The 60,948-nt window shown below is 42.6% G+C and overlaps 2 long non-coding RNA genes across 2 annotated transcripts; one reads left to right on the top strand and one right to left on the bottom strand.

Annotated features, from left to right (window-relative positions):
• Positions 1–36,036: 36,036 nt before the first annotated feature.
• Positions 36,037–47,165, top strand: LOC119854026. The gene is made up of 3 exons (XR_005292317.2): positions 36,037–36,256; positions 39,122–39,320; positions 41,141–47,165. It is a non-coding gene; the product is annotated as an uncharacterized LOC119854026 (long non-coding RNA).
• On the bottom strand, positions 45,582–60,660 carry LOC122459555. Its single transcript, XR_006280330.1, has 3 exons — positions 60,517–60,660; positions 49,569–49,575; positions 45,582–45,593 (listed from the first exon to the last, which is right to left on the bottom strand). It is a non-coding gene; the product is annotated as an uncharacterized LOC122459555 (long non-coding RNA).
• Positions 60,661–60,948: the final 288 nt, after the last annotated feature.

Below are 60,948 nucleotides of genomic sequence, written 5' to 3' on the forward strand. Positions count from 1 at the left end.
CTATTCTCCTACCTGAAAATTATATTATTAAATCTAATACAACTTCCTCAAGATCAAAGAAAAATTTGTAACAGAAGTAATAATGTTAAGCTATCTTTGTTTGTTTGCCAGTCATTTTTGCATTGTGAACTACATTTTTAATAATATCCATAATGGATTTTATGGTTTAGATACATTGTGTATCCATGTGTTAATATCCCCGTGTCTCTTAATTACCAGACAATGTTTATTTCATTTACAATTAATAATTTTATGTTTCTTCCTAAGAATTTCAATATAATCATGTTCATCTCATACCATTAGTTTTTATATTTTTCCATATTAGAGATATATAATCTCATACACATATATACCGCATACATCAGGAGCAGTTATATAATAATTGCTCACCCACACTTTTGGGTGTGTAAGCAATGGAGAAATGAAATGGACAAACAGATGACATAGGTCTATGACAGACATACTATTTAATGAAAAAAAGTGTCTGAAAATATGTTTCTTTTTGTTTTGAGGAATTTGTTTTGATTTAGGTCTGTAGATAGTAAAAAAAAAAGGCAGAAACTGTGAATTACACTGAATGTAATTTTTTATCACTTTAGTATTAGAGTTTCTCTCTGCAATGTTACAAAGATTTAGAACATTTTCAAAACTTTCAGATTTAAGCTGTTTTATGAAGTCTAAGGTTTGTTTGGAAGACCTGCCAGCACATGCCAGCTAAAAATGAGTGTCAATTAATAGTAATAAAAAAGCCCTTCCTTATTTCTACACTCATGTAATTTAACAGGTTTTGAGAAAACCACTGAAGCAGTGGTGAGAATTTTCCAATATATGCAGTACTAACAGCTTTCATTGTAAAGCACCAAAGTTTCCCAAAATAGAACTATTGAATATTTCTTTACTTCCCTCTATGCCAATCTACGCTTTTTATTATACACTTAAATAAAGAATATTCATCTCTTACAAAAACACATTTGTTCTGCCAACTAAGCAGCCATCTAAAACACAGTCTTAAATCTAGACCATTACAGTTGCTATGCTATGTGGTTTGTGTCCTCCAGAATTAGAAATTATTTTTAAATAAATTGATGAGAATTTTTAACAAAACATTTTCAACTCCTTCAGACAGATAATTAAACTATGCTTGTCCTAAGACTACAACAGCATTTGTAAACTCTTGTTTTTCTGCTCTACTTGAGAAATCGTGTAGCCTCTGCAGAAATTACTGAGTGTGGTTTGTTTTTTAAAAAAGCATATTGTACTGATTAATAATATGTGAAGTAGCTAAAAAAAAATCAATTTCAGATATGAATTGCCATCTGTTCAAATGGGGGGAAAACAGAAAGTAACTGAATATATTTTCTCACCTTTTTTAATAGTAGCATGAACAACATTCCAGAATATTATAAACTTTTTGCTCTATTATATACATTTGTATAGTTCATCTAGTCTTTGGTCAGTGCTTTGTCTACATTCTTAAATATATAATTATTTTTATTTAATTACCTACATATGTCCGCTTATAAAACTCCATTCCATTAAATAGTGTGCCCTTTTTAATTTCAGGGATTAAGGATCAGATCCTTCTTCCCAGTTGAAATTCAATTCACCTCTGTATGGAGAGCTATATCCACCAACTATTCACCACTTAAGACCTCAAAATAAGGTTAAAGTGGGACTGAAGTGGGACCTTGTGATAGAATCATAGAATCATAGAATCATAGAATATCAGGGTTGGAAGGGACCCCAGAAGGTCATCTAGTCCAACCCCCTGCTCAAAGCAGGACCAAGTCCCAGTTAAATCATCCCAGCCAGGGCTTTGTCAAGCCTGACCTTAAAAACCTCTAAGGAAGGAGATTCTACCACCTCCCTAGGTAACGCATTCCAGTGTTTCACCACCCTCTTAGTGAAAAAGTTTTTCCTAATATCCAATCTAAACCTCCCCCATTGCAACTTGAGACCATTACTCCTCGTTCTGTCATCTGCTACCATTGAGAACAGTCTAGAGCCATCCTCTTTGAAACCCCCTTTCAGGTAGTTGAAAGCAGCTATCAAATCCCCCCTCATTCTTCTCTTCTGCAGACTAAACAATCCCAGCTCCCTCAGCCTCTCCTCATAAGTCATGTGCTCTAGACCCCTAATCATTTTCGTTGCCCTTCGTTGTACTCTTTCCAATTTATCCACATCCTTCCTGTAGTGTGGGGCCCAAAACTGGACACAGTACTCCAGATGAGGCCTCACCAGTGTCGAATAGAGGGGAACGATCACGTCCCTCGATCTGCTCGCTATGCCCCTACTTATACATCCCAAAATGCCATTGGCCTTCTTGGCAACAAGGGCACACTGCTGACTCATATCCAGCTTCTCGTCCACTGTCACCCCTAGGTCCTTTTCCGCAGAACTGCTGCCGAGCCATTCGGTCCCTAGTCTGTAGCGGTGCATTGGATTCTTCCATCCTAAGTGCAGGACCCTGCACTTATCCTTATTGAACCTCATTAGATGGTTCACTGCGCAGGAGTGAATAATACTAATACCTAGCTCTGACACAGTACTTATTAGTAGATATCAAAATACTTTACAAAAGAGATTAGTATCATTATCCCCATTTTTACAGATAGGTAAACAGAGGCACAGAGCAGGGGAGTGACTAGCCCAAAGTCACCAGCAGGCCAGCAATGGAACCAGAAATAGAATCCAGGACTCCTGAGTCCCAGTCCAGTGCTCTATCCACTAGACCACACTGCCTGAATGAATGTCACATGTCCATTCCATACCTATAAACTCCCAATGACCTCAATGAGAGTTTGGGGTGGGTACACAAAGAAATCTAGGACCAAAGACTAGAAGTCCTATGGCTACAGTAGTAAAAATGCTTCCCGGTGCTTCATTTTCTGCTATGGCCTATATTGTAAGATCTATCTTACCAGAGACATATGAGAGTAATCTGCAGTAGACCATTTGGGGAATAACATTCATCCAGGCAATTGCCCCTCCCACTTACCTGGGTTTGCCCCACTAGTGCTAGGTATAAAGAAGCAAAATAAATACATATTCTTTCTATTTAGCTGTACTTTCCTTCTGCTGTTCCCCAGTCCCACCCACCTAATAGCCCCAGAGCTTTTGAACTCATTTATTTTCTGTTTCCTACCCACCCACTGCTCTGATAATGTGTCCCAAACACTTTGCTCCTGCCAGTTACAGAAACCAAAGCACTCAGGATCTTCTGGAGTGTCACAGGGCCATTGCTGTAGACAAGGAAAATAAACAGGCTCTGGAGCACTGAGGACACAAATCCAGGACTTGATGAGAAGCAATTCAATTTGTAGGGACCAGGAGCACAGGGACAATGCAAAAGCAAGAGGGGGTTTGAAGCACTTAGAAGGGGGTGAGTGTGACTCATATGGTTCATTCTCACAACCTGATCACACCTGGGGTATTTTCTCATTCTGATTCTCATGTGTTTAATGGTGTTACTGGAGAGTGACACCATGCCTCACGGGGGAAGAGTCTGCATGCTATAGTTTATACTCTCCTTAGTTGTACTCATCTCCCTGATGTTGCCTTCCTGATGCTTCCACCCTTTAACATTTATTTTCTAATTGCACCATTTAAAAAATTAAAAGGGGGGAATGGTTTCCTTTTGGGAGCCAATTCTCTTGGTCCATTGTAGCTGGGTGGGGAACATTTAAACTTAAATGAAACATAAGTGAAGAAGGGATCTAAGCTGGCACCATTTACAAATGCAAATGTCATAAAAATGGGCTCCTTCCTGCCCTCCGTGCCCTCAAATTTTTATTTCAAAGAATGTCCCTAGCAGGACTGCGAGGTAACAAATACCTTGAGATTTATATGCAGCACATGGGAACTCATTGTGATGGCTGTATCACAGCACACACCTACGCATTCTACACTTCACATCCATATCACACCATAGTATTAAGATTCAAATCACCTGTCCTCCATAGCTAATAAAAATGAAATACATTAGTGGAATTTTGAATACTGCAGCTTGACAGCGTAAGTCATGTCTTACATACAAAAAAATGATAGGATTGAATGATCAAAAAGTAGCTGCACATTTTCATGGCAAAAGATTGTTCTGTTTCAAGGGGCATAATGCATACCTTGGGATGAGGTAAACCCGAACTCTTAAGCTAGTTCTTAAGGCCCCTATGAGTGCACTATGAAGCAAACCTTCCTGAAAGAACTTACTGCTATTCTGAGAAATATTTTTATGAGGCTATGGCGGGGTGGTCACCCCGCCATGCCTCAAAGGGCTTAAAAAAGCCCTAAGAGAGGGCTGTAGCCGGAGGAAAGCTAGGCTGATTGGGGGAAGTAGCCACAGGTGGGGCCATGCCCCAATTAGGCCACAGCTGACCCTAAAGGAGGGCTGGTAGCCAGGAGAGAGGAGGACCCAGCTACCTGGGAAGCTGAGGTGGGTGCTTAGGGCAGAGCAGTACTGGGGAAGGGTAGAGGGAGCTGGGGACCTCTAGCCTAGCGGAGCCCCAGGCTGAGGTAAAGGCCCACAGAAGGGTACTAAGGCTGCAGAGGAGCAGCCCAGACCTAGATAGAGGTAGCTGGTCTGACCCCCTCCTCCCCCCCCAACGATGAGTAGTACAGAATAGTCTGCCCCAGGGAGTCAGGGGCTAAATGATGACTGACAGTAGCCATTGATGCAAGGGAGGGATTGGGGTTGGGGGTTCCCCTGAGAGAGAAGACCCAGACTAAGGGGGTACTGCCGGGGGCAGAACCCTAATCTAGGAGGGTACTGGGGTCCAGGAGGGGTATGGGGCCTGTGGCAGGCGAGACACCAACTGGCAGAAGGTGCTCTTGGCTGAAAAGAGCTAATTCTCTGGACAACCAGCAGGAGGTGCTGCAGTGGTGAGTCGCCACAGAGGCTTAAAGATTTTTTTTTTTTTCTGGAGCTTTCCAATGTGAAGGCAAAACATGAGCTCTAGGACATAGCATTGTATTAGGAAAAGACTATTCAAAATTCAGAAATCGCCACAATACAATAGCTAGGAGGTGTTGCAAGTCCTTTGGAGGATAGGATTAAAATTCAAAATGATCTGGAGAAATGGTCTGAAGTAAATAGGATGAAATTTAATAAGGACAAATACAAAGTACTCCCTTTCAGAAGGAACAATCAGTTCATAGAATCTTGCACACATAGGAAATGACTGCCTAGGAAGGAGTACTGCGGAGAGGGATCTGGGGGTTATAATGGACCATAAGCTAAATATGAGTCAACAGTGTAACACTGTTGCAGAAAAAAGGCGAACATAATTCTGGGATGTATTAGCAGGAGTGTTGTAAGCAAGATATGAGAAGTAATTTTTCTGCTCTTATTAGGCCTCAGCTGGAGTATTGTGTCCAGTTCTGGGTGCCACATTTCAAGAAGGATGTGGACCAATTGGAGAGAGTCTAGAGAAGAGCAACAAAAATGATTAAAGGTCTAGAAAACATGACCTATGAAGGAAGATTGAAAAAATTGGGTTTCTTTAATCTAGAAAAGAGAAGACTGAGAGGGGACACAAATTTTCAAGTATGTAAAAGGTTGTTACGAGGAGGAAGAAAAAATATTTTTTCTTAACCTCTGAGGATAGGACAAGAAGCAATGGACTTAAATTGCAGCAAGGGAGGGTTAGGTTGGACATTAGGAAAAACTTCCTAACTGTCAGGGTGGTTAAGCACTGGAATAAATTGCCTGGGGAGGTTGTGGAATCTCCATCATTGGAGACTTTTAAGAGCAGGTTATACAAACACCTGTCAGGAATGGTCTAGATAATTAGTCCTGCCATGAGTGCAGGGGACTAGATTAGATAACCTCTCATGGTCCCTTCCAGTTCTATGATTATCATACCAGAGCTTACTAGTATTATTGCAATAAGAGTTTCAGTATTTCCATTCTAAATCCTCTAACTTAAGTAACACTAGGCTATTAAGACGGTAGTTGTAGTTAAGTTGGGGGTTTTTTTGTGGTGGGCTGGGGGGAAGGTGATCACTATGTTCTTTTTAAAAGTATAGGAATGTAAAACCAAATGGAGGTTTTACTGGTTTTAGATGCTTTTTTCTTCCCCCCACAAACTGAATTTTTTCAGGTAATTGGTTCACAATGGAAACTAATTTCTGTGTGTGTGTGATTAAAACAGCTGATTGATTTAAGTCATGCAGGGCTGCTGCAGATACACAAAAATTCCATGCACAATGTATCATGTCATGACTAAAGCCATGCGGGTGTATATCCTCTCCCAGCTGGTTCTCAAACTGTGGTCTGTGAACCACTGGTGGACCATGGAACACTTCTGGGTAGTCTGTGCAGCTGCTTCTGTCACAGTGACAAAGCATTTGTCAGCCTTGAAGCAATGATACTTGCAGGTGGCTGTAACTGAGGCCAAGACATGTAGACTTCCAGAGAAGAAATGCTGAACCAGGCAGTTGAACACATCACATTAAAGTGAAGGTGGTTTCCAGCATGTACTCATTATTATTATTATTATTATTATTATTATTATTTTTCATATAAGCAAGTACTATTGCAACAGAGAAGGCATTGGGCTGGAAGATGTGGTCCACAGCATGAATAAGTCTGAGGGCAACTGTGAGTGCATGCCCAAGCATGGTAGCTGATGTTACAAGATGGGCAGGGAAGCATACAGGATGGATATTATGGTGTGCATGCATGACTACAGTACTGACATGATGATAGAGCATAACATCTCCTTATACATGCATTCTGAACAGTCCTTCTGTCCTGACAGGAGAGATTGTGATGGTTCAGAGCGGTCCACTAAATATGCCAATGCTTGCATTAGCAATAGACCACAATTGCTCCAAAAAGAGCTGGTACTATTTTAAAGGAAAACCTGTGATTTAAAAGGTCACTAAGGGTATGATCTAAGTACACTGAAGAGAACATAAATCTTTCTATTGACTTCAGTGGGCTTTGGACTGAGCCAAAGAAGGACTAGTTATGGGGACTATTAATGGGATATATAGCCTTTGTCAGCAGATCAAATTATAGGTGAAATCAAACAAAAGCTGGGGTTTGAAAAAACCCAAAATTTGGGAAGTTCAGATCTGAACTTAAGAGCAGGCCCCATCCCTGTTAGCCTAACCCAAACCCCAAATCTGAATATATGCAAACCTTAAAGAAATTCAGTTTGGACCTGAAATTTCTTTGCCCAAATAGCAATTAAGTGGCATCTGATATGATGACTACTGGTGTTCTATGCAACATTGCCTGGGGATGTCTGTCCAATCCACAGCAGAGAGAAGCCCACTATCCCAGCTGATAGCCTTGATCGCAATCTCGGGGAGGAGGCAACTCTCCCCTCAAGCTGATCCCTCCAAGACAGGCTGGTGGCACTGTGGGCTGGGCATGTGTGATTTGCTGCTGCCTTTGCTGCAGCTGTGGTATGGATAAAGAGAGGACGTTATTCTCCAGGACTGTTCATCTGGCACCGTTTACAAAAACTCACACACAAATTATAGGAGGAAGAGTCTCTGTAGTATGTGCTTTAAAAATTCTGTAATTACATCAGATAATTGCTCTAAACAGTATGTGCCATGCAGGGAAACTGAGTTCATGACCTAGCTTCCTTAGCCACCAGAAGCCAGGACTCCTGCAGAGATAACATGTTTACTTCACAGAGGTAAGAATGCCTTGTGATTCCTTCTGACTCTTCCAGAGGAAGAAACAAAGGCTTCCAGAGGAAAAATTGTCCTGGTACTCTTTTAATGGAAAGACAAGCTGGTCTCATGCAGAGTCTTTTTAGAAGGTAAATGGGAGCGGGAAGGATCTTGAAGGACAAAGCAATAAGTAGCTTTACCTGAAAATTGAAGGGTTGCAATAGACAGGCCCAAATATTGAAAGTGCACTCCCACTATCCCGAGAGCATGCCCGTGGATCAGGGCACACACATAGTCCTAGGTGTATGTGCATCAGGTATTTTGAAAAAATATTATGCTTATGCAAGAGTTGGGTGGGCACATTCACTTTTTTACAATGTGGGTTGCAGTAAGATTACATGCAAGACAGAGTGAGTGAAGAATGTGTGATATCAAACTTCTCAATGATTTTACAATGCCTGGAGAGTATTTTTTTTAACTTTAAAAAATGTGCCATTGAAACAGCACCAACAGCCAAATACTAGCTCAGATTTGTGAGCACACATCACACACGTGCAATCAGTTATTGCCAAAGATAAATGAGAAGTCTAGATCATTTGAGATCAGAATTGGGCCCGCCGGAGTCTGGCTTAAAGAGATACAAGCCAGAAAAAAAAATGTGAAACTCCTTAAATTTTTCCACTCTGTTTCCATATTGTTGCTTGTGCGGCTCTCTACTTCGAGCCTTAACTAGTCAGGAGACAAAGTGGGTGAGGTAATCTTTTATTGGACCAACTTCTGTTGGTGAGAGAGACAAGCTTTCGATCTTACACAGACCATGTTTACAGCGGCACTGCTGCTTCCTTGTAAGATTGCTTGTTTAGTCACTCTGTGCCAATGGGAGAGAGCCTCCCATTGACACAATAAAACCACCTCAATGAGCAGCAATAGCACCACTTATGCCGGCAAAACTTGTTGCTCGGGGAATGGTGTTGTTTTTTTTTTCACACCACTGACCAATATAAGTTTTGCCAACATGAGTAATATGTAGATATAGCCATAGAGCTCTTTTTCAGGTCTAGAAAACAGTGTGATAGCTAAATACAGGCTAGAACAGATTGTTTAACATAAGTAGTTAATGCATATTTCAAGGGACCTCCATTCACAGGGGAGAAATGAGGGGGCAGGGGAGAGCTGGGAGGGGCTGTTAGTGGGTTACAGATTGTTTGTATAAACCATAAATCCAGAGTCTCTATTCAGTCCATGATTTAGTGTCTAGCAAAGTTATGAATTTAAGTTCTCAGGCTTGTCTTTTGAAAATATTGTGCAGGTTTCCTATGTGGATGGACAGGTCAGATATAGAGTGATCACTCTGTGAAAAGTGTTCACCCACAAGTGGAAGGGTGTTTTTTGTCTTGCGAGTTCATTTGAGTGTGGTAGTGTCAAGCCTACATAGGATGAGTTATAATATATAGACTTTCAGTCTAAACTCAATTTCTTGGCTTGGATTTCATTGGTTTAAAACAACCCCCTGTCCAACACGGACACACCACACAACAACCCCCCCTTCTTTTTTTAAATATACTTTTTGTGTATTCAGTAACATTATTACTGAATAATCATGTTTTTTTTAAATACTGCCTCTGAGGTATATTTATAGTACCTCATGGGAGCATTGGTTTCTTCTCTAGCAACATACTTCCAATTATTTACACCATTTTATACATTTCATAATTTGCATCTGAAACTAAGGATCAGTTAATTCACACAATGTGTCTAGTTCAAATCACATGAACACAAACAGGGGTTCCTTACACTTGAATTTCAGAAAGAATCTTCCACTGAATGTATAGGCATCACTCTTCATGAAAGCAAATGTCATTCACTGAGTCATCTTATCAATACTTTTTTTTTTTTTTTTTTTTTTTCCGCTCTTTAGAGTTCTAAGCATTCACTGGCTGCATTTCCTAAGCTGTTGCATTCAGCTTCATAAAGCACATTCCTACTTAAACCGAAAGGAAGATTCAGAAATGTTTCACATGTGGCAAAAGGAGTAAGAGAATGACTGATTGCCAGACACCACCTCACATATTTATTTTGCTTTGACAATTATTTTGAAAGAATCCTCTACTTATCAAGAGATCTTTTTTTAAATAAAGACCTGGACCATCAAATAAAGAAATCTATAAACCTCAGTTTTGTGGGGGTTTTTTTCCTCTCATTTTGGAGAAAGTGGGTGCTTTAGACGTTTTTTCTTCACTTAACTAAATTCTATGTGTTGTCTGGGTGGGGAGAAAAATCCCTTCATTTCAAAGGTCAGAGAATAAATAACTTCTACATTCAACTTTATAATAGTGAGTTTACAAAGTTGAATACTCATCAGCAATTGTAACATTAAGAAACCCCTGCTTTTACCAGCATTTCCAGGCCCCAACTTAGACAGTTGGGATCTGTAGGTAACAATTACTCCAGAGACAGCCATGACTGTAAGTAAACACTTAAGAAGGCCTAGAGCTGGAGAGTATTTCAATTTGTTTGTAGCCAGTCATGAACACACAATCACCTATTGAAAGTGTCTGGCTTCAAGTGCAGACAGATGGAGAGCACAGAGGTTAGTACAGCCAGGCCTTGGATTGACCTTTGGAGAGGAATTAAATCAGTCTGACCTCGTTGTGAGGCCTAAATTATAACCATAGAACCCCAAATAATGCATCTTTAATACACCACTACTCTCTTTTTATCAGCTTTCTTACCTTGGGGGTGTATTGCTCACTAACTACTAATGTTAAAGTGGAGCTATTTATGTTTGCAGTTTTGACCTTAGTGGTCATTGTATCATTTTTTTCATGAAAAACGTATTTGCAAAACAGAGATTTTTGTTTACTTGAGCATGAAATAAAATTGGATAGGAAAAAAGCACCCTTCAACAAAGGGCACAGAATACAATACTTATATCGTATATTTATATCATACCAAGCTTTACAACTAACTAAGGCCACATCCTACATGCAGTTTGGGAAACGGAACTGTCAGGTTAACTAGATTTTTTTGAAGGCTTAGAAACAGAAAAGTTGTCTTAAGACTTTTATGTTTATTTCAGAGTTCTGGGAGATATTTTTTTTTTTAATACAGATAGGAGGAGGATGCACATGACACGAGTAACTAAGGCTTGTTTACAATGATATTGTTTCCATTTTAAAATCCAACTCATCTGGTGTAAATCGGCAGTGTTCCATGGTACACCAGTTTTCACCATCATTTGACACCCCCCCCCCCCATCTTTCAAAGGTTTATTAATAAACCCTAAGCATGCCCCAGGAGGAGACTTGGAATGCAAATCTTAGTCCAGGCGTGTATCTTTTAAGACAAATTTTCAAACACGTTTATTCTGGCTATTTTTAATGTAAAAAATTAACTTCAGGAAATTTGAGTTACTCTTTGGCTTTCATGAATCAAAATCAGGGGTTTGTTTGTTTTAACTATGAGGAGGGGAAGGATGTTTCAGTGCTAGCCTGGGATTCTAGAGACGTAGAGTAAATTCCCTGCTCTGCCCCAAACTTCCTGTGTAACATTGGGTAAGTCCCTTGGTCTCTCTGTGGTAGTGTTTCCTATCTGTAAAATGGGACTAATTGTCCCTTCCCACCTCACAAGGGTGTTCTGAGGATAAATCCATTAAAAATTCTGAGATGCTCTGATACTACAATAAGGGGAATCATACAATACATTTTAAGTTTTATTTGTTTCTCATGTGCCAGACTGACACATATAGCTGCATAGCTTGATGTCCTCCGTTTATTCTCAAAACAGGTGTAAGATGGGCAGCAGCAACACAAGCTTCCCTACTCTGTCCCACCAACATGCCTCCATTTTGTCCCAAAGGGCCCACTTGGGGGCTAAAAAGGGTCCACCAGGGCATGGGTGGTGGATGAACCCCTGCTTTGGGAAGGCTAGTCCACTGAGACACCCCCTGCCCCTGCTGCATGCCAGAGCCCCAAACCCTTCCAGTATCAGGAGTCATCCTGAGTGGGGGCCCCCCCACAACTGGAGAAGCCCTGCAGCCTACCCACCCAAGCCACACTGGGCCGGCCCCCTCAAGCACAGTCCGGTCCCAGCCACGCCGGACCAATCCACTGCCCTTCCCCCCCCCCCCAGCCACTAGGCTGACCCTCCTTTTCCCCATTCCCCCCCCCCCCCCCCCAGCTGGCTACGCTGGGCCAAGCCGCCGGTCCGAGCAACCAGCCAGGCCGAGCACGAGGCAGAGCTGCCCCCTGGATTGGATGGAACAGCCCTGGCCCCATGAGTGCCGCGCTGAGCCACCAGCCCCCCTGAGTCAGCCATGCCTGGCCAGCCTCTTTCTCCCCCCCCCCCTCCCAGCCCCGTGCCCAGCCAACCCAAGCACACAGAGCTGCCTCACTCCCCCGCCAGACCCTCCCATGCACTGCTGGCTTGCAATGTTCCCTCCTCACTCTCCCACCCCCAAGGAGGAGGGACAGGGCAAGCGGCGGCAGGTAGGCAGCAGCTGATGGTGGGGGCCAAGAGGAAGGGGCAGGGCTACCATGGCCCAGGTGTCCAGTGGTGGGTCAGCAGCAGCTGTGCTTAGCCTTCCCTGGCCTATTATACCTGCCACCCCAGGGTCCAGTAGGTCACTTGCTGTTGGCGGCTCTGCTGATACCATCAATAGGAGTGCCAATCAGTTCCATTTGTGATGGGGAAATCTGTTGTCTAGGAACAGGACCAAGACCACCAAACACATTTCACATCAGCCACTGCACAACTATCAGAAAGTAATGACTTTTGGTCACTATCACTTGGGCCATATAAAAATGGTGAAATTCATTTCCATCATAAGACTACTCCATGATGGGCTGATTGCCACCATTCTGTGCAATGGCTCAGAGATCAAACCAATCATCATTTGCACTGATGTCAAGCGGGGCTGTGTCATTGTTCCAACACTCTTCTCCATTTACCTTGCCGTGGTCCTGATTCTCATCTGTGACCGCCTTCCTGATGGAATCGGGATTGAGTATCATATGGATGGTCAACTCCTCAATCTCCGATATCTCCAAACAAAATCTAAGATCATGGCATCACTGACCTTCAGTATGCAGATGACTGTGTCATTCTCGCACACACAGAGGCTGACCTGCAAAGTACCCTAAATCTTTTTGCAGATGGCTATCACAGCATGGGTCTCGCTCTCTCAACATCAGGAAAACCAAGGTACTCCACCAGCCCTCATCTGCACAAAATATTCTTTGCACTCCACAAATCACCATCAGTGGAGAACCCCTGGAAAATGTGGACCATTTTCCATACCTTGTCAGCCACCTCTCCCAAACAGCCAGCATTGACACAGAAATTGAATACAGGATCCACTCTGACAGCCCATCCTTTGGAAGACTACTCAAACAAGTCTTCAATTATAGTGATCTGCAAACAGGCATCAAGATCTTGGTTTACAAGGCAGTTGTCATCCCCACCCTTCTCTATGGGTATGAGACCTGGGTAACCTACAGACAACATCTCAAGCAGCTGGAGTGGTTCCAGCAGCGCTGCCTCAGGAGAATTCTCAAAATCAGCTGGGAAGACTGACACACTAACATCAGCATTCTCTTTGTAGCCAACATCAGCACTATAGAAGCACAGGTCATGAAACACCAGCTCCACTGGGCTAGCCACCATGTATGTATGCCTGACACTCACCTCCCAAAGCAAGTACTCTTCTCTCAGTTAATTCAGGGAAGAAGTGCTCGTGTAGGGCAGTGGAAGCGTTTCAAAGACATATTGAATGTACACCTTAACAAGGAAGGCATCAGCCCAACACACTGGGAGGATGCAGTGCACCACACCATAGCTCGCTTTGAGGAGAACAGACGTGCTCATGAGACAAAGAAGTGACAAAGGAGGAAAGAAAGGGCACAACAGTCCAGCCAACAACTATGTCTGCTCCAAGATTACACGTCACTTCTGTGGGAAAACCTTCAGGGCACGAATTGGGCTCATCAGCCACTTAAAAGACCACCAATGAGCCCCCTTCATCCTCGTATCGAGGGATAGCTAAAGAAGAAAGATAAAAATGGTAACCTAGGTCCAGATTGTTTCATTCCCCTACTTGTATCCTTCCACCCTGGGAAAACCCATGATACAGGCTCTTGGGAGAGAAACTGTGATGTTTCCTTCACCTATTCCAATGGAAGTGGTACAGAGTTCAGCCCCCAAGGCCTGTGGATGTCTCAAGTTCTGTGCAGACATGGAGACTTTGGCGGAGACATAGAGCTATCCTGCTGCCCCACCAGCTGTGCAGCTTTTGGAGCTATGCTGTTTGGACTCAGTCTGTGACTTCCCCAGAAGCCCCAATAGGGGTTAGTTTCACAGTGCAGAATGTGCTCTCTAAGCTGTATTCAGTTTCCTGCAGATTCCTCAGGCAGTTATAAGAGGCAATGCCATCCCACACCCCTCAGGCAGTTCCCAGAGATGACTCTCCATGGGGATCCAGTGAAGGGTGATGTGCGGGCTGCAAGTGCAGCTTCCCATTCTGTGACGTCAGGAATAGACCCAAACACCATGGAGCCCTCTGCACAAGGGATTTGGGAGAAAGGTTCCTCTCAAGAGAGAAAAGGCTGTGTCCCATAACTACTGTAAGCCAACAAAGTCCCAAAAAGTAGATTTGATTTAAACAACAGTGTGGGAGGTAATTAGCACAAACGACAGCTTAATAACTTTTAATATAGGTGAGGGATATTCAGAAATTTGATTCTGAGCTGAATTCTGCAGTAGCTTTTTTCCCAGGGACAGTAGCTTTGCATACCACTGTGTGTGTTGCCTAGATGTGGTTTTACAGGTTATGCTGCTGTCAGGCCCTCTGGTTTTCAACTCATATCGACATTCACTTGTCAGTACATGCCTGACCAAGTTGCAGTCCAGATTAGGAAACACGCATCTTTCTAGTTCTGTTCTCAGTGCTGAGCTTCATGCCACTCCAACTCACACTGCTTCCTGGTAAAAATTTGATTAGAAGCAACATGAAATGTCATCCAGCTGGCCCCTGGGAGGTTGGACCCAAAAATAACAGCCAAAAAAAGCAGCCTTTTGATTAAACCTTCAATTGCCAAAAATATACACACGCACACAAAACACTGCAAGTAAGAAATCCTAAGTATAAGTCTGTCTTGTTTGTACTGAAGTCAATGGGTCTCTTGCCATTGGCTTCAATGGCAGAAGAAGCAGGTTCCTTGAACCCTATTCTTATTTCACACCTGTTTACACTGATGTAACTCCACTGACTGCTGTGATGTTACTCTGGATTTACACCAGCATAACTGAGAGCAGAATCAGGCCCTATATATACAGCACAGGAACAGTTGATCTGTTGGATAAGTAACAAGCATTTTCTAATATTCTAAATATATCCTGTGCTCCCTCCTGAGTTTTCTGGGCTGGAAAGAGCTAAGAGCAGCCTGTCCAACCCTTAGGGGTAGGGAACACTGCTCTGAATGACCCAGAAACACCAACCATGAGCTCCAGAGGGAACCATGTTCCGCTCCATGTAAAAGAATGAGATAGAGGCTTTTGAGTGGGGGATGATCCTGAATGAAACGTTCCCCGATACACACCTCTATAGAAATATACACCTAAAATGTGTACCTAAATATACACTTCACTCCCTTTGGCAAATCTACACTGCAGCTGTTGAGATCAGTACCTTTCCCGGGGAGTTTTGCCTCTTTATCACAGGATGAGGCCGTAAAATTAGTTTGAGTTAATAGTGCTATGGACAATCTAATGTTATTAGTCATATTTCTTTTGAAAACAAGACATAAAATGAGCTAGCAAGAGCTAGTATGGTGGGGGGGGGTTGCTTCGTTTGGTTTTTGGTTTTGCTTCAGAGAATCAATACAGGGATCGCTGTATTTTCTCAGAGTCTCCTGAACTGACAGCCCCACTTGTGTACTCCCACTTTTTCCTATCTCAAGTTCAAACCTGGAGTTGAAGAAGTGTATAATAAATTGGGGGGAGGGAGAAGGAGTTTCTATAATGCATTTCAAGGATTACCAAGTCAATTATTGAGAGAGTATTTGGAAAGTGAGAGAAATAAAAAGAAAGAGTCACACATTGCATGCTAGGGCACATCCAATTCAAGCAGTGAGTTAGAATTCTCTCTATGGCATACACAGTGCGTACATGTAGCCTGCAAGCCCACAACAATTCAAAATAATATTTTGGTCAGCCAATGTGGACCCCAAATGTACAGCAGTTTAAGACTAGGATTGCGAGAGGCAGACATCTGCAGAAATTAGAAAGGCATTCTAGGGCTATTATTTAACATTCTACATATGTGAGATACCGAATGAAAGAATGAGAATTATCTTGAAATCCCTGCTAAATCATGCTCTGCTTTCTCAAGGCAATCTCAAGCTTTAGTAGTTCAGACAGATTCTCTAGCTGACAATTAATATTAATGGGTAGATTTCACAATGTGGCATTATCACACTGTGAGATGGGTGGGCATACCATCTGGGTTTTGGCAGGTATTAGATGTAATCAAAGGGATTACTTGGCTCAGAGAGAAATAGAAAACCTTGGGTTTGTTTAGTCTCTTTCTTCTTTTGTTTGGATGCAGCTCTAGGTGTGCTTAACTATTTTCCCCTTGTCCTTTGTTTGTTGCAATGAGCATTTCTGAGTTTACATGGGAAATGAGAGGCACATATACCAACCCAATTGGATTAGTTTGATTCTGGAACAATTTGTCTGTTGTCCTCGCCCTTTCTTTCACTGTCTATTGTTTCAGAATTGATGTTCAGGGTCCCATTTCGAAATGCTTTACGAGGTTAAATAGTGTATTTAAACTCCAAAAGCATTAAGGGGGGGGGGTGAAGCTTCCAAGTCTAACTGAATTGGGGTTCTGGAGAGAATGGGTTGTACATACACATACAAGCAAATTTAGGTAAGCCAGAGTCATCATTTTTAGTCCTGTTCTTTTTGCAAAGCAACGTGTGTCTCAACAAAACTTTCTCAGTGAGGGGGAACCACACACACCCAACACAAACACACTGGTGAGGATCAGCAGTGCAATTCGGGGGAGCTTGAGCTTAAGCTTTAAACTTTGCAAGAACTCCATTGATTTGGCAAACCCTTCCTTATTTCTCCAGTCTGCACACCGGCTTATTGTAACTAAGTAATCCTCATCAATCTGCGGTAATGCAGGGCCATGTTTATTGCTGCAGTAGTTAAGTTGTTGTTAATTTTACACTAAACGGTTGTTATGATGATGAATGAGAAGCTGGGGCTGCCACCCAGGGGACTTCAGCCCATGCAGCCAACAAAGGGAAGTGAGGAAGGTGGAAACCAAGAAGGTGGCTCCGCAACTTTTTTGTAGGGTCTAAAATAAATAAAAAAGAATTGAGATGATCTTATGGTTTGTATTTGGGATGAGAGGTGCTATGTAAATGTAAATGTGGTCGGGACTGGGGCGGGGGATGAAGACAGAGTATTTCCACCCCCCACCCCAAGTCCAAACTGACCCAGGAGATCATGGGCTCCGGGCACAAATGGGTTAACATAATTTCTGCTGAAGAGACCCTGTGCTCTCCATTCCTTTGGACGGAAGGTTAAACACTGTTGTATGCTGCTGCTGGTAGGTAACACAACCTAAAAATTAATTCCCAGTGCCCGGTCAGTCCTGTCCAACCCTTCTCCCGCCTCCTGTCCTCCCCAATTTCTCCTCCCCCTTCCCTTTTCCCCACACTTCTCCCCCCCCCCCGGTAGCTGTCCCAGCTTGGGGAGCCGGCTGAGCTGATCTGCGTTCCGAGCCCCCCTCTGGCCTCGGCTGAGCGCATGGAGCGAGGCGCGTGACAATGGCTAAGGCCTTCCCCGGGGGTGGGGGGGGAGAGGGGGCTTGACCGCCTCACCGGGAGAGGGAGGAGGGCAGCAGCCGCTTTTTCAGCGCCGCGGGCTTGGAGTCTGCAGGCAGTTGGCGCCATCGTGAGGACAAATCCCAGTACTGCAGGCGCCGAACCTGTTGACGGCAAAACTCTGCTGCTTTAAGAAACAAGCTAGCCCCGCATCCTTAGAGACTGGCTGAGAAGATCAGTGAGTGGGAGGGGGAAGGAATTGGGGTAAATCCTTCAAGCGACACAGGAGAGAAACACCTACAAAGAAGCAGACACATTAAGAGACAGGTTTCCAAAACAGCTGTGCTCCCATTGAGGCACCAACATGTATTTAGGTGGCAAAATCAGAGCTCTGCTCTTTTGAAGATCTAGCCCCAAACACCTCTGTCAGTGGGGGGTTGGGTTATTTGGTGTGCAGCAGACATTTAAATACTACTCTGACCTTTGGGGAGTTTTCTCTAACAACAAGGACGACATCAGGATGGGGGAAAGGGGGAATAAATACTCTCAGAAGCAGAGCCAGTCTGCAGGCTTATCTACAGGGGAAAGTATTTCCAACATAAGTTTTTCTGCAGGAATTATACTGGTGTAACTATACTGAAATTGCAGCCACATCACTTTGTTTATGCTGGGTTTCAGAGTAGCAGCCGTGTTAGTCTGTATCTGCAAAAAGAAAAGGAGTACTTGTGGCACCTTAGAGACTAAAAAATTTATTTGAGCATAAGCATCCGATGAAGTGAGCTGTAGCTCACGAACGCTTATGCTCAAATAAATTTGTTAGTCTCCAAGGTGCCACAAGTACACCTATTCTTTTTGTTTATGCTGACTTCCCTCGCATGAGTCACATCTCTGTGCTTTTTCCGGGCTGATGATATCTTATGGCGCAATATTCTGCGGCTAGACTCAGTGTATTCTGGGGGTTTTCTTGCGGCCCACTGTGTGATACCTACTGGAATCTACTAGAAATCTGGGACTTGGAGTCAAACTCACAAACTCCCATGATTCCTTTCCCAGTGTAGATAAGCCATTAGTAAGGCAAGCAGAGTTGGTTAGGGCCCAATAGTAGCTGTAGCAAATCAAAGCCCAGTTCCATAGGGAGAAAGCAAACGAAGCCCAAATTCCCATCACCATCATAGCAGAGTCCCTCTCCTTTGGAAACATCACAGGAGCTTCACTGCTTGGAGTTCTGCATATGGTGGGGGCTGTCACTGGGAACATTTGTATAAGGGCCCTGTGTGAAGTCCATTATCAGTCTGGATTCATCCTAACAGATTACTTGGGGCACAGAAGGCTTTATGTGTTATGTGCAAGAATATTAAAGCTATCAGTGCAGTTTCCCATGCCAGGTAACAAGACTGCTGGAGTGATAAATAATTGGGATTGTGGCAAGTTAAGTTGCATTTTCTTGCATCTCGTAAGTATGGTTACAAGCATGAATGTACAATTTTCCCACTCATTATCAGTTATCTGGGTCAGGTGGCATTGCATTTCCATTTTGTGGCAGCCTCAAATTGATCAAGAAGAACAAAATGTGGCAATTTGAGCTGTGAGGCCCTGAGGGGCGGAAATAATGACAGAGTCCAGGATCTGCAGAGGTCCCCAACAGATGTTGAAGGACCAGCTCCCAACTGGTGAAATTAGAGGCCAAAGTCAGAATTTGAGCATTCTTAGTTTACCATATATTCTTTTCCCCCCTCCTTTGTGTGTGTGTGTGTGTGTGTGTTCACGTTCACTAAAGGCTTGGAAAAAGAAATCCTCTGTTTATCCATGGCATAAGTACAAAAGTGACAGCAGCGGTGCAAGCTTCCCCCATGTTATCCAACCAATACAGTTCAATGCTGACCGAGACAGAACTCATCTAAGAGTGAAGTAATAGCTTTTCCCTGTTAAAGCCGTATCCTCTGCTTAAACTACCAACAAGAGCCAAGTGTGGGTATGGTTTTGTGGCTTGGACACTGCACAGTGTCAGAGGTAACAAGTGTCAGTTCTTAGCACCTTGTTAAAACTGGCCTTTAAGCCTCATGAAACCCATAATTTCTGCTACTCCTTAATTCAGGAGGAGCCTGGGAGTGAAAAGCTTTAATTCTAAAAAGGTACATCGGTTGCCTTTTTCCTCACAAAGCCAGCCTTGAAAACATACACTGGCAGCACGAGGGTTGAAAATCTGATCCTGGTTTGCCTAAAGATTGCAATTGACTTCTAACAAATGCCCAGGCTCAAGCATGGCTTTTGGAGTTTATGAAAATGTCCCTCATTTCTGAGGAGGATCCAAAAACCAGATCAGTTCACAGCCATTAAGACTACCACTGATAGCTCTATGGCCAAGTAAACTCCCTCCCAGCCAGTTGGCTTGGTTCCAATGCCCAGAAGTCAGTGTGAGCTCAGTCACTAGGAAGCACAGCTCATTCTCATTAGAGTCAGTGTAGTCTAGTGGATAGGATACAGAACTAAAAACAAGGGACTCCTAATCCTGGTTCTAACCCCAACTTCCTCAGTGACCTTTGTCAAGACAGTAAGATTTCTACCTTAGCTTCCCTGTTGCTGGAGCAAGACTATGGAAATTACTAGCAAATAGAACAAAAATTACCATTAATCTCCCCACTTTCCAAGCTAAATGCAAGACTCACTTGTTAGCCTAAGAATAGTACCCTTCTTGACACCAACACTTTTACATTGCATAATCATTAAGAATACCTAGCTCCTGTATATCAGTATAGCACTTTTCATCAAAGTGCTTTAGAAAGGAGATCAGTATCCTTCTCCCTGTTTTACAGATGGGGGAACTGAGGCACAGAGAAGGGAAGTAATGTGTCCATCCAGCAGGCCAGTGGCAGAGCGGGGAAGAGAACCCAGGTCTCCCAGATCCCATTAAACAAAGCTTAACAACATGATGTTGCCCAGCAAGGACATAAAAGAGAGAGAGAGAGCCTGTTCTTGCTCTTGCGAGGCACTCCGCTACTACCGTGAGGGGTGCCAATGTAAGAACCCAGAGATAGAGCTAGCTCTGTTCCTGCCTCTGCCACTGATTTCCTATGTAACTTCAGGCGAGTTCTTTAGAAGCCAATAGGATCCTGTTCTTTAGAAGCCAATGGGAATTTTGACACTGATTTCACGAGAGCAAGAGAAGGCTTTTAATTGCTCTCTCTGTCTCAGATTCCCATCTACACAATGGGTATTATAATTCTTCCCCACCTCACCTGGGGGTTGCCAAGCTAAACTCATCAGTGTTTATGAGGTGCTCAGATATTATGGGGAAGAGTATCATAGAAACCCTATGAATGAAAAAATAAAGAGGGGTAGAAATCATCAGAATGCACATAATAGGTCACCAGCTAGGGGCCTAGTGTCCCCCCAACCACCAATTTATCAGACAACTGTCCCTTTCAAACCTTTTTAAAAAACATTTTAACTCTGTGGGACTCCAGCACAGGCAGCTTGGCTCCAGTTCCACAGCAGGAGGTTGTGTTAGGGTTGCCAGGTGTCTGGTTTTCAACTGAAACACCAGGTTGAAAAGAGACGCTGGTGGCTCCAGTCAGCACCGCTGACCGGGCCATTAAAAGTCCAGTTGGTGGCACAGGGAGGCAGGCAGGCTCCCTGGCCAGCTCCATGTGGCTCCTAGGAAGTGGCCGGCATGTCCAGCTCCTAGGCAGAGGGGAGGCCACCTGGGCTCTGCATGCTGCCCCTACCCCAAGTGCTGCCACTGCAGCTCCCATTGGCCAGGAACTGCAGCCAAAGGGAGCTGCAGGAGTGGCACCTGCTGGGTGGGGGGAGCATACAGAGTCTCCTGGCGGTGCCTCCACTTAAGAGCCGAATATGCTGGCTGCTTCCTGGGAGCTGCCTGAGGTCAGCACTACCCATCCCAAGCCCTCTTCCGCTCCCCAATCCCCAGCTCACAATCCCTCCCGCACCCAAACTCCTTCCCAGAGCCCACAACCCACCACCTTCCCATGCCCCAGCCCCATGCCCCTGCCCCTGCCTGGAGCCCCCTCCTGCACCCTGCACCCCTCATTTCTGGCCCCACCCCGGAACCTGCGCCCCTGGCCCAGAGCCACACCCCAATCTCCTGCACCAGCCTAGAGCCTCCTCCCACACTCTGACCACCTTTGACCCCAACCTGGAGCCCCCCCTCCTGCACCCAAAACCCCTTATCCCCAGAGTCCATACCCCAATCCGGAGCCTTCACCCCCTCCCGCATCCCCTCCCGCACCCCAGCCCCCTGCCCCAGCCCAGTGAAAATGAGTGAGTGAGCAAGGGTGGGGGACAGTGAGCAAGGGAGCGAGGATGGATGGAAGCGAGGGAGTGAGGATGGAGGAAGTGAGTGAGGGATGGGGCCTCAGAGAAGGGGCAGGACAGGGGGCGGGGCAAGTGTGTATGGTTTTCTGCTATTAGAAAGTTGGCAACTCTAGGCTGCGTGCATGCTGAGAAGTTCATTTAAAGAGATACACAAACATATAACCATTTTCATGTCTACGGTGAGTCAGTTACATTTTTTACAACCCAAAGAATCATCTCACTAACCCTCTGCAGGTTCTCCAAGCCAGCCCTATACATAGTGATATGATCATAGTAGGCAGGAAACTCTTATGTTGGAAAAATTGTTGTGCAGGCCCACGCAAAATACTAAGGCTGGTTCTGAAAGCTCAATAGCCAATCAGCAATCCTTTGAGCAATCAAGTTTCCCTCCTATATACTCCTCAAAAGGGGAGTCTACTTTCAGAGTAACAGCTAAAATCCAGTCTGGGTAGGAAAGATCCACAGGTCTGAGATTAACAGGTGATGGATGAAAAGCATCAGCATGTGTCAGATGGGTAAAGCACTCCATCAGCCAGCCCTTTTTCTACCCTCACCAGCAATGGCCTATGTGTTTTTAATACTGTTGGAGGAATGACAACATTTTGACTTCCGCAATTATTTTTGATAGCCACAAATTTGAAATGACCTGTTTTGTCCCTTTAAAGAAGGACTGAAATGTATTTTAAAATCCCAGACATGGGAACCTTTTAGTGCATGCCCAGTGTACAAGTGCAAAGCCTCCAGCACATGTGAAGATTGATAAGGTACACAAAAAAATATGTAGACTAAATTGCAACTACTTGGCTACTTTGTGCTTGTATGCAGAGCCCACGGTGTCAGGTAAAAGTGCACCACCTTGGGGAGAACACCGGAGGCACTGTGCCTCACAGACACACACGTCCCTCCCTATTGAATGGACGGGGGGGAGGGGGTGTAATAATTTGCAAGATCCCATTCTAAGGTGCAGCCAGCTAACCATCTGCATGGTTCCATGTGTCCACTTTCTCTCAGGGGGAGCAACTGACATGCAGACCCTGCGCTCTCTTGAGCCCCAGAGCTGTTATTAATTATTATGAATTAGGAGCCCTAAGCATGGACCAGGTCCCCATTGTGCTAAGTGCTCAAAACAAAGATGGTCCCTGCCTCGAAGAGTTTACAATCTAAGTGATGCAGGAGTCTTGTGCAAAGGGTGAAGTGGAGAATCCTTCCTTCCTTCCTTCCTTCTGTTTTAGGACTATCTGCAATCTAACCCACTGTAAACAGATAAGCACATAGTCAGTCATTGCATTAATAATTAGTAAATAATAAAGTAGTTGAAAACTAATTTTTCTTCTACTGAACCTGAGAGGACCTGTGTTCAGCATTTTTCATTTTTCCTAGTTCAGTTGCTAACCCCAAAAGCAATGCAAGGAATGCAGCTCTCTGCTCTGTTTAGGCACTCACCATGTCCTGAACTGCAGCAGAACAAATACAGAGCCCCTATCCTAGCTTCCACTGCATCTTTCAAATGCATTTAGCTGTATGCTATCTACACTGTTTTATTTTGTTATTAAGAGGAGAGACAGCATGATCTAGTGATTAAATGTGGTTAAGTGTTGAGTCAAGATATGGCATTGACTTGCAATATGACTTTGGGCAATTTACTCAATTGTGCAGCACCTCACTTTCCTAATCCATAAAATTATTATTCATATTGTTGTCCATGGCAGTTTACAGACATTGCTGTGCATTGGCACTTTTGTGCTGTGCAGACATGTATGAAGATAGTGGGCCCAATTCATCACTACCCTATGATCATTTTGCACTGGCTAAGCTTCTCCCCAGAAATAACCCCAGTGCATGATGCTTCTGTGCCCCAATGCAAGAGCTTCTGGGAAAGGAGACATTCAATATGTGTCCTGGGTGTTCCTATGCATCAGGTATTCTTTAGATGCTGCAAGGCCCATAGAGCCATGACAACTGGGGCACAGGTTAGGGTATCCTTCATGGCAATCTGACCTGTGCCTGGGCCAGACTGGCCAATGGCAGCCTCAGGATAGGGGAGCACAAGCTGCCTCCTTTGGTCCCTGCACTGGAATAGGGAATGAATTGGGGCCAAGGTCCATGCCCAAAAAAGTCTACAGTCCAAATTAGATGTGAAGATACGGACAAAGGAAGGGGAAAAGGAGAGCACCATCAAACCAAAGTGACTAAGCAATTATGCTTGGCACACATCTTGTTACTGGGGGTAATAATACCCCTCTACCTGACATGAATGCTGAGAGTCTTAATTCATGGATGCTTATAAAGCGCATTGACATCTGCAGATGGAAGGCCTTCCAGGCATGCACAACATCTGTATTATTAAAACATACAAAAACCAGTTCACAGATAAGCGTGTTCAGAAACTAAAGGGCCCAATTCTCCACTGTCTGTCACCTTGGGTCATTGTTTACACCTGAGCAGCTGAGAATGGCAGATTTACACCCACTTTGCACTAGTGTAAATAGCTAATACAGAAGGTGCAAGGCAACAGAGAATCTGGCCCAGTGTGTCTTATCCAGGCTATCTGCCAGTCATCAGTTGTTTCTCCCAGTGTCTTATGTTCCCTTTCAATAGCATCTAAGCCATGGAACAAGGTAAAGCAATATAGCCCCGTCACATACTTTCATCTATAGTATAGACACACAGACAAGAAGGAAAGGGTGGCTAGTAAGTGACCTCTCAGATTATTTAGAAAGGTCCCATTGTACTTTTGTGCAATTTTCTTCTCACTTCACTGTTCCCTCTTTGTGTGAAATGGCAGGTAACGTGAGCAGGAGCGGTGTGCAAATTGATTTGGAGCCGATCGATGACTTGGTGTTCGGCTCTGGCCAGCTGCTGTGTCACTGATTGCCTCCAAATCGATTCACACACCATTTCTGCTCAGCACACCTGCTATTTCAGATGGAGAGGGAACAATGAAGTGAGAAGAAAATTACGTATTTTTTAGACACCCTTGCCCCCCCCTACTTCCATCCTCAACAGAAGCAGAGGGACCTGGAGATCTTTTGCTGTTATTTGTAGAAAGCTCCAGGAGATAAATTAGCAGAAAAAACAGAGATCATAGACCCCTAGGCATGTGACAAGAATGGCCTACAACAGAGCTCAGGAAGCCAAAACTGCTGCCTGCAATGGGTCTTCATAACAAAGGTGTAGTAGCAGAAATATGAAGCTGGAGTCTCAGCTTCTCCATTGCCATCAAAGGAACTATGCTGATTTACAACAGCCAAGAATCTGGCCCATAGAGTACAGAAGGCTCAATTCATCTCTGCCTTTCACCTCACCTAATCATTTACACCTGTGCAGAACAAGTGTACAGCCATTCCCGTGTGGTAGCATTTTACATTTACCTTGTAACGCTGTTGGTGACAACACAAGACAAAAGACAGTGGAGTCTCAAGCCCACAGTCTGCGTACATGTTGTCCAAGAGTCTATCTAATATCCTGTTTTAGCTCAGAAAGGAGTTGCAGAGGCGTGCCTCTGGGACTGCTTACACTTATCCAGATCAGAGCGGATGAGTCGATGAGTCTGGTCACCCACCAGGACACTGGCCCTTCTGGAACACAGTAATTTGGCTGGTGGAGCCTTCAGGAACAGGCATGTGTTGCTGCTCTGGGCTAGAGGATGGCTGCAGCTTTTCTTCTCTGAAACTAGGCAGGTGCAGATCTCCTGGTCAGCTCCTCTTAGCATTAACGAGGATGGTGAAAGGTCATCTGTCAGGTCTGCAATGGCTAGCTGACATGTTCCTCTCAGGCTGGGACCCAGTGTGACTGCTGCTCTCCTCCTGATACCAGGGCTGGTTTTCTGCAGGTCAGGGGTTTGTTGCAGCCAGAGTTTGGTGTGGCTGCTATGACAGTGCTCTCTTTCCTCTCAATATGGCTCCTGCATACTCCACTCTGAGTCAGGTGAATAACCTGTGACCATCCAATCTTGCTTCAACACTCTTTTCCTACTGCTAGTGCATCCTGTGAAGTTGCACTTAAAAGCTGCTGCTCAAGTCCTGAACTGAGGAAGATTATCTAAAAAAAAAACAAAAAAAACCACTCCTCTCAATTCCAGTGCTTGTTTTTGCAAATTCACAATAGTACATAGACTATATTTCTCTCTGTACATTTTCAAAGTATTGAACAAACATTGGGTAACATTTTCAAAAGAATCTACATTACTTAGGAGCCTAATTCCCATTTTCAAAAGTAATCTGGGAATAAGTTAGGAGCCTAAATTCCACTGACTTTCAATAAGACTTAGGCTCCTAAGGGCCTTCAGCCAAGATTTTTAAAGGTACTTAGGCACTTAAATTCCTTCAATTCACTTTTTAAAATGGGACCTAGGCATCTAAGTCAGTTTGGTGCTTCTGAAAATTTTACATTAATTGATTTCCATAACATCCCTGGAAAAACAGACAGAGATACATTCACTAATTTTGTGTGCCTCCGTTTTCAGGTTTCCAACTTGAGATGCTTTGTCTTTGATTTTCAGGAGTGTTCAAGATTTCAAGCTGCAGACCCCCGCACCCATGAAAATTAGGCCTGGGGATCCATTTTCCCAAAGTACGGAGTATCCACAATTGGGAGCTGTATTTTCCAAACAACTCAGCTCCCATCTCAGCACCTAAATGAAGTGGCCAGATTTTCAATATTGTCAGCAACCAATAAAACCATGGAGACTTGAAACCAGGGTGCTGAGTGTTTTTGCAAATCCGGACACTTATTTAGGTGTCTAGACTGGAGCTACTGGGTGCTGCTGAACTCTTTTGAAAACTTGGCTGTTAGGTAGCTCAAGATGGACACCCCAAAAATGGAAGTAGCCAAACTTAGTAAATGCTTCTGAAAAACTGACTGCCTGTGACTTGCCCAAGGCAATAGAGTAAGGCAGCAATACAGCTTGAATTAGAATACCTGAATATTTGGCTTCAAGCCCTGCCTTTCAGTCCCCTAGCCATGTAAGACAGCTGTTCTGGTGGGCTTCTACACTCCAGGAGGCATAGGAAAAGTTCACTTTGCAAACAAGCTGTTATTTATTGCTTTGGCTTTTGGTAGGTCTGCTTGCTGTTGTCATATTGGACAAGTCTCTTGTCTGCCCATGAGAGCATTAGTGTCAGAAATGCTGCCAGCAGGCAAGAGTGTCAATGAAAAGAATGACTTTGGGGAGTCACACAGGCCTCAGTTCATAGATGGAATGGATGGTTTCAGACTCTTTTTAGAAGATGGTCAGTTTACACATGTGTTTGGAGGTCATTAGGGATTTCTCTCTGGCCCTGCCTTCAGTCCCTTTGCCCATTGCTCTGATTATTTCACCCTACTCTTTTAAATCCCTCCAGCTGCTTCCACATTTCACCACATCAGTTACAAGCTTCTTGTCCTCAGCTTCAAGGCCCATCACAACCTCACCCCTCCCTACTTATCCACACTTGTCTCTTATCATATCACCCCAGCTTCCTCAGCTCTGCCATTGGTGCCAGCCTTGTCCTCGCATTTATCAGCATCACCCAAACGTCCCACGCCGCCTTCTTCTTCACTACTCCCTGTGCATGAAATGCCCTCCTGAAACTGATCTGTAAGGCACTATTCTATGCTCCTTCATATTCTTCCTCCAGACCCAGTTTTTCTGTGATGCCTGAAAGAAACAGGCCAACTAATAATGGAGAGAATGTTCGCATGCTGGGTTCAGCTGATATGTATTAATTTAATTTTTAAAATTAAAGGACAAGTCTTTCAACAGTGATTAGTGAGTCAGGGGATCTCAATTTTGGGGTGACCAGCTTGAGAAATGTGCTGAGTGCCTACTTTTTGAAAAAATCCAGCTACTTTAAGATATCTCTAGTTGGGTACCGCAAAACTGCTGCACCCAAAATCACTGTTGAAAAACCACAGCTATAACATATTTTTAAAAGTATAAACTATATAAAATTGTACTTATTTTGAGTGGATCCTTTTCCTTCACCCCTTGTTATGTTGCTTATGTTCTTAGGCCCTGATTCCACAAACATTTAAGCATATACTTAGCTTTATGCACGAGACAAGTCCCATTGAACTCAATGTGTAAAGTTGAGCACATCCTCACATTTGGAGGGTTGGAACCTTAGATACTAAGCTCTTTGGGACAGAGGCCATGTCTTCCTGTGTGTGTGAGCAAATTGTGGGTGCTACTGGAACACAATAAATAAATAAGAATTGGGCGTACTATGAGTGCTTAACAAACAAATAATAATAATAATCCCTAATGATCAACATTATCTTTAGTGGTTCTCAAAAATGGGTTGTGGACTTATGATTTCAGACTTCACAAAGTTCCCACGTATGTGTAAGCTTTGAAAGGGGTTTACTCTTTCAAGGCAATTCTTCCTCTGGGTTTTCTTTGAGCTTTGTGAATGGCAGCAGAGGAGGGGCCAGAAGAGACTGACACACAGCAGCATTTTGGAAGGAGGTTGACAGATTCTGACGGAAAGACTCTTAGGGATTCTGACACAAAGGGCTGACTGGGAGCCTAACGGTTCTGTTTCCAGTAGGCAGGGCCGTCCTTAGGATTTATGGGGCCCTACACAGTATTATTAGACTGGTGCCCCTGTGCCCGATGGCTGCCCAGGCTTGCAGCCCGGGGGCGGGAGGGATGGGGCATCAAAGGTTACTGAGCTGCCCAGCCTGCTTCACAGTGGCGGAGAGTCACAGTTCCCACAGAGAGCCCCGTACCCTCTCCCTCACGCAGCATGCACGGTGCCGACGCATTCGGCTCTGTGCATACGGCCCCGGCCTAAGGAGACTGCAGTGCGCTCTGGGTGTGCAGGAGCCGACCCACTCTTACCTGCTGTCATGGGCGGTGGGTGAACCTGCTGCTTGGGGAGGCTAGATCCCCAGCCCACCTGTGGCTCCACCCATGCGCCACTCCTGCTCTGCCCCACTCTGCCCAGGCCCCGCACTCTCCCCACGGTCTCCCTCCTCTCTTCCCTCCCGCACCCCCTTCCAGCCCAATCCCTGAACCCAAATGAAGCAAATGACATTTGAAAAAACCCACTCTTCTGCCATTTCTTTCTAAAGAAAATGGAGCATGTTTTCCACTGCATGCCAGAAGGTGAAGACTGGACATGCAGAAAGTACCTAATTAAAAGCATTAAACTTGGGAATAAAAAATGTCAGTCACAGGTTTTCTGATATACCCTGAAGTTTGTCAGACAGAGTAAGACAGAGCTGTCTCTAAAGATGAAGGCTGTCCCTCAGAAGGGAAAGGAATCTGGGAGGTCTTTCAGACAGCATATTGAAAAACAGCATGCATCAGAAGTCAGTTTTGTTTTGAGTACTGAGTAAAAAAAAGAAGACATTTTAGTTTTAATATTAGAGTGGAACTGAGTTTTCATTTGTTAATTTTAAATAACAATAAAATTGTATAATGCAGAAATCTCTCTCTATTGACATACCTCTGTGTATACCACATATCTATTTCTCTCCATTAGGCCAGATCTATGCACAAACATTGTACTGCTATAATTAAACCAGTACAGTTAAAGTGGTGGATGTAGTTGTACGGATATCAGTTTAGCTATCCTGTAGGAAAGGGGAATAAGCTATACTGGTATGGGGTGCCTCCATCTAGATATAGCTGCAACCACACTAGGGGTTATCTCTATTTAACAATTTTGGTAGAAAAATCACACCACTAACCAAAAAAATTAAACCAGTATGAAAACTCTGCAGATCAGGCCTCAGAGATGAGCAAATAATTAGAAAAAATAATTTGCTTAATGAATTTAGCCCTTTTCCGCTTGTAGAATGCCAATGAGCAATTGCAAGTTCCTTGAATGTATTCATAATTCAACTTTACTTAATGATTTTTTGTTAGATATTTTTCTTCCTCCATGAACTGATCATGAACAGTTTACTCTAGGTATTTGATACTTTATGTACTGCTACTACATAGCACTTGCATTATGCTTTCCATTTTCAAAATAATGTACAAACCGTGATTAGGAATTGCTCAATATTTGAAAGTGATGTTTAGCTCTCATTGGTCACATAAGTCACATGGTATTTTTCTATTCATAGAATCATAGAATATCAGGGTTGGAAGAGACCTCAGGAGGTCATCTAGTCCAAACCCCTGCTCAAAGCAGGACCAATCCCCAACTAAATCATCCCAGCCAGGGCTTTGTCAAGCCTGATCTTAAAAACTTCAAAGGAAGGAGATTCCACCACCTCCCGAGGTAACGCATTCCAGTGCTTCACCACCCTCCTAGTGAAAAAGTTTTTCCTAATATCCAACCTAAACCTCCCCCACTTGCAACTTGAGACCATTACTCCTCGTTCTGTCATCTGCTACCACTGAGAACAGTCTAGATCCATCCTCTTTGGAACCCCCCTCAGGTAGTTGAAAGCAGCTATCAAATCCCCCCTCATTCTTCTTTTCCGCAGACTAATCCCAGTTCCTTCAGCTTCTCCTCATAAGTCATGCTCCAGCCCCCTAATAATTTTTGTTGCCCTCCGCTGGACACTTTCCAATTTTTTCACATCCTTCTTGTAATGTGGGGGTCCCAAAACTGGACATAGTAGTCCAGATGAGGCCTCACCAATGTCGAATAGAGGGGAATGATCACGTCTCTCGATCTGCTGGCAATTCCCTTACTTATATATCCCAAAATGCCATTGGCTTCTTGGCAACAAGGGCACACTGTTGACTGATATCCAGCTTCTTGTCCACTGTAACCCTAGGTCCTTTTCTGCAGAACTGCTGCCTAGCCATTCGGTCCCTAGTATGCAGTGGTGCATGGGATTCTTCCGTCCTAAGTGCTGGACTCTGCACATGTCCTTGTTGAACCTCATCAGATTTCTTTTGGCCCAATCCTCTAATTTGTCTAGGTCCCTCTGTATCCTATCCTTACCCTCCAGCGTATCTACCTCTCCTCCCTGTTTAGTGTCATCTGCAAACTTGCTGATTCCCTCAATGAATTAGAGTAATTGATAGGGCTTGAATGATGTCAATCCATTGCTTAAAGTTATGTACATCTTTAAGTATGTTGTTGAACTGGCACCCATATGAGCACACATATGGCTATTTTGTCCATATATCTTTTCTTATATGGCCTCGTCACCATAGTACAGGGGTCGGCAACCTTTGAGAAGTGTCATGCCAAGTCTTCATTAATTTAAGGTTTACAGGGGCCCCCCGACGGAACCCCAGACTGGCAACAGGCTGAGCGGGGCTGGAGACCAGGACCCTGGCAGGCAGGGGGCCAGACCAGCAGCAAGATAAGCGGAGCCAGCGGTTGGTATCCCACGCCAGCACCAGGCTAAGCGGGCCTGATGGCCGGGACTCCGGCTGCCAAGGGGCCGGCAGCTAGAACCCCAGACCATCAGCAGACTGAGCGGCTCACCTGCTGCCGGTCTGGAGTTTGGGAAGCTCCTGCCAGCCAAGTGGTCTCGGCCACTGGCCCTGCTCAGCCTGCTGCCAGCCAAGGGTTCTGTTCACCCAGGCCGACAGCAGGCTGAGTGGAGCCGGCCGCCGAGACCACTGGCTGGCAAGGGGCTGGCAGCCGGAACTCCAAACTGTCAGCAGACTGAGCAGGGCTGGCGGACAGAACAGAACCCCAGACCAACAGTGGGCTGAGTGGCTCAGCCCACTGCCGGTCTGGGGTTCCATCCGCCAGCTCCTGCCAGCCGGGATCCCGGCCACTGGCCCCAGTCAGTCCGCTGCCGGCCAGGGGTTCCGTTCACCCAGGCAGGCAGTGGGCTGAGTGGGGCTGGCAGCCGGGACCCCCAGTAAATATTGGCTTGCGTGACACCTTTGGCATGAGTGCTGCAGGTTGCCAACCCCTGTCATAGTATTTAAGTGGCTTTTACCAGAAAATATCAATTTTTCATCTACAAACATAAGAAATAAAAGCACAAGAAATCGACAGTACACAACCAGGTCATTCTTTTCTGCCATCTAAAGAGTATATATGGGGAACACACTTTTCAAACTTGGGAACCTAAAGTTCAGGCATCTGAGCACTCAGATTTGCATATAGGCATCTAGCATATACTTGATTTCCCAAGTGCTCATTTATGCCTGAAATGCAAGATTTGAGGCATCTCATTTAGAGAACCAGATTTGAAAATTAAACCCATAGTATCTGACATAAAAATGTTCATGTCACCACAAGCTACATACATGGTAATAATGTGCACAGACTTTTTTTGGGGGTGGGGGGAATCTAAAGATTAGGAACAGATGTCAGGAGTGCAAAGAAAATAAGCATGATAGATCCTGCCACAGTATATTTCCTAACACAATATAACTACAAACATATGTAATGAAACTGCTGGCTCATTACTGGTTACTGTTCTCGTCCTCCTGAAAGACCTGGAGAGGAAAGTGTTGGGCCACGTGACATTTTGGACATTTTAGATCAGCAGAGGCTAGAAGGAGAAGTATCCTCCCAGAAACACAACGAATCAGAAACAGGGAGAGAGGCACATAGCTTGTGTCTTGAGCAGTATGCTGAAGGCAGTAGCTTGGAAGCTGGCCATGAAAGGGAGTCAGGAAGCAGGCCCCAACAGATGGCCTCAAATAGAGCCAGGACAGCTGGAGCTAGGAGCGGCCCTTAAAGAGTTTTGGGAAGCAGATGACAAGAGCTCCAGAGTCTGATCTGGAGTTGGAGAGCTAGCAGCAGAAGTAAAATCCTATCTGACTGAAGCCTGTACACAAGACAATCTGCCTTACCAACCACAATGTGGAAATGACCTTAACATGATGACCAGATGATGTCCAGACAGCTGGAGGTGGAGCAAAGACTAGGCCTGAGAGACCAAGGATCTAAGATTATTTTAATCAGAGGTGTCAAACTCATAGCCAGTGGAATAAATTCAGCCTGTGTGACATATTTTGGGGCCTACATGGTGTATTCAGATTTTGTAGCTTCTCAACTATTTAAAAAAAATGTTTCCAGTTCTCATGAATGTGAAGAAAAGCTTATAAACATGAGTACAGTGTAAACCAATGCAGTGATGTCTACCTGAGTCACATACAGCCCAAAGGAAGGACTGAGAGGTGTAAACTCCTCCAGCTACTTTGGAATGTTTACACCTAAGCCTAAGGATACTTTAAACATCAACATTACCTTTTTCTTTGATGGTCATTTGAGCAGAGGGAGTGGGAAAGCAGTGGCCCCCTCCAGGGGGTGGAATTTGGGATCTGCTATCGGGAAATAAAAAGAAAGAAGGGAAAAAAAGATAGTCAAAGAAGAGAGAAAGAAGCAGAGAAAGGTGGATGGGGAAGGAAATGAAACAAAGCGGGGGAAATGCAGTGGTCCTAAAAGACAGCACATTTTCCTACTGAATGCAACAGCAAGACACTGAACAAATAGTAAATACCTAAAAACTTAGTTGCTTCCTAAAGGCCATAACTCTCCGTTGACTTTTGTGAGCCCCGTCCATTGACATCACTGGCAGTTCCTCTGTGGACTGAGGGGAGAATAGAGTCCTTAGTTTATACCCCGCCTCACAGATCATAAGTAAAAATGGAAATTGGTCTTCTCCACTGGATGAGTTTGAGCCAAATGATTTAGAGAGATCTTGGAGTTACTAAACCCATGGAAATCTGGGGTGTCCTCCTGTTGTGTCCTACCATTGGACTGCTGCTTGGGTGAAGTTCGGAAATTTTCTGTACCTTTCTCTTCTCTAATTGCTAACTACAGGACTTGTAGCTAGGATATTTGCACCCTTTCTTTTCTGCCAATTCTAGTCAAGAAGTCTCCTTCATTTATTAGATGTGTGTGAGTGTTTAGTGGAAACCCATCAAAGGCTAAAGCCTGTACCATTTAGGAGTCTGGAATGTCTACAATACATGTCTCTGAACATATCATGCTACCAAACATCTAAAAGCGATTGGTTCAATAACCACAGCACTGGAATTGAACTCGAGCTGCTAGCCCTGGTTAAAAACATAGGTTTTTTTAAAAAAGACATACGCACAGCGAAGACGGGGAGGGGGGGAAGGGGAAGAAGGAGAGAAGCACTGTCAGAGACATATTCAAGAATCATTAGTATGGATCTTTTCATTAAGTTACATCATTTTTACATTATTTCTTAATTAGACAGTATTGAGCAGGTTTTGCTACTTTTAGCAATCAAGTTAAAAAAGCAAAAGAATAAAACAAAAGCAAATTCAGGTGAAACATGCAATTTACATTCTAAAAACTAAACTCTTTGGGGTTTAGAAAGTGAAAAATGTAACTATTTTTGCTGTTAATGACATTTATAACTGGAATGAGTTAACGTGCATCATCATTTGCATAATGTAAATTGTTCTCCACCATTCAGAGGTCTGCACATGCTCAGACCTCGGAGTGAAGAAGGACTCTTTCATATCATTACTAAGGAGAAGGACCTTTGGAAGCTCAGAGCTCCTGGGGCCAAGTATGGGAAACAGAAAATTGTGATGTGGACTTTTCCAGAATGCCTTTCTACCAAAAATTCATTGAGTTTCTTGGAGAAACTATCAAGAAATTGGGGTGGAAATTGGGTTTAAATGGGGTTTAGAATTCTACTCTTGGGGTTGTTCATGTTTAACCCTAAAAGTACTCTCCCAAACAATAATACCTCTGTTCAGAAGGAGGTACAAATACTTTGTTATTTTAAAGCCATTTCCATCTTAGGATCTCAAAGCACTTCACAAACATTAATGAATTAAGTCTTGAAACATTATTCTCAGCTTTCAGAGAGGGGAATCTACGACAATGTGTCCAACATCACAAAGCAACTGTATGGTAAAGCAGGAAACAAGACCCAGATCTCTTGATTCCTGATCCTATCCTGCTGCTTCTTTTCACAGTGCAGCAGTATTAATGTGAACACCTACACAGTCTGACAAAAGCTGAGTGACATGAGTTGGGGATCATCAGTCTGGATTTGCAGTGACAGCAACAAGATGTAGGTCTGATCCCCACTCTCTAGGAATCCAGGGAGGCAGTGGGGGTAGGAAAGTACACAGGAAAATCTAACAGCACAGGGTAAAGGTCAAACTGTGTGTGACAGATAGTTCTGGGGTAGGGAAACTCTGAAAGATTTTGTGATTCTTGTTTAAAAGCCCACAGAACAGGGAGAACAAATCCTATAATTTCAACAACTTCAGATCGTGAAAAACACACACACGTTTGGTTTCCTCCAGAGACTGCTCTAACATATACTACTCCACTGCAATGGCTCCCTGGCAGCTGTGGTATAGTGATCACTCAGAACTTAAGGTGATTGCAAGAGCTCTGCTTTATTCTGTGTTTCGTTGGAACCGACTGTTCTGCTGAGCATAGCAACAAGAGCTTCACAGCACCCCGCCCAGACTTCTCTGTCTGGGAAACTCAGTCTTAATGACACAGCCCCGAAGATCACAGCAGCATTCCACAACATGCTCCAGTCACGCAACTTCCCTTCCTCAGTATGCCCACTTCAGCTGTTGGGAGGGCATGACATACAGTCTCAATGTCTCCCTGGTGATCCAGTCCACAAGCTCTCTGCGCCAAAATCTAGCACACTAGCTGTAAAATCCAGGATAGAATCCAAATCTTCAAAAAATCCATCTTAGTGGCTAAGGAACCTCCAGGCTCCATCTCTCTTTTACCTGGACTTTACTCACAAGTGCTGTATTTGTATTGCACATTTTTTTCCTCCTAATCTTTCTAGATTGCCTTATATTTCTTACAAAGCTCACTCAATGCACCTGTAAGCAGAGTCAGGATGAGCTCCACCCTGACATCTGGTGGTACGTTGTGGCAAGTTGTGGAAAAGAACTTCAGGGACTGATCTCATTTGTATAGGCACACCCACCCCGCCTAGCATGAGCCCATAGCTGCCCAAATGGTCACTTTGGCTGCTGTGGGATCCCCAGTTTCTCTGTTATTGGGGCAGGAGGAATAAATTGCTATTATCCTGATTATGTGAATCAAGGACAGTGGAACTGTACTTGGCCTTTTGTTATGATGGAGGCACTCGCCATCAACTAAGTAGCACTCGCTAGGCATTGGTTCCAAAATCTCAGTAAATGGAGAGAGAGGCTGGAGATAGGTATTAATACCTGGGGGGACATCTTAAGTGCTAATTGCACCTTCTCCTCCTTTCTCCACTGTGGAATATCAGAGCTAATTTTGATTCCATTAGCAGTCTAGTTACAGGCTGCTGAGCTGAATTTACTTTGGGCCAATGGTGCACAAGCACTGAGGCTCCCCTACTACAAGCTGAAATCACAAAAGAGCTAAACTTACTAAGAGCTGAAATCACTGAGTGTTGTGTTAACGGAAGATATATTGCAGAGCAGTTTGTGGGGACAGCTGGAGAGGCTCATGGAACGGCGAGCAGAGCAGAGCGGCTCTTGGAGCGAAGCAGTTCATGGGGATGGCTGGAGCAGCTCATAGGGGCAGCTGGCAGAGTGGAGCGATTCGTGGGATGGCTGGTGGAGCGGAGCGGAGCCCCATAGAGAGGTGGGGCAATTGGCTTTGGACTATGTAAGGTACCCCTTAACCTCCTCACCCCCATCTCCACCCAGGTTGGGAGGTAAAACTCTGTAGATAAACTTTCCAACTCTGGTGCTGCACTGACCAGGGACAGAGACTTTTGGGTTGTTGGACTTTTAGGACTTTGGGTGACTTTGAGTTGCTGGACTCAAGAACCAAAGGGAAAGGACATCCCCCAAGCAAATTGGGGCTGTGTTTTTTGCTCATGGGTTGTGTTATGAATCCTGTTGGTGGTGTCTCCCCAACATAATGCCATATTGTTTCTCTCTATTATTAAAAGGCTTTTGCTACACTCGGACTCTGTGCTTGCGAGAGGGGAAGTATTGCCTCTTAGAGGCACTCAGGGGGGGTGGTATATATTTGTCCCAGGTCACTGGGTGGTGGCTCGAGCCGGTTTTGCATTGTGTTATTGGAATGGAACCCCTAGATACTGAACCCGGCCCCTGTTGCTGACAATTCTGAAGGGCAGAAGGGTTAGACACTGAAGAAGTTGTTGGAGCAGACCTTCTTGACCCTCTCCCAGTTGCCCTTTTCTTGGTCCCTGCTTACCTCCTTCTCCTTTATATTTTGTCCTCAACTTCTTTCTAATCACTGTCACACAGTGCTGCCTCCAAAGGGCCAATCCAGCAGCACAGCATGGCACCAGCAGAGATAAGCAGTAGCAGTGACTACAACAAGGGCGGATGATAACAATTATAAGCCAGTTTTATAGATGGAGAGTTGTATAAATGGACTATGTCACATTTACTGTACTAAAGTACTGTACTGTACTAAACTGTACTAAAGAGCTGAATATACTTATGTGCAATAAAAGTGAACCATTACCTCACTTGTCTGTAATGAGGTAAGCATTTTTTTGTGGACATAGAATTTGAATATCTTTATGCAGAGTCACCCTAATACACACTATTCCTTATACTTTTCCTTCCAAATAGGACATTTAATTTTATTTTTCAAAGGCAGTAATTAGTAATAAGACTTTTATCAATGTATAGTCTATTTTCCAGCATTATCTATACTCAGGGATCTCTATTACTGCAGAAAACCTGCCTATTTTTGCCTCTCATTTCAGGACAGGTGTAGCTATCATTTAAAGAACTTTAGTTAAGATGGATCCATTGTGATTTCAGTGTAGTTTTTGTCTCAGCTTGATAAATTTATCACAGACAGCCTTAACAATACATAACGAGTTATATCTGCACTTTCTACAAGTGTATGCAATTAATTTCCTATTTGTGAAAGGTAATGGAAAATGAAATATTGTTGCTTTTTTAATGCAGAGGCAGGTGTAATAAATGGGCTCTGGCAAACAGTAGTCAAAATATGTTAACCTGCATCTGGAAATCTCGCCTCCCTCCCACCCCAACAAGTTTTAGAGCCGAGGATAATGTAGGGCTAAATTTTATAATTGTACTATAAGAATTGATGTAAACCTTGATTTCATTCTGCCAGCCTTCCCATTTGAATAGCAGAAAGGAATGATCCTCTAGGACTATGAGATTCTGTTTTCCCATATGCATTACAATTAGGACCTGTTATAAAGTTTAGTTAATAAGAGACAGGATTTTGTATTGTGTCTATGTCAATTAGATTAAAGGAATGTTGAAGGCCTGAGCACAACGTAAACTGTTTTTGACCACAAGATTTAGTGAAGTTTAATTTCTGTCTTCTCTGTGAGAGACTGATTCAGTGAGGAATGCATGTATCAGGAAAAGATAAGGTGTGAAGGCCATTGTTATAGCCAGATGGTGAAGGAAGAAGGAGTGAAGAGATGTAAGGACACCAGAAAATTATCAATGTGCAGCCATAATGAAGGCAGGGCAGATTGACGACCCTGAGGGGAAGGATGGCACCCCTAAAGACAATTGATTAAATCGAAACCAGGACAGGATGACCCTTTCAAAGGTTTTTTGAAATGTTAACACCAATCAAGGAGTAACCGGTCAGAAACTGACACAGCAAAATCCATAGACTTCAACAGAGAAAAAAGACTATAAGAACAGGAAAAGGAGTACTTGTGGCACCTTAGAGACTAACAAATTTATCTGAGCATAAGCTTTCGTGAGCTACAGCTCACTTCATTGGATGCATTCAGTGGAAAATACAGGGGGGAGATTTATATACATAGAGAACATGAAACAATGGGTGTTACAATACACGCTGTAAGGACAGTGATCACTTAAGGTGAGCTATTACCAGCAGGAGGTTGGGGTGGGGACCTTTTGTAGTGATAATCAAGGTGGGCCATTTCCAGCAGTTGACAAGAAAGTCTGAGGAACAGTGGGGGGGTGGGGAATAAACATGGGGAAATAGTTTTACTTTGTGTAATGACCCATCCACTCGCAGTCTCTATTCAAGCCTAAGTTAACTGTATCCAGTTTACAATTGTATCCTCAACCGCCTATATACCTGGATTGAAAACCCCTTGCAGTCCCAGATACCAGCACACAGGATATATGATCTGCTGGAGCAGGGAGGTCAGAGACCTCCCTGGGCCTTTTATGTGGCCAATGAAGTCCCCTCCCTGGAAACAAACTCCAGCTCAGTTTATTGCCTTCTGGTCTCACCGCTGCAATTGAATGGCCCATTATCAACAGCTCATATAGTGGCACGGAGGAGAGAAGTCAATCCCTTACCCCTTCTTAAGGCAAGCAGCTGTGTTACGATAGATAGCGTCTCAATGAGGGTGTTACAACAGTATGATTATGTATAAGGTCATATTTAGAAATTAAGAGAGCTCATTTTCAGGAAGTGCTTGATGAGAGGGGGCTGTAAATGTGGAGGAAGGAATAAAACCTGAATGTTTCACAGTCCTGACTTTTTCTCTTTAAGCTCATGTGACGGCTGCCCTCTTGACCAGCATACCAAGGACTGAAGCAGGGGCTTCCAGAGCTCAAAGCATAAGCTGCTACATCCTGAGCAAAAGAGCCAAGCTCCATGATCAGCTTTGAGGGCAACGTGGAATACACACTCACCAGTAGGTTATACTCGCACACAGAACATGGCATCAGAAGTGAGTCAGCTCCTGAAGGTATGTGAAATCAGAAACAAAGAGTGGGGGGAGGAAGACGGGGACACAATAATCATGGCAGCAGGATCCCTGATCTCTGACCCCAAACAGATGGGCACAAAAGGGGGTGTGTTTAGCACTTAGATGTTCCTTAGAACACAGTGGGGAAAATTACAACATTGCAACAGGAATGAATAAAGAGGAAAGCAAAATAAGAGCAGCCACACTATTAGCTGTAATTGGCAAGGGCTGCCATGCACTCCAGCAGCATCTGGCTAGGTCAGTAGCAAACCAGGAGGACTTGTGTAAAATCACAGAAGTGCTCCACAAGCATTTTCAACCCACAAAAAATGTCATATCCGAAAGCTATGTTTTCAACAAGTGTATCCAGAATCTGGAGAAATAGTAGATCAGTATATTGCCAAATGGTGCAAAGTGAGTGACTCATTAATATCAAATCTTAACAGATGAACTAATTCAGGCTGGGCTAGTAATAGGGATGAAAGATGCAGGAGCTTGAAGGAGAATGCTCAGGGAGCCCACACTAACTACCAAGTGCTATAGATGTGCAAAACTAGAGAAAAAGCTCACATCAGCTGCAGAGAATAAGTGGCACAGATACAGAGAATTTACCAAGTAACACAAAAAAAGCATGAAAATACAAAGAACACTGCAACTAATGCAAAAGGAAATGCAAAAATTACAAAGCAGAGACAACAAACAAAATTCAACTCTGGATACTGGGGAGAAAAATGTGATAACAGAAAATGTCCCAAATAAGGGTCAAAATAGGTAGGGCTGGTAGCACCGCCTGTTAAGATTGCCCAACACTTCCCATTATAGTACCCTGCTTTTAGTTGCTTATAACTTTTCCAAACTTTAAGTGTTTGGGCTGAAATTTTCCATACGAGGTGTCTGGCTCATATTTAATTTGTTTGGAAAATTTCATATAAAATGGACCAGCCATTTTTGAGAACAAGGCTATGGAAAACTAAGTCATTTTCCCCATGTTCAAAAATTCTGGCTAGGTGATCAGAATGGGAATGGGATGAGGAGCCAGGGGTGGGGAAGAGAAGGCTGGAACAGGACCAAGTTGGGAGGAGACAGGGCAGAAGGGATCACACTGGGGAGGAATGGGCAGAAGGGTTTGTACCCACTGGAGCACACTCCCTTCCAGAACCTTGAATTGAACCCAGATTCCTGAGTCTCACCATTCCTCTGCTGTCAGCAAACATCTATGAAACCCACTGAGAAATATCCCATCCTCCTCTACTGCCGGTCCACATAGGGGATGGCAACCTCGCACTGATCTGAGTTACTCTATTAATTCATGTGGTAAAGGACTGTGTGGTGCAGGGGTTCCCAAATTTGGTTTGTAGCTTGTTCAGGGTAAACCCTTGGTGGGCCGCAGCTCCCATTGGCCGGGAACCGTGAAACGCGGCCACTGGGAGCTGCGAGCAGTCATACCTGTGGACGCTCAGGTAAACAAAGCGTCCCATGGCCTGCCAGTGGCTTACCCTGAACAAGCCGCGAACCAAGTTTGGGAACCCGTGGTGTGGTGGATCTAAAGAGTCCAAACCTGCTGATGAACCATGTGGGTATCCATATAATGCAACATAATAAAATGTTTGTGTTTTTTAGTTTCTTTTTTTAAAAAACCTAGGAAATTACACATACAAAAGCTACATTAAAAGAACATTATTAAGATTACAAAGTCAAATACTCAAAAGTTAGGAAATGCCAGAATTAAGGTTGCCTGTTCAATTTTAATTTGGCTCCCTTGCGGGTATATATTATGACACAATCTTTAATTACATTATCACATACTACTTTTTCCACAGGACTCCTGTCTCATTCGGTGTCCAGGATGGATCTGCTCTGGGGATGAATCAGTGTTGTGTAGTAAAGCAGACTGTTGACTGTAAGATCCCTGCCTTATTTGTTGCAGAAGTAGGAAGGTGTGTGAGGAATGAGGCAGGGGCTGGCAGAAAGAGAAAGGATGGTCTCCTGGTTAAGGCAGTTGAATGCTGCCCTGAAGAACTGGATTCTATCCTTGCCTATGCCACAGAGTTCCCACGTGATGCTAGGCAAGTCACTTAAAAGTCGCAGCATTACAGAGGTGGTTACAAATTGTGTTCCTCATTTGTCTGGGTGCCTGACTTGAGACCCAAGAGTCTGATATGCAGAATGCTTGAGCACTCACAACTGCAATTGAAGTCAATGTGCTTTGAACATATAAAATATTAAGTACTCTGAAAAATCAGGTCCTAGGCACCTCAAATTGAACATCCAAAATGAGTGGCTACTTCTGACCTTAATTTCTCTGTGCCTCACCTCCCCATCTGTAAAATAGGGATAATAGCAGCCCTGCACCACACTGGGGTGTTGCAAAGATAAATTCATAAATGTTTGGGAAGCATTCAGAGATTATCGTGATGAGCACCATATAGTAGACACATAAGGAAAACAAAAGTGGAGCAGACAATGCACAGTGGCATCCCTGCAGCAAAGCTGATAAAAAGTTTACCAAGACATATTTTGAAGGACTGGGATATCTTCTAGGCACGTTGCATCTGGAAATAGATAAAAGAATGCAGCTAGTCCAACACGTGCCTCACAAGAGTGCCCATTGCCTTATGAGAAAAAATAATGGGAGCAATAAAGCAAATGGGAAAAGAAGGCATCATGGCTAACGTCACAGAGTCTGCAAGCTGGATAAGCAACATGGTAGCCAGTGAGAAGCCAGGCAAGCTGCACATTTTTGTAGACCAAGCAATTTAAAGAAAGCACTAAAAAGAGAGCTCACTACCAAGTGCCTACAACTGAAGGAATATTACCTGACTTGGCAAAAGCAAAAATATTCTCAGTACTTGATGCCAAAGACTGATATTGGCAAGTGCTTCTGGATAAGGAAAGCAGCTACTTCACCACATTCTGGACACCAGCAGGTAGATACTGATGGTTGAGAATGCTGTTTGGACTCAAACCTGTGGTAGAAATATATCAATACTGCCAGCTAAACATACTAGCAGGACTTGAAGGGAACAGCATCATAGATGATGACATTGTCGTGTATAGAGACTGTGACAGCATGGCAGAAGCTTTGGCAGATTACAAGCACAACCTCATCTGCCTGCTAGAAAGAGCCAAGGAAGTACATCTAAAAATAAATAAGAGATGGGACTGGGAGAATCACTCCTACAAAAGAGAGAGCTGGTAGCTTTGTGTCAAGGTCCCTGTTACCAACAGAACAAAGATATGCTCATATTTAAAAGGAATGTCTTGTAGCTGTGTTTGTATGTGAAAAATTCGACGAGTATGTTCAAGGATGGGAAGCCATTCAAGTAGAAAGTGACCATTAACTACTAGATAACATTTTTTAAAAGCCACTGCTTGCTAGTGGCCCTAAACTGCCTTCAGCCCATGCTACTAAAACTGCAGTTTTAACTTATACATATGCTACAAGAAAGAGACTGAGATGTACTTAACTGACTTCTTATCCAGAACAGACTTTTGTAGCATAAAAATATGGCAACTGAACAAGAATCAGACGCTCAACCTGATAGAAATATGGAAAACACAGAAAGACAGAGAAAGCATCAACCAAGCCAGTTATGTGCCAGTTTTAAGAATCTGAGAACAAACTAGACAAGACAGAAATTTACAAGTGTTCACATCCATCTTTCCGTCAGGATGGCCATCCACCAGGGGAGAAACCACACCCACTTCTTAAGAATACTGGCCCTATTGAGACAAATTGAGCATCCCAGACACCATCATATATAAAAGCAGTTAAATCATAACACCCAGATCATTAACAACAGAAATTCTTTCAAGAATACATCAGAGCCAGGACCGGCTCCAAGCACCAGCGAAGCAAGCAGGTGCCTGGGGTGGCAAATGTAAAGGGGTGGCAGGACATCGGGCTCTGGGGCGGCAAGCCGCCCTCGGCGGCAGTGGGAATTTGGCAGCTGCTCTGTCACAGCGCATTTAGCGCTCGGCGGCAATTCGACGGTGGGGACACAACACTTCTTCGGTCACTGGCGGCAATTCGGTGGCCGCACCATCACTCCACCTACATGTTCAGTGGGCAGGATTCCACCTCCCCATTTGGCAGCAAGTTTGGGGATTTTTTTTGCCACTTGGGGCAGCAAAAATGCTGGAGCCAGCCCTGATCAGAGCCATTCTGAATAGAAGCCTGTATCTGGAAAGCCAGAGACTCTGTATACTGACCAGATTTGACCAAGTTATCAGAGACCTGGTAAGCAGTTGAGATATCTGTGTGTAGATCAAGCAGCCAAAAGAGAATGAAAATACACAGTATTCCCAATAGACCTTGGAGCAAAGTAGGAATGGATCTTTTCATGCAAACCACACAAACTGCATCATTATTGTAGACTACTTTTCAGAATTCTGGGAACTAGACCAATTATTAGACACTACCACAGCAATCATCATAGAAAAAGCAATGAAGTATTGCAGCAGGCATGGTGTCCCAAACTGTGTAGCTTGAGACAACAGATCCCACTTCACTCGCAGTGAGTTTGTGTAATTTACCCAGGAATAGAATTTCAGTCAAATCATATCATCACCATACCACAGCCAGTGACATGTCAACATCAAATTGGTGTTTTAAAATTGCTAAAGCTATTAAATAAAGCTGCAAAAAGCAAAGACAAGAAAACATTTCTCACTACTATCACTGGTTGAGTATCTAGGAGTACAGTAGGACACCATGGCTATATGCCACCCTCATAATCAGTGGATGAGATAAGTCTTCAGCCAGCATTTCACAATGTTTCCCCCTTACCACCATCATCACTTGGGTTGAGTTATGGCAATTTGCTCTTTATTCACATGTTTTACTTATTCAGGTAAATGTGGTGATGGCTCTGTCCTCCTTTGTCTAAAGATGTAGACTGGTTCTTGTCAATGTTTTCCTGGCACTGAAGCCCATAATGTCTCAGGACTTGCCCGAGAGGTTTGACATATATATTGAAAACTACTCATTTCCAAAACACTTTGACACTTTCAGGCAGGAACCCCAAAAGGACCCATTCTGTCAACAGCTTGCAAAAGTAACCCTATATGGAAAATCAACAGAAAAAAAGCCCAGATGTCTTCCAACATAAAAATTCAGTGGAACTATCAAGATGAAATTCATGCATATGATGGGATTCTATACAAAGGACATTGGGTCATAATAGCACAGTGTGATGCTGAAAATAATGGCTAAGCATAACTCACAGTGCTCATCTGAATACAGAATAGTGTTAAAACAGAGCCAGACTTATCTTATACTGATCAGATATGATGCTCTCATTAAAAATAAGGTATCCAAGTTTGAAATCTACAGTAAACACAGAAGTTAGAATGGAAAAGAACCACAGAAACCACATGAGAATCATGCTTGCCCTTGGTTCAAGATTGGTGCAGAGCTATTAGAATTAAAAAGGAAAGATTAACTCTTATTATTGGACCACTACTCATTTTTTTTCAAATTGAGCTGTTGCACAACACATCAAGTAAAATTAAATTCAATCAATATCTATCATCACAAGTCAAAAAGAATACTTGCTTTGTTTAATACGAAGAAATTATGAGAAACTTTCTGGTAAGGGCAGTTGTTTTGTAAGCAGGTGACATAAGGACTGATTCGAGACACATACATGACTTCTCTGCTGCTCACACAATGAGTCATAAGGTAGTCTCCCAGCAGTTAAGGGCTGAGGAGAGAGAGAAATTACAACCTGTTCTGCACTTCAGTCTCAGACCCTGCACTTGAGGCAGCAAGCCCCAAACACCTTCCTGAGACCACTTCTTCTTTTGTGGTAAAACAAAATTTCTGCTTCTCTCTTCCTTCCTCCTTCTCTGGGACAGAACAAGAGTAAAGTGGGCTGGAAACAGCCACAGTCTTTAAAATGCTTCCTCTTCTACACAGGAGAAGATAGAGCTTTTAAACTAGCAACAACAACACAGTCTCAAAACAGAGATCCTGTCTTTACTGGGATTTTTTTGCACTGCTGTAGCTTTGCTGATATAGCTCTACTAATGCAAATGTGGTTTGCCCTAGTGTAGCTTACTCCAGTAAGCTCCCAGAGTTAGTTGAACAGGGCAAGCTGCATCTTACCCCAATATAGTGTGTCTCCATTAATTACACCAGTGTACTTTTCCCTTGTCTAGATAAGTCTGCAGTCTTTAAACTAAACAGACTTATCCTGAAGTTAGTTGTGTCATCTTTCTGAGGAGCCAACCATCTCCAGTCCAGTCACTAGGATGCTTAACTACTCCCAGCTCCTTGCTTCCTGAGCATGATCTTCAGAAAACGATTACCCTCCTTTCATGAATGCTGTGATATGCAGTGAAACAGTTAACAATCTTGACATTTATATTCTGGATAGGCTTCAGAGTGAACAGCCCATTTGTTTCTCAGAGCTTCAAGCTTCTTAGTTGTCATCGCAGTGTCAATTTACAATCAGTTCACATTTTTTAAGAGTATCTTCACAAGCATAAGGGCTTATGGTAAATGGATTTTGCCAGCGGAGAGCCAACAGCCCTTAATGTTTTAAAAAAGGAATGCTTAGACTGTGGATCACAAGATGGCAGCCACCAGAGCAGTTCTGCTTGTGTACTAAGGCCTTTGTATGAAAAATCCTTATTATACTTTGTGACAGGGACCATCTTTCTGTTCTATGTTTATATAATGCCCAGCACAATGGCATCCTGGAGGGCTCCTACGAGCTATTACAATAAATATATATATTTTTAAAAGTTGTACATATCCACTAATCCTCTTTTTGAATTGATAATCAGTTTTGTTTTCCTTTCCCCCACATCTTACATTAAGTGAATAGACTAATGACTCAGCAAATTTCATTTTAAAAAAATAAGTCATTTTTGAATTATCAGGGTGCAAAAAGGTATGGAAATTATTAAACATCTGTTTTATTATTTATACAGTACCATAAGTGTACATAGTGCTTTCCAGAGAAGTACGAAAGACATGTTCCTGACCCCAAGGATCTTACAGTTTAATTCAGACATGCCACTGTGGGAGCTAGGTCACAGTGTATGGGATGGACAAAGGACACAGAAGTGATAGATCATGAGCTTTGCTTATGCTGCATATACTTCTGAGTTCCTTTTTTGGGAGTGGGACCTCATTTTTGGTTTTTATTTACATCTCAAGTCATAAACTCCTACAAACAGGAGGATTGTAATGAAAAGATTGATGGATTCTTAGTTCTAGTAAAACAAAACCTGTCAGTAAAATTCTTAGCCAGCTTATAAGGGAGAAGTAGGGGAAATATTTCATTAATTTTTATTTCCACAATTTGTGTAACATTCATCTTCAGGAAGTATAAGTTACACAAACACACACAGTTGTCCACCTAAAATTTAGTCATTTTGAAACTCACATGCTGCTATGTTACTGCCACAAATATAGAAGAATAATGTTGGCAGAGTGTCAGTGGGTAATATAAGATATGTTGAGCGCAAACAAGGAAGGCAAGTAATCAAAGTGTTTATGTGACTTGAGTGAAGGGGGGGGAAATGGCAATTTCATTTCAAATACACCTAGAACTTTCTCATTAGGCCATGAAACTCACAGGTATTAATCATGAAAATAAATGTTCCTTGACCTTAGGTACAACACAGTTCTTACACAAGAGAAATGACCAATACAACTCTTTCTCTCATCAAATTACTGAAGATGAAATGCATTTTAAAACAATATCCTAGGTAGATTATACATTTAGAAGAGACTTTTGTAAGGACCCCATTTATTATTTTGAAAAGCAATGCAAGTTACTGCCAATAATTAAGCACATAAGTTCATGTCTCACTTATTTTATAGGCTTTGGAGCTGAGGATTCTATGGTTAATCACCCTATTGTTAACTTGAATTTATCTTTGAAAAAGTTTGGATAGCTGCAAAATGAATCAGCTGTAATGTCAGATGGTTTATTTCAAAAAGATTTGGTGCTTTTTTATGCTAGTCTGTGGGGGTGGGGGTGGAAATAAGGAGGAAACACAAGGATTTTATATCTGTTATTTTGATTTGGTAATAGGGCTGAGACACTAAGAAAAAGGCCCCAATCCTGCAAGCATTTACATACACGCTCACTTTTATGTACATGAGTAACACACTGAAACCATAAAGAAGTGGAAAGTCATTTTTGACCCACCAGTTAATGAGTTTTGACTTCAGCTGGAATACTCGTGTGTAAAGCTAAGCAGCTGTGTATTTGCTGGACTGGGGCAACATGTAGTTCATGTACTGATTAATGTGCCGTGCCTACCTCCCCCACTGAAGTCAATGGGACTCCATGCAGACATAGCCTTCCACCCACAGCCTACATGGTGCCTTAGTTTGTCAAAATCTTGAGAGCCCATCTCCTGAACTCTTGGCTGCTCTCCCCATTCCAGGATTACCAGCCCCCAAGCCTTCAACAATCATGAGTCAGGCCCTGCAGAAATCATGAGATTTAAAAAAAAAATCCTGATTTAAAAAAAAAATAAATTTTAGATTTTTATTTAGTTCCTCACTTTTGAACTGCTGGGCAAAAATCTGGCCCTGGTGAAGTCAATGGCAGAACTCCCATTGACTTCAGTGAGGTCAGGATTTTATACTTAGGGTATATTTGAGACGTGTTTTCAAGATTTTCTCCTCAATTATGAGGGCAAGAAATGTATTTTTTTTAAATGAAAACTGAGGTTATCACATAATCCCATGACACCAGGAGCTGGACACTAAATACAGGAAGATTTGTAATGAAATCATAAAAGTTGGTAACAATGCCAGTCTAAAACTCATTTGATTGTAGTCTAATTAGGCTGAAATATCGTGCATACAAGATATCCAGAACAGTAGATATTTTGCCTTTTTAAAATTGTTTTCAAATATTTCTTAAATACATTAGACCAAGTTCTACTTTCAGATACACCATTGTAAATAAGGAGTAATTCTAAAGAAGCAAAAAGGTATTCAGATATGCAGTGGTGCAACTCAGAGGAGCATTTGGCCTGTATGGTATAAATACAAGGTGGCTGTTTTAACAAAGATAATAAATCCATGTCTGAAAGTTTCAGTCCAAGGGTTTCTCTAAAACCACAGCTTCTATATGAACAGGTTAGTAAATATGGCATAGTTTATAATTAGGTTTTATTCGTGGTCAAGTCAATTGCAACAATTCAGCTGCTCTGTAACACTCTCTTTAATTTTAACTCAAGCAAATAAAACTAGTTCCTTGCCACTTTGTGTTCTAATCCCATCAAATTCCATAAGTAAACAATGTTGAGTCAGCTCAGTACTTTGATGGGAGGCCTCCAAGGAACATTTAGGGCTTGATCCAAAATCCACAGAAGTGAATGGGAGCGTCTTCTTTGACTCTATAGGATTTTAGCTCAGGTCCCTAGATGAGTGCTTCAGGTACTGATAGTAGCGATAAAGTAAGTGACACTCCTCTATGGGAAAAAATGCCCCAACATGATGTATACGGAAATGATGATGACGTTGTCATCAGCTTTCTAGCAAAATGTTAAGTTGAAGTCCGGGACTGCTTGCAATGATGATAATAATAATAAATACCTTGATTATATAAATTAAAGTTTACATGCACTTTTTAAAAGATTAGCAATACTATCCTAGCTAAATTCCAACTGGGGTATTTATATTTTACTCTCTCCAAATTGTCCCTGTCGTCACATGTGTATCTCTTCCTGGCCTAAATTGCAGCATAGCATTGCTGTGCACCATTAAACAGTTGCTTTCTTTCAACTAGGTATTAGGTGATGGGCTCATTCTATCTAGTTTGTAAAGTACTTTGGGATGGAAAAGCACTATAGAACTGAAGACTCATTATCACGAAGGAACATAGCAATGGTATTGATCTGCCTGGTCCTTTCGTTAGTTTTTAGTCATGTTGCATTGGCTGTATTAAGGGAATGGTCAAGAAAAATTAATAGGGAAACAAAAGAAACACTATAGCCAAAATCCCCCACAACGTAAGATTGTTGAGCTATGGGTGCATGAAACTTTATGATGAACTCTTAAGAGCAAACTGTAAGAGCAAGCTGTATGATGAACTACAATTAATTCTAATGCATATGCCTGTGCAGTACTAAAATCTAAAAAGTTGTTATTCCTAAAGGATTTCTATTTTTGTTAACACTTTAACTAAGGACAAAAAAATGTAAAAGACATTAAAACTATTATCTGTTGCTAAATTACATAGTATATGGAATGTAAATGTGATCACAGCACACTTTAATTCTTATAACAATAAACTATTCTGTTTTCCTCCCCCCTGACATTTACAAAATTCATTTGGAAGAGCAGGATATACCTCACAGAGATTAGTGATAAATCATGTATTTTTAATGAATATCAATAGGAGAAACCCCATGACATAGCCCACCATCTAATTTGATTAAACTGTGCTTAAGGCAACACTACTTCTCTGGCTAGGGAATAGCTCTATAATGACTTTGTGAGTATTATTGCAGGCTGTTTTAATGATTTAATGAACTACCTCTATATTTAGTTCAATAGCCTTAAAATGATTAGTGTTTAAGAAAAATTAGCTCACTTTGATTTGATTCTAGTTGATGGTAAATTTAAATAACCTAACCCTTCAAAACACAGTGGAAATTTTTTTCCCCTAGAATCATAGCCAGCCAACTGCTAGAAAACATTATGGCAATCATTAATAACAGTTCATTTATGTTTAGCTACAGTACATGGGATGATATATTCATCCCACAAGATGGGCTGCAGTGACATATATTATATTGTATTTTATCATTTTTCACATGAAAAATACGGAGAAAAATTAAGAAAAGAACAATCACTGTCTGCCTATTTAATGTGAAAAATATTATTCATCCTTAGGCCACACACACTCAGAATTTTAACTTGGGACTCCCAAGCACATTTCTTCTTTCCAGTGATACCTGTGAAGAAACTTCCCAGCGAAGAAAAGAAGGATCTCCAAAATACCTTATTTGGCTGACTTGGCAGGGAGGCCCCTAGGTGTATAATGATTCGCTTGTCAGGCACTGTGATATAAGAATATGCTTTGTTGACTGGCATCTCCAGAACGTAAAAAGACATCATCCCAGGGAGGTGAAAAATTGAAAAAATGTCCAAATAAGCAAAATAGCCTTGTCATACAAGCATATTTTATTTCAGTACGATTACTCCTAGTACCATTACTCCTGTTACTATTACTGCTGCAAGGCAATGTGGCCAACTGGCTAAAGCACTAGCCTGAGAGCTAGGTTCAATTCCTAGCTCTGCCAGTGACCTTGGTCAAGTCATGTCACTGCTCCATGCCTTAGTTTCTCCATCTGTAATATTAGACTAATGAGACTCACCTCCTTTGTAAAGACCTTTCACGATGAAAAGTGCTATATTATATTATTATTACCACAAAAACACTGCAGGAGTGAGAAGTAACATACACCTAGCATATTTTCTAAGAAGTTGAGTCTTTATCTTAAACTTAACCATAAAAATATCTTTAAAAACTAAGTTAATTTGTCCAACTCATGCCACAAGGTACACTCTTCTGGAAGCCATTCCCACTTGAAGCCTAAGGGCTCCAACAGAGCCTGTGAGATGTAATTTCCACTGAAAAGCAAACCACTACCATAGGAAACTGGGCATCTCAGTGCACACGAGCACCTTTTCTCAATGGTCTTTTGTAACTTAGTCATGTGACATTGTGGCAATACTGTAATAATTCAGTATGATAGTGAGCTATGTGACTTTCTGGGAGACTGCTAGCTCTTTTATAGGTCCCTTCATTTACACCCCTATTTTTTTTTTGCCTTTTTAGCCATCATCTAGACTTTTTCTTCATCTGTTGCTCTAGTATGAGAGATGTATTGAGCTGTTTTATATACTTTGTATTATGGAGCAAATTCTTGCCCCACTGAAATAAAGGCAGAAAGCCCATTGACTTCACTAGAACAGGATTCCACCCTAAGCACAGGCTTGCTATGGTTTTCCTGGTGCTGTCATTCTTTTCCTTATTTATCAGAAAATGTTGTTCTGCTTCACATTCTCAACTTCTTGAACAGGGATAAATGCTAATGGGAAGTACACACAGAAATTGAGATAATTTACTTCTAAATCATTAACAGCTTTCAACCTGGAATACACACTGGGTATGTTGGGGAGGAAAGATCTCTGTCACCAGTGAGCCGTATGTATCTGGTACTTAATAAAGTTCACTGATATAGGCATTCTGTTGAAAACTGCTCCGGTCATCTAATTTCCCAAACAAATGGGCATACAAACCATTTATGTTTTGTTGTGGTCTTAGAAACAGACCAGATTCTGCTGCTGTTAGATTACACAAGCGGAAATGCTTGCACATGCAAGTTTGCAGTTTTATGACCCAGCTTTAGATCTTCTCACAGCCATGCTCCAGAAACAGGTCCTGGATGTGTGGTAACACACCCCCTCTTTGGAGGTCACCATGGGTGGGATTATACACCCTTTCCCCCCACCTCTTTCACATACAGCATGATATGTGTGCCTCAGGCTCAGAGGCAAACATAGATCACACTCCAGACTCTAGGCCTTATAGACTTCAGCCATTGGTGGATTTGCAGTAAACACGCAAACATCTAATAATAAGAAAAGGGGCTTTATTACGACTGGCAGTAAAGAAAAGGTGCAAATAATCTAGGTGCAAAAGGCCAAATTCACCACTGGCATAAATTCCTGTTACTCTATTGATGTCAGTGCAGTTGCATCAGCTGTCACAAACTGTGAATTTAAGCCAAAATCCTAGGGGCCCAGTCTGACTCTCACTGAAGGCCAATAGAAGTTTTCCTTTGACTTTAAAGGGAGCAAGATCAGGCCCTTAGGTAGAGTAGCTTCTAAATAAACCTCTCTGGCCAGGCAGTATCCCAATATGATATCCCTGCATCAAATTACCATTGTCCCTCGGTTCTGGTGCCCAAGGTGCTTACCCTTTTCCCTCAGCTGCTGCCGCCTGACTACTTCTCCATAGGTTTTGACTGTTTGGCCTAACATGCCCTACTTGCAGCAGCTGGGCTGCCTTCCCTCAGCCTAGCTCTACGTAAAACCATCTTGTGGTGGGCCTATTCCACCCCACCACAGGTCTGTTCATCTCATTCCATTGAGTTCCTTTCCTCTTTCTGAGTATTGCACCAGCTCGTGGTCACTTCCCCAGTCTTACAGGGGCTGCTCCATCTGCCCACAGGCTTAATCAGCTACTACCTATCAGGCCCTGTAGCCTAGCCTCATCTCTGCATCTGAGCTTCCAGGCCACTGTCTCCAGTCACCTGCTCATACATTACCTTCTCTCTGTCCTCTCCGAATCACTATTCCTGTTCATCAGAGACATCACATTGCCTTCTATTGGCCAGCTAGTCACTTGGGTCCCTTCTCTTCCTTATCTGACTTGTAAGGATTCATCATCACCTTCTCTGCTGACAGATTTGATCAATGTCAGGCTTCATTTTTCACTCTGCAAGAATGACAAATGCCTTAGAGCACATGTTGGAAACTGGAATGTTTTCACAATTTGTTTTTGCTCCAAATTGGAATGAAAAGCCAAAATTTCCTGAAAAATAAAAATTCTGAAAAAAATTTAAGATTTGAAACTACTGAAATGTTTCCTTTCAATATTGTCAGATTGTTTTGTTTCAATAATGTCAAATGCTTTGTTTTGAGACAGTTGAAACAATATAATATAAAATAATACATATATATGGTATTATATTAAATATAAACATGCAGTATATTACCATTCATATTTTACTATAATATTAGCAAAAATCAAATGAATCAAAATGATAAAGTTTAAATTAAATATTTTTACCTTATCAAAATGAAACAAGAAAGTCATTGAAATCAGCATATACTTATGACAATTTTTATTTTGACTAACTGCATTTTCCAATGGAAAACCATTCCATCAAAAAAATGTTTATCTCTAATGTGCTTGAAATGTGTATAATTGACAAAGTTTCTAAGCACAGTTTTGATCACAGCCAATCACAATCTCTTCACAAGTCCTTGCCCTCTAGACTATCCTGAACAGGTGAGGGTATCCAATAATAAGCCCAAAGGTTCATGACAGTATATTAACCCTCTTGATATTTATCTCTAGTCATTCCTGGGAGTTTCCTGTGAGCTTAATATCATTCATTTCCATGGACAGTAGCATCCTGGAAAGACAAGCCTTTGATAGATAAGAATTCACATATAGAAAATCGTGTGAGAGGCTGACTACCTCAAGCTATTTGGTAACTAGAGAAGTTCATGAAGCAACAACTCTAGTTCTTTATCTCAGCAGCATGGTAATAAAATACACATGTAGGCTTTGATTCTGCCCAGTGCAGGTGTGAAGAATTGTATGTTTATGTACACGGTAAAAAGGGAAGAGCAGGAAAGGTTGCAGAGGGGAGCCACATCTTGTGTTAATAAGAGCACTGCATCATGGCCACCAAATTACATCTAGTAGCAGGAGGTTCAAAAGGAAAAAGTGCTACTAGCTGGGATTACCCAGGGCTGAACATAGCCCATGGTCTTCCAATAAGGAGAAACCATCAGAACACTAAAAGGCTAATAAAAATCAAAGTTAGCTCTGATGCTCATTTACAACTAACACAGAATATGTGCTTAGTTAAACTATCCCCATCACACATTTTCTTCAGCAAATAATACATATTTTTCCAAATACTCTGATGTGCACTTTGCCAAAGTTCACTGCTAGTGTAAAAATATTTTCACTCCTCTCAGATATTTAAGCCCATCCCTTATTTTGGATTTTGGATTCATAATTCCTCTAATATTATAATTGCTTCATTTGCCCTTAACATATTTACCCAAAGCCTGTACCAAAGAGTTCAGGCACTTCACGTGAAGGAGAAGCATTTCGGTCCTACACTTATTCCAGCATTCCTCATTTTTCCAGCTCATTTCACTCCTTTACTCCTGTTTTATGCATATTGAAATCCAATCTCATCTTAGCTGTGCCACTACAGTTACACTACGTCTAACTTGAAAAATATATTTTAGCTTAAAGTCTTTTCATTTACATAACCCTTCAAATCTTTTTTTTTTTTTTGGCAAGTATCCTACCCTTAAACTCCAAGTGCTGATCTTATTATCCCCTGCCCCTCCTCCCAGCATTTAGAAATACATGATTTTGGGGAGCCTGTTTGCACACGAATGCTCTTTGTTTTCCGGGATTACAGTGAAACCTGCCTTTGAACTAATTTTTTCTCTTGATTGATAGCTGCTGCAATGTGTCTGCAGTATAGCTCTCAAACGCATCTATTTCAAGCACTGACTGCTCCGCACCTACTCTGTGGATATACTTGATTAACGTAAGGCTTTATTTTTCAGTCAGCAAGAATTCCATGTATCTCAAACATGGTTTCTAAGTGCATTTCTGACTGCAAGGAATCCAGCTCTTCTAGCAAGGGTCCAACTGTAGAAATCAAACCTTCTGGTACAGCTTGATAAAACATACTTTTTTGAAATGCAGGGTTCTTGATAGCTAGCTTTCCTTTGACTGTCCATACGTTATCACAAAATTGTCTCCATCAGGGGCTGTGTGCACTCCACCCTTAGCAAGGAGAGCAACGAGTCTCATATGGGGGAGAAAAAAGCCCACCCTATTCCAAATGGAGTGTGTGGAGGGCAGGGCTTAGAACCAGGCCTTACGAAGAAAGTGCTTTAAGGGGGATCAGACTCTGCTTTGGGTATGGGCTCTACCTATGGAGCCAAAGGGCACTGAATGTGGGAGACTCTGAGCTCAGTCTGCTGTGGACTCATGGGACTGTTGCAGTGTCCCCTGTAGAACCAGGTGGAGTTGTTGGGAGTTAATTCCTTTGGGGGGGGCTGGAATAAAACTTTGCTCAGTAGCTTCTCCTGTGTTGTGACTCACTGTAGGAATTCCAAAGACACCCGGACCCTGGTCCCACTGCTCCCAAAGTCCTCTCTCAGACATCAGTAACTGTATGTTATGACTAATTGTCATAAAGCCAGGGTGCTCACAGGCCTTGTTTCCAGTGGCGGTGGCTGTAGGGTACATGTAAAGCTGGCTGCATCCACATTGCAAAGTGTAGCTACACACAGCAGTGAAAGGCTCTGGCAGAGGGGAGGCAGCCCTGTTGATGGAGCCTTTTCCTGCTGCTTCCCCCTGCCAGAGCCTTTCTCTACAGTGGGAAAAGGCTCTGGCTGGAGGGAAACAGCAGGACACTACACTGCTAGCAACAGCAGGGTAGACGAGGGAGGCATTGCTTGGGCAGATAGACAGCTGTGTAGGGTACATACCGTAAGGTTCTGGAGTGTCTTTACTTTACTCACCTAAGTCATGCCTCACTGCTAACCCTGCTATTTACACCTGCGCTAGTGGGGAATGCAGTGTCAGTACTCTATACGCTGCCATAAGTGTAGACATCATCACAATGTGGCCCACTTCTTAATAGAGAGAATGTCTTGAGGATCATCTCCCCTCCCATTCACAATGGTACAGACCACCTCCCATCCCAATCACAACTGCATAACATCCCTCTGGCAATTGCTCTGAGGGAGAAGTAACATTAGAAAAGTATGTAATGTATTTGTAGCAGTCTTGGATACAAAGCTAGCATCTGGAAACAAAAAAAAAAAAAAAGGAGCCAGCTGCATATAACCAGTCAGCTCTCCATAGTCTCTTCTGCAGACCACGGGCATCTATGGGATACAGATTGGGAACTCGTGCCATAAGACAAGGCCCACGTGTAATTTTTGAATGCATTTACTGCAGTAGTGTATGTACATTGGGTATTTGCATGTGAAATTAGTTTAAACCTATTTGTGCACATAAATGCCTGATTTGTGCATAAAGTTGTGACATTTGCACATACAAAAGTAGGTACCCAAATGATTGCACAGCTGTGCATGGATCTCAGGTTTCACTTTATGACTATCAGGCCCTCAGAATTTTAATCCCTTATGATTCATGATGTTTCAGATTGTTCAGGGATGGTTAAAGACTGACTGAAACTCATTCCACCAAAACATCTTTTGTCTCTTTTCTTCCACTCCATTTAAAGAGAGTTTTCCTCCCATCTTTCCTTTCCTCACCCCATCAGACTCTCTTCCTCCCAGCTCCCACATGAACTTGTATCATCCTCATGCTCCCGAGTTCCTGATTTTCCCTTCAAATGATCCAGACCAAACCTGTTACCCAATTCCTGAGGACAGCCTAAAATGAACAGAGTATAGTTGCAGTCAGCCATGCGCTATATCACCACCTGCTGGTCTGCCTTCAATTTCACCAGTGTGCCCAGTCCCTTTGTCTGCAGAACCCAGGATCCAAGGGTCTTGTCTTAATTTACCACTTAGTATTTTAAAGAATGTACTAGCTCTTAGCCAGTTCAGTAACATACCCACAGCTTTTTCCAGATAACACACTTATCTTTTATGCTTTCTGGCACCATTATTAGTCTCATTTTCTCTACAGGAGCCTTAGTAAGTCTTCATATGTAGCCAAAACAGTTTTTTTTTATTCTGCTTCCTCTTTCTAGTAAAACATTGTTCTGAAAAGTAATGGATGCAATATATCTTGTCTTACAGTTTTTGTCTTGCTACAATATTTTCTTTAGGACTATTTTGATAGAGAAATAGAACTTTAAAGTGGTAAGATAAAACTCTTCCTGATGATTACATTATGTAAGTACTGGAGAACGTCTGAGTTAATCACGAAGTCAGTGGGTATCAATCAAGATCAAGATATGTCTACACAGATATTGCTGCCTGAGATCCTAAAAGAAAGAATGTGGTTAGTTTAAACCAGAGAGGAGTCTACTGATTTAGCAATTACTTACATACCTCAGAACATGATCTGGGAGTCGCTGGTGGGATCATTTTGCAGGAAAGTGGGCAGGAGCTGATGGCTCCTGGAGAGAGTGGTAATTTTCCTGCTCCATATTTTGGCCTTGTACCTAAAAAAATACATGGCTTGAGGACACCTAACCTAAGGTCAGCATAATTTCCAGTATTAAACAGTTACAGCTGTTGGAGATTTCCTAATTCCATTTTACAGGAGGCTGTGAAATTGCTTGTTTAAATTCATGAAGATCCAGGGATAAAAATGTGGATTTAAAAAACTGTAAAAATTGCACTGGACTGTACAGGCTAAAATTGTGACTTTGTGTATTTCAGTGGAATTACAAAAGGACTGTCCTTGTATTATGATGCATTTCCCATTGCTTTTAAACAGAATTGAGAAGACCCAGGAATAAAGAAAAATAAGAGAAAAATTTATTCTTTCAATGCTGACCTATTTTGTTCGGGTCATCTTCAATTACTTCTTGATGGCCAGACAAGCAAACCTGTTATTTGACAATGCACCATGATCAAAGATAGTAAACTTTATCATGCTGGGGTCATGAGAAAATGGCCAAGGGTACAGTTTGCTAACCTTCACCAGATAATTTTTCACAGTTATCATCTAAGCTCTGTAAAAGCACAAAAGATATCTTATCTTGGAGCTCAGTTTATTATAAGATGTGGGTGAGAATCCCTATAAAAGCACTTACTAAGTAACTGTTACGTGTTCTTCTGCAAAGAAAGTCAAATCAGTAAGACATCTTTTTGACACTGTAAGACTCAGGAATAAAAAGACAGTCTCCTACAAGAGAGGGAGCACATTATTTATCATTCCACTCTGCTTTTCCCTTCCTTGCCACCCATCTGCTCTCTCCACAAAAAAGGCTTCACTGCTTCATTTGCTATTTTATTTTTTTTTTTTTACACATTAGTTACTCCAGATTAATATTCCACATAATGTTACTTGAAAATAGAGATGAGCCTGAGCCAAGAAGTTCAGATCTAGATCCAAATTTTCCCGTCATTGTGGAGTGTTTCAATTCAGGATTTTGATCTGGGGCCAGCTGGGAAATTTTGACTCATCTCTGAATGTCCCAAAAGTTCATAGATGTCAAATTAGAGTTTTCAATTCAAGCCATCTATGACATGAAATACTAACTGTCCTCGGTTTCATTATGGACAAAATAATAAGCTAAATTCACATTCACTTCTAGTATAACTCCATAGACTTCAAGATTGATATACACTGCTCGCTTCCTGGCTTTCTCTGAATGTTCTTGACAGTCCAAGATTTTGTCGTCCACAAGATTATGTGTTTTAAATAGAGACCAATAGGCCTCAGGGATGTTTACAACTAAATTGAAGTGTAGTCTTGCAATAAAATTCTACACCGTCTTGGAATAGAATAGCAAAACTCCTAGGCCAGATTGTCACTTACTTTAAGGCCTCTTTACATCACTCTAGTAGTCACCCCTTTCACTGCTTGCACGTATATTAATATACATGAAAACCAGGCCCACAATCATTTTTTGAGACCTCATAAGTATTGTCGAAGAGCCAAAATTAGCATGGCAAATTTCATTGCTGGCTGAAATTAAAGTAGGAAACTGTTAATGGAGAGTTGTATGCTGAGTTTTCTTCATAGTTCTGCTGTTCTCTACAAGCACACAGCACATCCTTATTATAGTCATTATTATTAATTCTTTGTATGGTGATAGTGTAAACACAGTTGGCGGCAGGCGGGATCGAACCTCGGACCTCTGGAGCTTAGTGTATGAACCTCTACAGCATTCACTAAAAGCCAACTGGCTGTTAGCAAAGGCTGTAGAGCAGACTCATTTTTACCTCTCTCTCTAAGTGGTCTTGGTGCCACTAGATGGGACAGAACACGACACCCAGGAGGTGTGTAGGTTACAATAGCACCCAAGGGTCTCAGTCAGGATTAAGGCCCCATTGTCCTGTGCATTGTACAAACACAGAAGAAAGACAATTCTTGCCCTGAAGACTGTCTACAAAATGTAAGTAAAGGGGCCAGTGCTCTGAGCTCCCTCCACTTCCATCAAGGTAAATGGGAGTTGGGGATGCTCAACCCTTCACAGGAGGCACTTTGCACCTCACTTTGGTACAGCAGTACAGCATCAGATCATTTAGGGCTCCTTATCTCATTGCAGTTTCACAAATCTGGGTTAATTCTTTTTAAAGGGTCACTTCTATCTGTATGGGTTATTCCCTTGTTGTAACAGACTTTTCAGTAGTGTTGGGAACCAATGGAAGTTTCAGTTACTCTTGTATCAATTTTCATATCACGGAAGTTCATAATTCTGCTCTATAGTGAGTTTGAAACAAGCTCTCTGCAATTATAATATTTTGTGGCGCTGTAGCTGGCATTACCAAGACAGCTTGGATTGCGTGAATTTACCATTGACTGTAGACTTCCTGGATGTATTGCTTATTTGATGCTGCATTTTCACTTATTTCCTGTTTAGATTTGGTAATGATAAATAATTAATTCTTAGAGTCTATGGCAATCATTTTTCTTATGTTCATGAAAATTGTCAGGGACACCACTTCAAATGTGCACAGTAATTGGTAGTTAGATGCCTAACTACCTGATCCGCAATAGAGTGACCAGATAGCCAGTGTGAAAAATTGGGACAGCGGTGGGGGTATGGTAATAGGCACCTGTATAAGAAAAAGCCCCAAATATCAAAACTGTCCCTATAAAATCAGGACATCTGGTCACCCTAATCTGCACATGCAAATCCACACTTCCTAAGCAAACAAATACTTATGCTCCCAAATATGTGAAGTCAGTGCGGGTTGAGAGTGCTCAGCCGTTTGCAGGTGGCCCTTGACATCTCTCCGTATCAGGCCTTAAAATATTTCTGAAATTTCCCCTCTCAGAAGTAGTTAGATTATACAACCCTTAGCTCCAAATCATCCCGTGGCTGGAATTGATAATTTAAGTCCTTAAGTGACAAATTTTCAAAATGACCTCAGGCCTGCTTCTAAACGTACACATATTTTTTGGTTTCAGAGGGGTAGCTGTGTTAGTCTGTATCAGCAAAAACAACGAGGAGTCTTTGTGGCACCTTAGAAACTAACAAATTTATTTGGGCATAAGCTTTAGTGGGCTATAACCAACTTCATCAGATGCATGGAGTGAAAAATACAGTAGGCATATACAGCGCATGAAAAGATGGGATTTGCCCTACCAAGTTGGGGGGAGGGGTTAATGCTAATGAGGCCAATCCAATCAGGGTACATATGGCCCATTCCCAAAAACTGACAAGAAAGAGTGAATATCAACAGAGGGAAAATTACTTTTTGTAGTGACCCAACCACTACCAGACCTAATTTGATGGCGTCAAGTTGGCAAATTAATTCCAGTTCTGCAGTTTCTCGTTGAAGTCTGTCTTGAAGTATTTTTGTTGAAGAATGGCCACTTTTAAGTCTGTTATTGAGTGTCCAGGGAGTCTGAAGTGCACTCCTACTGGTTTTTTAATGTTACAATTCTTGATGTCTGATTTGTGTCCATTTATTCTTTTGCGTGGAGAATGTTTGGTTTGGCCAATGTACATGGCAGAGGGGCATTGCCGGCACATGATGGCATATATCACATTGGTAGATGTGCAGGTGAACCAGCCTCTGACGGTGTGGCTGACATGGTTAGGTCCTACGGTGGAGTCCTTTGAAAAGATATGTGGACAGAGCTGGCAACGGGGTTTGTTGCAGGGACTGGTTTCAGGATTAGTGTTTCTGTTGTATCGTGTGTAGTTG

The sequence above is a fragment of the Dermochelys coriacea genome, chromosome 3 (assembly GCF_009764565.3).
Source record: "Dermochelys coriacea isolate rDerCor1 chromosome 3, rDerCor1.pri.v4, whole genome shotgun sequence".
Classification (NCBI taxonomy): Eukaryota; Metazoa; Chordata; order Testudines; family Dermochelyidae; genus Dermochelys; species Dermochelys coriacea.